The sequence below is a fragment of the Tachyglossus aculeatus genome, chromosome 7 (assembly GCF_015852505.1).
Source record: "Tachyglossus aculeatus isolate mTacAcu1 chromosome 7, mTacAcu1.pri, whole genome shotgun sequence".
Classification (NCBI taxonomy): Eukaryota; Metazoa; Chordata; class Mammalia; order Monotremata; family Tachyglossidae; genus Tachyglossus; species Tachyglossus aculeatus.
In genome coordinates this window covers 15,072,258-15,143,239 of record NC_052072.1, presented here as the reverse complement: position 1 = coordinate 15,143,239, position 70,982 = coordinate 15,072,258, and the positions used below count along the sequence as shown (strand labels likewise).

Here is a 70,982-nt window from a genome sequence, read left to right as displayed (position 1 = left end):
GCCTGGCACATAGTAAGTGCTTAACAAATACTACCATTAATATTATTATTATTACTACTAAAAATCATGAAATCAGAAAAGCCTTCTCCAAACCCAACAATGCACTCCGAGTTTTAGTTCTATGACTGGAAGGAGAAAGAAAATCATTTTAGCTTTGGTTTATTTATTAGCTTGCACCATAATAAGTCACTATGGTTGGACCCGCCACTGGCCAGGCTCCTCTGGCACTCCGGCCCAAATCTCCATCCAGCTCCTATTAAGGTAAAAGCCTCAAGTGTCATAGAGGAGCAATCAATTCTCCAGGAACAGCCAGCCCATGTGTTGGGGAGGGCTGCTGGATCCCTCAGCTGATCCTGGGGTCGGGGTGGGGAGCTGAGGAAGGATGCGAGGGCATAGCAGAGGTGCCATACTCAGCATTCCCTGTGGCTGCTGGGAAAATCTCCTGAGTAGCCATTTTTGACATCCCTTGGATTTGGCCTTCCTTTGTATCACACTACATCTCCTCTGTGACGTTACTGGGGGTTTTCAGCCCTAAATTCCCTTTCAGTGGAAAGAGGCCCCAGAATCACTTCTTTAAGAGTCTCAAGACCACTGGGTCCTAAAAGCCCTCCATTTTTCTCATTTTTCTACTGCAAGTTTTGGGGCTTACTACTCACCGCCTCCCATGTCCCTGCACTACTCTTGTTGCCACCACTCTACAGCTGAAGCCTCGCTGCTCCCAGGGCTGACTGCAGGAAGCTCTGGGACAAAGCACCCCAACCTGTAGCTCCCTAGGTCACGTGACTCCCCAGAACAGGGAGCTTCTTCCCCGGCCACTACCGCAGGCAGACACCGTTCTGGGATCTCTTCTATTTTAATATATTTTTAAAACAGTAACAACCAGAACAAATTCAGTTTAAACTGTCTTTCTCTGGAACTAATATGACCATCCACTCCAGGACACTCTGTACTTAGGGAAGCAGTATGGCGTAGTGGATAGAGCACCAGCCTCGGAGTCAGAGTCATGGGTCCTATTCCCAGCTCCGACACTTGTCTGCTGTGTGACCTTGGGTAAGTCACTTCACTTCTCTGTGCCTCAGTTAACTCATCTGTAAAATGGGGATTGAGACTGTCAGCCCCACATGGGACAGGGACTGTGTCCAACCTGATTTGCTTGCATCCACTCCAGCAATTAGTATAGTGCCTGGCACATAGTAAGTGCTTAACAAATACAATAATAATCATCATCATTATTATTATTGTTACTACTATTACTTCCTGTCAGCATCCCAGGGCTCATGTTCTTCTCCCCCTCAGGAGTAGGAACCTCACTCCTCCGGAGTCCTGACTGGTGGATTCTGGACCTCCAGGAATCCTCTCTGATCCCTCCCTGTGCCCTGTTTCTGGACAGGGTCCATAGCATGAGCTCTCTCTGTATCCTGTTCTTCCAGGACCACAGTTTGCTTTCATTCACCTCAAGATGGCTGAGGTTCTCCTCCTTCCCCAACCTGGTCCCTCTCTTTCCTTCCCAATACTTCTCTCTCACTAGTCCAGTAACTTCAGGAAGAGGCACCACCTTTCCTGGTTTCCTCCTCTCTCTCCTAAATGTGGGGACTAGTTGAATTAGTCAACACAGAGTCTAATCATAATGAGGATATATATTAAGTACTAATGTACTAATATATATACACTATGTGCCAACCACTGGGGAAGATACAAGATAATCTGATTAGATACAATCCCTGTCCATCTTGGCGCTCACAGTTTAAGAGGAAAAGAGAATCAATATAGTATTCCCATTCTACAGATGAGGAAACTGAAGCAAAGAGGGATTAAGTGACTTGCCCAAAGTCACACAGCAAGTAAGGGACCAGAACCTGAGTTTCCTAACTCCCTTTCCCTTGTTCTTACAAAATGCCAAGCCATAACTCAGTGGATCCTTCTTGGCTAGGTTTGCCTCTTGAAAGTCTTCCAAAGCCATCCATACCAAAGCCCCAGGACCTGGCAGGATAGAATCCTAGAATTCTCAAGCTGGAAGAAACCTTGTGGGAATCTGTCCCGTTCATAAACTCATTTATTCACTTCCTTTGATCTCTTTTGCTATTTGTCCATTGAGAGATGACCACTCCCTAACCTCTGGAATTCATCCAACCCATCCTTCATCATTCAGGAAGGGCCCCAGCTAACCCTGACTTCCCCTATGCTCTCCCGGGCTTAATCTGTTCTGAAGTAGCGGCCAAGGCTTTCTCAAGCAGAAACAGCAGCACAAAGTTCCTGACGTGGAATGGTAGCAGAAAGGCCAGAGATGCTAAAGTTATCAGTTGCCAAGCTCAGTCCTACCAGATTATAGCTCTGGTCACTCTGGTAAATAGTGAGCATCACTACCCCCTGCCCTCCTGGGGTGTAGGCTTATAAGAGATTTTCATTCAACCCTCAGTCTCTTCTACATCATAATACTCTTCAAGTCCTCCAAGGAGGATGTTAATTAGTTGTTCTCCAAGTAAATAGTGGACCAAGGAAGAGCAAATGGTTTTCAATTAAAGCAGGAAAGAGCTAGATTAGATCTAAGGAAGAACTTCCTGATGACCAGAGTGATCAGATGCATATCAGATGAGAGGGAGGATGTGGAACCTCCAGTCCTGGAGATCTTTTAAAATAAAATGGCCCCAACCTATCCGGGGTGGATATTCACCTTCATGGAGGCAGGGGGTTAGACCGTAACACCCCTCGAGGCCTTATCCGGCTCAAAGATCCTAAGGTTCCAGTGCCTAATGTGTAGTAAGAGTCAGGAAGACATGTCTGTTGCCTAATCGTGGCTCAGTGGAAAGAGCCCGGGCTTTGGAATCGGAGGTCGTGGGTTCAAATCCCAGCTCCGCCACTTGCCAGCTGTGTGACTTTGGGCAAGTCACTTTAATTCTCTGGGCTTCAGTTCCCTCATCTGTAAAATGGGATGAAGACTGTGAGCCCCACGTGGGACAACCTGATTACCTTGTATCTACCCCAGTGCTTAGAACAGTGCTTGGCACATAGTAAGTGCTTAATAAATGCCATTATTATTATTTTTATTATTATTAATCTAAATCCTTCCTGCTATAATTTACTCTGATCACCCCTTTTATTAAGAATGGAAAATAGCTGATTCATTCAATCGAATTTATTGAGCACTTACTGTGTGCAAAGCACTGTACTCACTAGTCTCCCTTTCAAACTTCTTCAAAGGCACAATTGAAAAGTCTTAGCAGGTAGCCCATGAGTCCTCTCCTTTAGGCTAGAGATTCCAGCTTCCCTAACCTTTCCAGCTCTTTAATCATCCTCCCTGCTGTACTCTCTGGAGCCCTGCTGGTTCCTTCAATCCCTCTTGCAGTGGGGAGCCCCCTGGAAAGAGGGTTCTCCTGTAGGCCTAACCCCTTGCAGAAGAGAGATGCCTAGTAAGTAGCCACGATGGCACAGGTTCCAGGATCCCGGCAACTGAGACGGAGTTCTCCCTGCTCAGAAACTCCCCTCACCCCCTCCCCGGCCCCGTCGTCATGGCTCTGCAGAGATGGAGGACACAAGTTGTGCTGGGGTGGGCAACATTGCGGATGCCAGCAGCAGCCCTCCCCGCCGCCCCCCACCAACTCCCGATGCAGCCCTCCTACCACCCAGATGGGCAACAGAAATGGGGAGAGGGGAAAGTTGTGATGGGAAGAGATGCTATCATTGCCACTGTTGTTATTGCCCTGCTGCTGCTGGCTTTAGGGGTCTTTCCCAGGCCCAAGGAGGAGGAGGAGGGGAAGAGTAGAGAAGGGGTGTCTGTCCCTCAAGTATGCACACAAAGCTGGCCTTGGAAAGCGTCTGCAGCTGTTTCCTGTAAGGATCTGCGGGCTGAAAGGGCTAAATTTCCCCCATCTTTTCTGTTGGCGGGCAACACAATGCCTTCCTTTCAACCCTGTCTCCTCATCCTGATTACTGCGTGGTCTGTTTGCTGCTATCATTTCCCTGCAACTGACGTCAATGGCATGTCACTTTGGATGCTCTCTGCAGTAGCCTGCTTTGTAGAGACTCTACTAGTTACCCTCTGCAGCCAGACAGACAGTGAGCCAGTGAGCCAGCCAGCCAGCACCTGCTTTTCCTTTCCCATGGGGGCATCCCCCAGCTCAGTGAGAAGGGCAGGCCAGGGAAGAAGATGGTCAGCTTCGCATGCAACATGAGGCAATGGTGGTGTGGATAGGGCTAGTTGCCACTGGTTGGGCTGGAGAACCATCACAAAGAGATCAGCTCTGGTGTGGAGGTTCCCAGAAGCATCCTAAAAATGCTTTTCTTCTAACTCAGGAGCCCTGTCCAACTACCCATCTAGATCTGAACTCTCCAGCTGGTAGCCTCTCCCCCTCACTCATCCCATTCCCTTTCCTGGTTCCCTCCCTGAATTTAACCACCTCAATGCCTAATTCTAGGTGGTCAATCTTAACCCCATTGGGTGAGACCTTTTACCCTTCCAGAGGTCAGCAGGAGGTTTTCGGGACTTGGATTTCAGCAAAACTCAAATCTTCAAGTGACCCTCAATTTTCTCCTTCCCCTTCCTTGGATGAGAAGTTGGGACAAACTCCCCTTGCAGATCTCTTTAAAGATCTCCTTCCTTGATCAATCAATAGTATTTACACAGCACTTGCGCTGTACAGAGCACTGGACTGAACACTTGGGACAGTATAATAGAGTTAGTTGACACGATCCCTGTATTCAAGGAGCTTACAGTCCAACAGAGGAGACAGACTCCAGTGGTTGCCTATCCACTTCCGCATCAAACAGAGACTCCTCACCACTGGCTCTATATCACCTATCTCGCAGCTGGGCCCATAACCCACATCTTGCCTCTGGCCTGGAATACCTTCTCTCCTCAAATCTGACAGACAATTACTCTTCCCCACTTCAAAGGCTTATTGAGGGTGTATCTCCTACAAGAGGCCTTCCCAGACTAAACTCCATCTTTCCTCTTCTCCCACTCCCTTCTGCTCCCTGACTCTCTCCCTTTGTTCTCCCCCCTCTCAGCCCCACAGCACTTATGTTCATATCTACAATATTTCTATTTGCATTGATGCCTGTCTCCCCAACCCTCTAGACTGTAAGCTCATTGTCTATCGTTGTACTGTACTCTCCCAAGCACTTAGTACAGTGCTCTGCACACAGTAAACGCTCAATAAGTATGATTGAATGAATGAAGACACCAAAATAAATTACAAGTAGGGGGGAAGGAATGGACTTTAAATAATTATAATGATGGCATTTATTAAGCACTTACTGTGTGCAAAGCACTGTTCTAAGCGCTGGGAAGGTTACAAGGTGATCAGGTTGTCTGTCCCACGGGGGTGCTCACAGTCTTAATCCCCATTTTACAGATGAGGTAACTGAGGCACAGAGAAGCTAAGTGACTTGCTCAAAGTCACACAGCTGACAATTGGCAGAGTCAGGATTTGAATCCGTGACCTCTGACTCCAAAGACGGTGCTCTTTCCACTGAGCCACGTTAATGCTACCAGGGAGGGGTTGAGGGGTGGGGAGTGCTTAGGTGAGGTGGAAGTGCTGAATCAATCAATTAATTAATCAATGGTATTTATTGTACAGTGCAAACCACTGTACAGAGCACTTGGGTAAATATAATACAACAGAATTAGCAGACACATTCCCTGCCCATAACAAGCTTACAATCTAGAGAGGAGGGACAAACATTAATATGAATAAATAATTTCTAACATACAATTTAAAGATATGTACATGAGTGCTGTGGGGTTAGGGTGGAGCAAATAGCAAATGTCCAAAGGCCACAGATTCAAGTGAATAGATGACACTGACGAGGCGGTAGTGAGGGAAATAAGTTGGCAAGATGAGAGATTAATCAGAGAATGATTCCTCCTGGAGGAGGTAGAGATATTTCTCCAAGGGCTAGATGGTATTTATTCTGGGAAGGTTGAGGAGGATGCCTGGCCTGAAGGCAAGGAGGTAGGCAAAACCTCTTGAGATACCCCTTGATGCTCTTTCAGACTTACCAAAATGGAGGCCACTGCAGTGCTAACAGGCGCTAGTCCCACTGTGTCGGGTTGCCCCCTGAAAGCCTGAGGAGTAGGAATTGGGGGGAGGTCACTCCAGTCCTAATCCTGGGACCATTTGTGTCCCCTGCTGTGGCATTATGGCAGCATAATCCTCCCTCGAGTTCAAAGTTGGGCCAGGGAGTGGGACTAGGGAGGCAGATGAGGAAGAGACAGAGACCGGTGGGTCGCTGAGAGGAAGAAGAAAAAAAAGGGGGCAGAGACGGTGGAGATGGAGAGATAGAGAAGGATCGAATGAGTCAGAGAGAGACAGAGGAAGGCAAGGGGAAGGAGAGTGATATAAGGAAGATCACATAAGCATACAAACACAACTCTTCAGAAACATATACATCAGTCAACATTCACAAGGATCTCTATATTCTCTCAGTTGTGCTCAGAGAAAAGCAGAGGAAAGCAAAGCAGGGACAGCAACAGGCCAAAGTGAGACATAGCAACTGCCCTTTTGTCCCTTTCTTTCCACTGTTCCATTTTGTGGAGGGTTCTTGGTGGCCAATGCTGACACTTCAGGGGCCACCTTGGAGGGTCCTTTTAACCATCTTTCAGTAGGTGGGTTTGTGGTGACCACATCCAAGAAATGATATGTGGTCACGTTTCTCTCCTGCTTTTTTCTGTCTCTCCCCATCCCCCCACAAGTAATTGGGGGCAGCAACAGTAATGGACAGGGTAGAAAAAACTGGAAGGAAAAAGGATTCGGATCCTCAAAACCAAATCACGCCCATGGCCCCCTTCTCCCAAATGAGAGACAAAAAGGGTAATACAAGTCGCAGTCCCGATCGCCCCGACTTAGCTTCAGTGAGTCAGGAAGAGGACAGAGCCCCCAGTCCTGCAGAGACAGAATTGACGGGGGTGGACAACCAACCTCTCAGCTGTCTTCTCCTCCCCTCCGCCTGCCCCCAAATCCTTGGCTGTGAAGGAGTCACCAGGGCTGAGCTACAGCAGCTGTGGCCCCACCTGCCACTCAGCATAGAAATAGCTAGCTAATTGCCACATCAATTAGCATCAGCTAATTGCCCCAGCCGTTAGAAGTGGTAGCAGTAGTTATTGTAAGTCCACTGTGGGGAAGTGCATTGCACTAAGCATTTTAGAATTAGCATTAATTAGTTTAGATGTAGGGGATTAGTGAATATGAATGGTGTGAGCAAAGGTTGGGGGGTGGCCCATCCAGACTGGGTCGGTCCCCGCTGGGCTGGAAGAGTGGGAAGCTCCTTGCCAGGGACGACCCAATGAAGACAAGGAGACTGCTCGATTGTCATGATTTGCAGGATGATAATAATAATAATAGTAATAATGACATTTGTTAAGCACTTACTATGTGCAAAGCACTGTTCTAAGGGCTGGGGAAGATACAAGGTGATTAGGTTGTCCCACGTGGGGCTGACAGCCTTAATCCCCATTTTATGGATGACGTAACTGAGGCACAGAGAAGTTAAGTGACTTGCCCAAGGTCACACAGCTGACAAATGGCAGAGCCGGGATTAGAACCCGTGACCTCCCAAACCCGGGCTCTTTCCATTGAGCCATGAGTATTATTATCACATGCCATCAAGTTATTTCTGATTCATTCATTCATCAATCATATTTATTGAGCACTTACTGTGTGCAGAACACTGTATTAAGCGCTTGGAAAGTACAATTCAGCAACAGAGACAATCCCTTCCCAACAACAGTCTTGCAGTCTTCCCATGTCATTCATTCATTCATTCATTCAATCGGATTTATTGAGTGCTTACTGTGTGCAGAGCACTGTACTAAGCACTTGGAAAGTACAATTCAGCAACATTTAGAGACAGTCCCTACCCAACAACGGGCTCACAGTCTAGGAGGGGGAGACAAACAGCAAAACAGAATAAGTAGACGGATGTCAATACTATCAAAATAAATAGAATTATAGATGTATATACATCATTAATAAAATAGAGTAATAAATGTGTAGAAATGTACACAAGTGCTGTGGGGAGGGGAAGGGGGTAGGGCAGAGGGAGGGAGTGGGGGTGATGGGGAGGGGAGGAGGAGGAGAGGATAAGGGGAGCTCAGTCTGGGAAGGCCTCCTGGAGAAGGCTCTATGAATCACTATATTTTGTCCAGAACTTCCTATCTTTCTGCCATAATCTGTAACCTTGCTAATGGTTCTTCCCTTTATCCTTGCTATGGTTTCATCCTACTAGCTTCTGGTCTGCCCACATCTTCCCTGGACTTTTCAGGGAAGATAGCATTAGCATCTTCTTCAAAGATTAGTCCTTCTGATCATGCGCCCAAAATGTGTTCACCTAAGCCAAAGACCACATTGGCTGAATTTGCTTCAAAACCCGATTGTTTGTTTTGCAGCCAATCTATGAAAGCCTTCTCAAACACCACATTTCAAAAGAATCAATGACTTGAGTAGGGCCCTACAAAATCTGTTAATCCCAGGCCCATGAGGACCTTTAGCATGGTCCTGGTCTCGGGGCAGTGAGGGGGTGGGAATCAGAGACTGTATAGTCCTTGTGCAGATCTCTAACTGGAGAACAGCTGCCTACCATAAGGGACTTGCCAGGGTGTTTTATTAAATGTGGCCCTCACTACCCTGGCCCAGAGGCTCCTGGCAACTGGTCACCAGAGGGGAAGTGGCAGTCAGAGGTCTCATCAGTACAAGGGACTCACCACAGGGGTTAATTGGCCTAAGGGCTGACTGATCCTGGTAGCCCAGAAGGGTGGACAGGACTGGGAAGTTAACCTCTTATTTGGGTGGGGTCTTCCGCTGTTGGGGACCAGGCATTAGGAACAATGCAAAGCTGGGCCTCTGGTGTGGTAATAATAACAATAATAATAATGGCATTTATTAAGCACTTAGTATGTGCAAAGCACCATTCTAAGCACTGGGGAGGTTACAAGGTGATCAGATTGTCCCATGGAGGGGGGCTCACAGTCTTAATCCCCATTTTACAGATGAGGTAACTGAGGCACAGAGAAGTGAAGTGATTGCCCTAATGACATTCGTTAAGCACTTACTATGAGCCAGACACTGTAATAATAATAATAATGATGGTATTTGTTAAGCGCTTACTATGTGCAAAGCACTGTTCTACTGAGTGTTGGGGTGGCTACACGCAAATCGGGTTGGACATAATCCCTGTCCCATGTGAGGCTCACAGTCTCAATCGCCATTTTACAGATGAGATAACTGAGGCACAGATAAGTGAAGTGACTTGCCCAAGGTCACACAGCAGATAAGTGACATGACCTTCTGAGTCCCAGGCCTGTGCTCTATCCACTATGCCATGCTCCTTCACGTGTGGCACTTACCAGAAACCAATTTGAAAGACACGGATTGGTTGCCCAAACCCTCTGCTGGGAGAAGGAAAGGGCCTGTAAGATATAGGGACAGAAGGAAGGGGAGAGGGCAAGAGAGCAGCAGATAAGGTCCTCACCAGCCTTGAGGTGACCATTTCTGTCTCCACCTACCTATAATGGTACTTTTTGAGTATCGACCAGTAGAAATGGTATTTATTGAGCACTGACCAGTAGTACATGGTGCTTGTTATTATTACAATTAATAATATAATAATAATAGTCACAGTATTTGTTAAGCACTTACTATGTATGGAACACTGTATGAAATGCTGGGGTAGTTGCAAGATGATCAGGTCCTGTGTAGAGCTCACAGTCTAAGTAGGCGGGAGAATGGGTATTGAATTCCCTCTTGGCATATGAGGGAATTGAGGCACAGAAAAGTTAAGTGACTTGTCCAAGGTCACAAGAAAGGCAGACATGTGGAGGAGCCAGTATTAGATCCCAGATCCTGATTCCCAGGCCCGTGCTCTTTTCACTAGGCCATGGTCTTTTCCAAATCCTTATTGAGAACTTACTGATAGTAATTACTTTTGGGACGTACTGATAGTAATGGGTTATCAAGCACCTAATAATTGTGATATTTGTAAAGCACTTATTATGGTGCCAAGAACCATGTTAAGGGTTGGGGTAGATGCAATCAGATCAGACACAGCCCTTGTCCATTTTGGGGCTCACTGTCTAAGAGACTGTGCCAGGCACTGATCAAAACCCCTGGAGAAGTACCCCGGAGGTAAATACGTATTTCTGGCCTGTAAGGAGCTGTCTTGTCCTAGTCCCAATGCCACCATTTAGTTTCAAATCTCCAAGGTGAAATTCTATCCCCGCCAGGTGTGATTGGAGATGGAGCTTTGTAGCCATATGAGGGGTTACACCTAAAAATATCCCTGCTGTCAGTTATTTCCTCGCTACCCAAACCCCAGCGGGGAAGGTATTAATAATTTAAAACTGCGTGGACTCCTGGGAGTGGGACTGGAAATAGCCAGCCCAGCAGCTAGAAGTCAGCGTCTAGAGGTTGGGGCAGGACAGAAGTATTCAATGGTCAGGACCACCTGCTGACTGAGACCAGTGTTGACAAATGAGCCTGTACGAGGGTCGACTTTTTAGGAGGAGACAGTAGTCGCACTGGGGCAGTCAGGCGGGGACAACTTGATTTGGACAGAAAAGGACATGTGTTTTCCCAGGATGCTCCTCCCAGCCCTCTGAACCAAGGTCTTCTTGCTCCCTCGGTTTCACTCAGGGAGGTAGAGATGGGTGGAAAGTGTTGTATGATCAGGCCCAGTGGTATAATAGGAAAATCACAGTCAGGCTGTGAGGGCCACAGCTGGTTCTGGACAGCATAAGGAAACTCTACTTCCCCCTGCTATGTCGTTCTTGGAGTTGGAGTAAGGGTGGAGCCTCTCAGTCCTCTCAGAGGTCAGTACAGTGGACAGGAATAAAAGAGCTTTGGCCCTGCTACCCTCTCCTCCTGTGGCCTTCTCCATCTGGGAGACTCAAAATGTTTCCAAGATGCCTTGAGGGAACAGGTTAGTTGGGAACAGGCACAGGCGTACTATCAATTTTTTTTAAATTTAGGAAATCCAAAATGGCAACCTGGAACTGCAGGGACTTGATGGATTAGACACAGTTATTATTATTATTTTAAAGGGTATTTGTCGGTTATTTACTATGTGCCAAGCACTGTACTATGTGCTGGGGTAGGTAGATACAAGGTATTCAGATTGGACACAGTCCATGTCCCACATGGGGTTCATAGTCTTAATCCCTGTTTTACAGATAAAGTAACTGAGGCACAGGAAGTGAAGTGACTTGCCCAAGGTTACATAGCAGAGAAGTAGCGGAGGCTGGGAGCAAAACCCAAGTCCTTCTGACTCCCAGGCATGTGCTATATATATTAGGCTACTCTACTTCTCTCTTCTCCCTCCTATTTAGACTGAGTCCCATGTGGGACAGGGACTGTATCCAACCTGAACAAATTGTATCTGCCCCAGCACTTACTATCTCCAATATCAATAATGGTATTCGTTAAGTGCTTATTATGTACCGAGCACTGCACTGAGCCCTGGGAGAGATGCAGTACAATCAGGTCAGATGTAGTCTCTGTCCCACATTGGGCTCAGAGTTCAACTGGGGAGAGAACAGATATTGAACCCCCATTTTACAGACGAGGGAACCGAAGGCCAGAAAAGTTAAGTGACTTGCCCAAGGTCACACAGCAGGCAAGGAAGCAGTTTGGCCTAGTGGAAAGAGCAGGGGCCTGTAGTTCAAGAATCTGGGCTTCTCATCCCAGCCCTGCCACTTATCAGCTGTGTGACTTTGGGCAAGTCACTTAATTTCTCTGTGCCTCAGTTACCTCATCTGTAACATAGGGACTATGAGCCCCACATGGGACAACGTGATTACCTTGTATCCCACCAGCACTTAGAACAGTGCTTTGCACATAGTAAACGCTTAACAAATACCATTGTTATTATTATTATCTTATTTCGACTCCAGTGCTTAGCACAGTGCCTGGAACACAGTAAGCACTTCACAAATACCGTTAGAAAAATAAGGTGGTGGAGTGGGGATTAGAATCTAAGTCTCTTGACTCCCAGCCCTTGTTCTTTCCACTAGGCCACACTGCTTCTCAATGTTAATCAATCAAACATTTTTTGTTAAATATTTATTGAGCATCTACTCTCTGCAGGGCACTGTATGATCCCTGCCTTCAAGGAGTTTACAGTCTAGATGGGGAGAAAGATATTAAAACGAATTGCAGGACTGTTGCTCCGGCTGCGGCCCAGAGTCCTCACCCGAGCTGCTCCCTGCAGGGAGAAATTCCGTGAGGGGCTTGGCCACTTGCCAGTGGTGGGAGGGGATGGGAATAGGAGGCTGTTTACAACCTCTCCCGCCCCCAACTCCTGCCAAGACAGCAACACTGTCCTCAGATCTCATTTCTCTCCTGGCTTATTGGTTGCTTCCTTCAATGAACCAACCCGTTAAGGAAAGCCAAGGGTTCTGGAGCCCCACCTGCTCCCTTGCCTTACATAACAACCTAACTTTGTATTTTCGGTCCAGATTAAAAAAGGCAGTCTCATCTCATCGGCAGGGGGTTAGCTGGGGTTCAGCCGCTGGTGAGTGTGAACCGAGGTCCAACCAGGGAGGTTTGTGACACTGTTGATGGTGATGATGTGGGGAAACTGAGGCACCAAGAAGGAAGAGGAGAAAGAGGAACAGGGGAAATATGTTCTCCGAATCAGGAGGGGAACCTAGAATAGAATTCTTGATTCCTGGGCCATGACTATGGCAAGCAGAGATACCTGCAGATCTGAGTTCTAATTCCAGCCCCACCACTGGCTTGCTATGTGACCTTGAGCAAGTCACTGGCTTCTGTGCCTCAATTTCCTAATCTGTACAATGGGGATAAAATACCTTTCTTTCTACTTAGATTGTGAGCCTTATGAGTGACAATAATTGCGTCTGACCTATTTATCTTGTATCTACCCCAGGATTTGATACACTGACTGGCAGTCCTTAACAAATACTACAATGGCTATTATTCTCACTATGGGGGAGAGGAGAGCTGCAGACAGTGAAATCACCCAAGCGTCACTCCTGATCCAAGAAACATACCTGTGCCAGGATTGGAAGGTGGCAGTAGAGCAGTCAGGATCCCTTCCCCTGGTGGCATGACCACCGCCACCCAAAGTCAGTCAGTCAGTCGTATTTACTGAGCACTTATTGTGTGCCGAGCACTGTACTAAGTGCTTGGGAGAGTTCAATATAACAATATAACTGACACAATCCCTGCCCACAACGACCTTAGAGTCGAGAGGGGGATAGATAGACATTAATATAAATAAGTATAATTACAGATATGTACATAAGTGCTGTGGGGCTGGGATGGGGGAATGAATAAAGGGAGCAAGTCGAGACGATGCAATAGGGAGTGGGAGAAGAAAAGAGGATATAGGGAAGGCCTCTTGGAGGGGATGCGCCTTCAATAAGGCTTTGAAAATGGGGAGAGTAATTGTCTGTCACATATGAAGTGGGGGGGCATTCCAGGCCAGAGACAGGACGTGGGCAAAGAGGTCGTTGGCGAGATAGACGAAAAATGGCAAAATGGAAAAAAAGGAAAAATGACTGGGGAATCCAAGAAGACTTACAGGGCTCAGAGGAATCCAATTCCACTGTAAAGCTGGCATAGCTGTGGACTTTTTTGCTCTCTGAGCAGGGCAACAGAGCTGGGCAGAGGGCAAAGGGATAGCCTTACCAGGCCCATCACCCACCCTTGGCATTGCCAGACGCATGATGGTCTCTATGTGTTTGTAAGCTTCCCCCAAACCCATGGCTGACTACCATCTCTTGAACCAGCCATGGGGTTTGAAATTGAATTTTTGAGCTAGAAATTTAAACTGCATTTTTTTCCCCAATCGATAGCAATAAAATTTAGAAGAGACATTCAAACCCTGTTCAAAGAGAAACCCAAATGTCATAGCAGGCTAGCTGGGGGTGACAAAAACCTCAATTAAAACCAAGAAGTAGCTAGAGTTAAGGCCTCAGGGAAAAAAAATCCAGATGATTTTTTTTCCAGACTGGATTCAGCTTCTCCTCATCCTGACCTGCCCGAAAGGTGAAAATGTAATTTTCTTTTAAAAATGCTCTTCCTGGTTTTTTTTCATTAACTCATTTAGCTAATTGGGCAGCTGTTCTATTTTGGGTTTGTTCTGTTCATCTTTAGACTCCGGTCCTCTGGCTCGGTCTCTCAGCTACTGCCTCAGTTTCCCTATGCCTCTAACTTTGCCCCTTTTCTCATTAACTCTTCCTGTAGTTGTACTGGTTTGCTCCTGCTCCTCTCGTCTGTCACCATCATCCTGTCTCTCCTTAGGGGTATCTGTCTCTCCTTCTTCCTCTCTCTGTCTCTCCCTCCCTCTGTCTTGGCTTCTCTCTCTCACTCTCGTTCTCTCACAGGTGCATTTGGAAATAAAATTGGAAGGATCTATTTTCTACCCACACCCCCTCCTCTTTCAGGAAGGGGAGTTGAATTCAGAGGCTGATAACAGGAACTCAACGCCTTCCCAGTCCGTCCCCCCCGCCCCGCCCCTCAATCTTCCCACTCCCCCAAGGCGGGCAGGCTGCTCTCTGCTGCCTGCCACTCCTAGAAATTCAGACAAACTAAAGGTCATCATGGACACTTTTGAATCCAGGGCTGTTCCGCTGGAACTCTGATGAGGAGAAATCTTAACCCAGGGCAGAGAAGGGCTCGTGGCACATGGCGTGTGGCCAGGAGCTCGCTCTTCATGTTCCAGGATGACTGCAGCAAATTCTGGGTACCTTCCAGAACCAGAAAGAACATTCTGGGACCCAGGGGAGTCTTCTAGATTCCAGGAAAAGCCATTTAGAATTCAGAAAAGCTTCCCCGCCCCAGGAGAGCCTTCTAGAATCCAGAGAGGGCTTCCAGACCTAGGGGTGTAGGCACTTTCTATAATTCGAAGAAGGCTCCTAGAACCCAGGAAAAGCCCTTCAGGAAAGACTGCTGGAACCCAAGAGAGCGTTCAAGAGGAGATATCCCCCACGGGGCTAACTAGGGGTGAGTCAGATACCTGAGTTTGTTCACCTCATAGTTTCTAAGTTCTCTGCCACTCCCAAGGAACCAGGCCTGTTGGTTCAGCTGGGAGTTCTGGTCCTCTATGTTCCGGCTCTAGGATGCAGACAAAAATGGCTAACCCCATTGGCTCCTCAGCTTCTCCTGAATACACGTGGGAGCTGGTTGCCACCACTTCCCTGTAGGGAATAGGCCAGTAACTTTCTCGAGTGGAGTAAAAACAGGGGTGTCCCCCGGGTAGCAGATTTGGCTTTTTTGCGTGAGTGTGATATTTGTTAAGTGCTTACTATGTGCCAGGCACTGTTCTACACGCTTTGGTAGATACAAGTGAATCCAGTTGGAAACAATCCCAGTCCCACATGGGGCTCAAGTCTTAAACCCCATTTTACAGATGAGGTAACTGAGGCAGAGAGATGTGAAGTGACTTGCCCAGGGTCATACAACAGACAAGGGGTGGAGCAGGGATTAGAGCCCATGTCCTCCTGACTCAAAGGCCTGTGCTCTATCCACCAGGCCATGCTGCTTCTCTAGGTCCCTGCTTTCAGTTCCCCAGGTCCTGGAGGAAGGAAAGGGGCTATTCAGTTAACACCCCTAAGGTCCTGACCAAGAGGCAGAAACTGCTTGCCTGGACAGTCCAAGGGGATGGTAGGGACAGTCAGAATTCTCCTTAGCAACTCTGGGCTTCAGACAGAGGGAATTACTCTGTAACCCCTCTTCAGTGAGCCCAGTTTGGAGGTGCGCTTGTTGGAAGGGACCTCCCCAGCTTCTGAGGCACTCCAAGTGGGCTCCCTTCCTCTCTGGGTCAAGCTGGAACTTAGCTGAGGTCCCTCAGGACAGTCCAGACTAAACCCTTTTGGACACCAACCACAATGTGAGCTCCGTGAGGGCAGGGACGCCAGCCCTGGGATGATGCAGTCTCCTTGTTCAGTTTGACATCGACCCGGCCCCCACAGGGTGCTGTGTTCTGGCTCAGGTACAAAGCTTCCCCACTGGCCCCCTGTGGGCTAGTAGGAAATGAACAAACCCATTGCCTCATTTTTCTAGAGTCTGGATTTTTTATACGTGTTTAGAATTGGCTGGGCACCTTGGTTGTGGCCATCCACTTCCTCCTTTAAATCAATCAATCAATCAATCAATCGTATTTATTGAGCTCTTACTGTGTGCAGAGCACTGTATTAAGCGCTTGGGAAGTACAAGTTGGTAACATATAGAGACGGTCCCTACCCAACAGTGGGCTCGCAGTCTAGAAGGGGGAGACAGAGAATAAAACAAAATATATTAACAAAATAAAATAAATAGAATAGATGTGTACAAGTAAAATAAATAAATAAATAGAGTAATAAATACATACAAACGTATATACATATATACAGGTGCTGTGGGGAAGGGAAGGAGGTAAGGTCGGGGGGATGGAGAGGGAGAGAAGGGGGAGAGGAAGGAAGGGGCCACACTGGGCTGGGACAGAGAGGCCCAGAGGAAAACAACTTCTTTCCCTACCAGAGGCTGAGTTGGGCTGGGCCCAACTGGTTCCACAGCTCTAGACTGTGAGCTTGCTATGGGCAGGGAATGTCACTGTTTATTGTTGTAATGTACTTTCCCAAACGTTTAGTAGTGTGCTCTGCACATAGTAAGTGCTCAGTAAATACAATAGAATGAATGAATGAATGGAATAAGGTCGTTCAAGTCACTGGATGGAACTAGATGCCCCAAGTTATCTTCAGGGTCCCTGGCTGGGAATGCTCCCTAAAATAGTGGGAGAGTATGAAACCTTTGTTGAGTGCAAGCTGAGAGAATTCCAGGGTGTGGGCTATGTGGTTATTATTATAATCATTCTTCTTATTATTATTCTTTTTGATGGTATTTGTTAAGCATGTACTATGTTCCAGGCACTGTACTAAGTGCTGGGGTAGGTAGGTTGGACATAGTCCTTGTCCCTCATGGAACTCTATTTATTTTACTTGTACATATTTACTATTCTATTTATTTTGTTAATGATGTGCATCTAGCTTTAATTCTATTTGTTCTGATGACTTGACACCTGTCCACATGTTTTGTTTTGTTGTCTGTCTCCTCCTTCTAGACTGTGAGCCCATTGTTGGGTAGGGACCGTCTCTACATGTTGCCAACTTGTACTTCCCAAGTGCTTAGTACAGTGCTCTGCACACAGTAAGTGCTCAATAAATACGATTGAATGAATGAATGAATTCTGGTTGTGTATCCATAGTTTTCTTAATAAAAAAACAGAAGTGGTTTACCATTGCTGCCTTCCATTCAGTAAATTCGAGTCTCCGCCTTCGACTCTCTCCCATGCCGCCGCTGCACATGAGTGAGTTTACAGATGAGGTAACTGAGGCCCAGAGAAGTTAAGTGATTTACCCAAGGTCACACAGCAGACAAGGGACAGACTGGGGAATAGAGCTCAAGTCCTTCTGATTTCCAGGCCCATCCTTTATGCTGCTTCTCATAATAATAATATTATTCCTGTTATCGTTTCCGTTAAGTGCTTACTAAAAACTGTTCTGTGAACGTAGTCCCTGTCCCACATGGGGCTCACAGCCTAAATGTGGAGGGAGAACAGGCATTGAATCCCCATTTTACAGATGAGGAAACAAAGGCACAGAGAATTTATGTGACTTGTCCTAGGTCGGAGGACAGGCAAGTGGTGGAGTTGGGATTAGAATCCAGGTCCTGTGATTTAGAGGCCCATGCTCTTCCCACTAAGTCCATGCTACTCCTTAACTGGTCCCGTTTTATGCCAGATAATCCAGTTTCCAGCTAGTCTGCCCCAGTCCGGCATGGATATGACACCATTAGTTGCTCTTTTATGTTCAGCACCTGGCCCCTATCACCTTGGCTTCTCCACCATGTTCCGTGGCTCAGACGTGGTGCCCATGTTCACAGAGACCCAGGAGGGGAAATCAAAAGTTTGGAGTTGGGGGGAATTACAGGAGGTAGGGGTCTCCCTGAAGAAACCCCCAAGATTTGGGTGGTTCAGGTGGATTTCTGCAAAAATTGTGTGTGACATTATTATGCCACAGCTTCGAGATGCCAGGGTTGGGAGCTGGAAAGACGTTTCCCCAAAGGCTCAATGTCTCTCAGGACAAGAATGAAGCTAGCAGGCACGAGAGGCAGGTCCCCCCATCCTGGGCTTAGCCCAGACTCCAGCCTACCTCAGGGAGCTCTTGGTGACTGGTCAATGCCAAATAAGATTCTAACAGCCATAGATCTTGTTACTTTTTCCCTTTGTCGAATTGTCTACTTGATTTCCCCAGCAAGAATATCAACTCTTTGAGGGCCAGAACGATGGTGACTAACTTTATTGTCCTCTCTCAAGTGCTTAGGACAGTGCTTTACCCACAGAAGGCACTCAATTAAATACAATTGATTGATTGATTGGCTTGCCTCAGAGCCTCTCTCTGCCCTCCGTGTCTCTGAGGCAATGGTTTGCTAGTCTAGGACTAATCAGGCATCTACTACTATGGGAAACAGCATGGCCTCGTTGCTAGAGTACAGGCCTGGGACTCAGAGGATTTGGGTTCTCTTCTTAGCTCCACCACTTGTCTGTTGTGTGACCTCGGACAGCTCACTTAATTTCTCCATGACTTTGACCTCATCTGTAAAATGGGAATAAAGACTGTGAGCCCCATGTGGGACATGGACTGTGTCCAACCTGATTAGCTTTTATCAACCCCAGCGCTTAGTACAGTGCCTGGCACACAGTAAGCACTTAATAAGTACCATAGTTATTAATTATTATTAAGTGTATGTGCAGCCCTGCTGTGTGTCCAGTAGAAAGATATTTGCTGTGGGAATCAAATGTTCAAGGGCCTTTCTGAGCTTGAGTGTCCTCTTGTTGATGTGTATGGCACAGAAACCAACAGGATACATGAGTAAAGTCCAGGCAGTCCTAGACAAGCAGAGTCATGGTACTGATAAATCAAAGCCACAGGCCCCATTTAAATGTCCCACCATTAATAATAATGATGGTATTTGTTAACTATGTGCCAAGCACTATTCTTAGTGCTGGGGTAGATACAGGTAATCAGTTTGTCCCACATGGGGCTCACAGTCTTAATCCCCATTTTACAGATGAGGTAACTGAGCCACAGAGAAGTTAAGTGACTTGTCCAAAGTCACACAGCTGATAAATGGCGGAGCCGGGTTTAGAACCCAAAACCTCTGACTCCCAAGCCCGTGCTCTTTCCACTAAAGCCATGCTGCTTCTCTGTGGGACCTATTTGAAGTGGGCCACCCTGCATGACTCAGATGGCTTTTCGACCTGTTGCTGCAATGGCAAATCCCAAATCAAAACAGTCTCGGTTTACCGGAGAATGGAAGTCTTTTGGGAAGCCCACACACCTTTCCTCCACTCTCTCACCAGCCTAGGCTTTCTCCACTGACACCTCAGCAGCTGCAGACCCAGCATCCCCGGAATAATTTTCCTAGGTCTACCTTGATTGCACTATATTCATTCATCCATTCATTCATTCATTTAATTGTATTTATTGAGCACTTACTGTGTGCAGTGCACTGCACTAAGTACTTAGAAAGTACAATTCGGCAACAGAGACAATCCCTACCCAACAATGGGCTCACAGTCTAGAAGGGGGAGAATAATGATGGTATTTGCTAAGCGCTTACTATGTGCCAAGCACTGTTCTAAGCGCTGGGTCATCAGGTTGTACCACATGGGGCTCACAGTCTTCATCCTCATTTTACAGATGAGGTAACTGAGGCACAGAGAAGTTAAGTGGCTGGCCCAAAGTCACACAACTGACAAGTGGCAGAGGCAGGATTAGAACACATGACCTCTGATTCCCAAGCCCAGGCTCTTTCCACTAAGCTACGCTGCTTCTTTTTTAAGAAGCACTATATCCACCCCAGCCCTCAACATAGTGCTTGGCCCACAGCAAGCACTTATCAAGCACCACTGATGATAATTATTTTTCTCATGCTCTAGGACCTTGGGCTTAAGCAATCAGTCAATCAATTGTATTTATTGAGTGCTTACTCTGTGTAGAGCACTGTACTAAGCACTTGGGAGAGTACAATGTCATAGAGTTGGTAGAAACATTCCCTGCCCACAACAAATTTACAGTCTAGAGTCATTTTATGGCCGAGAGCTGTGGGCCTCCCTCATCTTCCTCTCCACCACCCCAACCCTTCAGCAGGAAAGTGTCTGGCTAGAGAAATTCTTCTCATCTCAGGACCTCCAGGGAAGGTAGTGACAATGGTTGATGTTTGTTAAGCTCTTAGTATGTTCCAAGCACTGTACTAAATGCTAGGCTAGATAAAATGCAATCAGATGGGACACAATCCCTGTCCCACCTGGGGCTCAAAGTCTAAGGAGGAGGGAGAACAGATATTTCATCCTCATTTTACAGATGAGCAAACTGAGGTACCAAGAAGTGAAGTAAGTGTCTAAAGTCAAGCAGCGGGAAAGTGGTAGAGCTGGGATGAGATCCCAGGTCCTCTGACTCCCGGGCCTGGGCTCTTTCCATTAATAATAATAACAATAATAATAATAATAATAATAATAATAATAATAATAATAGTATTTGTTAAGCACTCACTATATGCTAAGAGCTGAGGTAGATAAAAGATAATTGGGTTGGACACAGTCCCTGTCCCATGTGGGGCTCACAGTCTTAATCTCCATTTTACAGATGAGGGAACTGAGGCACAGAAAAGTTAAGTGACTGGCCCAAGTTCACACAGCAGACAAGTGGCAGAGCCAGAATTAGAACCCATGATGTTCTGACTCGCAGGCCCATGCTCTATCCACTAGGCCATGTTGCTAGCGTTCGAGGGATTGATCAGGTTTCCTGGGCCTCTGAGATGCTCCGCTCAGAGTTCAGACCATTAAATATTTCTGTATCGATCAGCAAAAGTCAGTAGCAGTTTGGGACTCCACTGTTCATTATCATCATAAACCCAGCAATGCATCCTATCCCATTAGCAGCCAGCAGTGCTTTTTCCCATCCACCTGAGCCACAGAAGGTACTTCTTCTCCTTAGACGTCTTCTTATTATTATCCTGGCTGAGTGGGGCTGAGTAGCTAGCTGCCTCTGCCAAAGAGGCTGGGGGGGAGGAAAGATCTTATCTTTAAGTGACACCTGGCTGCCAGCCACCTCTGTTGGGCCGGCTGCTGACTCGGGAGCTGAACATTTCAGGAATGCTGTTTCCTCAGTAAGTCCTTCCTTGGCTTCTTCCGGGCTTGGCTCTCCACGGCTCACGTCGGCCCCCGAGATGCTTTCGTTGAACCTCGTAATCTTGGAGTGGAGGAGCAACACAGGGTCTGTGGGCCCACAGACCCTCGGGGAGAGAGGTACCAGGCCATAACCTCTACAGGCCTGGTTGGGGCGAGACAGATTCTTGGCCTTAACACTCCCGCCGAGGAGCAGGCAAATTGCTGCTAGTGCTCTGACAGGGGGAGGGGGCTGGAGCACAGGGCCGAGGTAGCCGAGACCGACCGCAGGAAGGAAACTCAGAGGCACAATCACACAGAGGAGCGGGAGGCCGGGCGGCTCTGGACCTTTTATTGGGATGTGAGCACACAATGACAGCGAAGGCACGGGTACAAGACACCAGCTCCCACTGGAGTATTGCCGTGGACACCGTGAGAGGAGACAGCGTTCAAAAAGACAACTGAACGACAACCAACAACGGGGGGCAGAGGCCAAGGGAGAAGGGGAGACTTTGCCTCTATATTGCACACATCCTCTGGCCAGGGACTGGGGCGATGGGGAGGGAGGGAGGAGGGTGGGCCAGGAAATATTGCAGCTTATTTCACCTCATCCTGAGGCTCCCCTCCTCAGACACTGGGGCGGACGGAGGGGTGGATTGTTCTCGTCAGGCCTGTCGGGACCGTCCTAAGACAACTAGTAGATGAAGGAGACGGGAAGGAAAACAAGACCACAGAACAGCTTCCTCTTGCCCTTCAAGGAAAGGCATGGGCTACAGTTAACACAGGCCCCATAGGGGAGGGCCGGTCATGGACAGCTGGGGCGAGGGGTGGAGGGGAGGACCCCCATCGGGGGACTTCGTATTGAGCCAGAAGGCGTCAAGTCCGGCGGGTCCCTCGGCCCCATCCCAGGCTACTCCAGGGGTCAGTGACCAGAGTCCCATCGGGCATCGCCGCGCTGTCCGGGCAACCAGAGCACAAGGAGATGGACTCAGTCAGAATAATCAACGTGGATCCAGGGGACCAGAAATAGGACTTGGAAGGAGGGCGGAGGCTGACACGGTAGACGGACCACTGAGCAACACATGCATTACAAACAAGCTTACAGGAAGTATGGATATATATTTACGAATGCATGTATATCTTCTTCAATGTACATTACAACAGGGAAACACTAGGACCGTTCCAGTTTCCGGGGCTGGGAAGGTCCGGCCTGGTTCTGCCAACACAAGGATTTCAGAGTCTTTCAGCTTGTAAAATCCTTGCCGGGTTTTCAGAGCTCCCTATAGCCTCCCGCAGTCCATCTGTCTGTCCGTCCGTTTGCCACTTTGCGCTGTTGTGCTGGCAGAGCTTTAAGAGAAGGTAACAACCTCTGCTTGAGGGTAATTGGAAGAGAGGACGTCTTGGCAGGCCTCTGCGTTTAAAGAATACGGGCGTGAGACGCTGGGACGCACGTTTCTCTTTCGGCAATCCCTTCTCGGGGAGAAATGGAACAGGATTAGATGGAGCTATAAACCGTCACCCCCAAGCCGATGAGGCATTGGAGCCAAGGAGTCGAGCAGCAGGGCACAGTGGGTAAGGGGAGGGGTCCGCGGCTGCCCCTTGTGCTGCTGCCCCTTGGTCGACCTGAGAGCTGAGGTGCCAAGGGAGAGGAAGACTGTGGGCGTTGATGCCATGGCTCCAAGGCAGGGCCGGAGGGAGGACTGGTGGCCAGGGCTGAGCTGCTCTGGGGCTGAATTACATACCTGAAATTTATTTATTCATATCTGTAATTGATTTACTTATTTATTCATAATATTATCTGTCTCCCCCTTTAGACTATAACCTCATTGTGGGCAGGGAATTGTACTCTACTGAGCACTTTAGTACAGTGCTTTGCACACAATAAGCGCTCAGTAAATACAATTGAATAAATGAATGTGTCTGTTTATTGTTATATTGAATTCTCCTAAGAGTTTAGAACTGTGGTCTGCAAAGGGCAAGCACTCAAAAAATACGAACGGAGGGAGGGAGGGAGGGAGGGAGGGAGGAAGGAAGGAAGGAAGGAAGGAAGGAAGGAAGGAAGGAAAGAAGGAAGGAAGGAGGGAGGGAGGGAGGGAGGGAAGGAAGGAAAGAAAAGAAAGAAAGGAAAAAAGAAAGGAAAGAAAGGAAAGGAAAGAAAGAAAGGAAAGAGAGAGAGAGAGAAAGAAAGAAAGAAAGAAAGAAAGAAAGAAAGAAAGAAAGAAAGAAAGAAAGAAAGAAAGAAAGAAGGAAGGAAGGAAGGAAGGAAGGAAGGAAGGAAGGAAAGAGAGAGAGAGAAAGAAAGAGAGAGAGAGAAAGAGAGAAAGTGAGAGAGAAAGAGAGAAAGAGAGAAAGAGGAAAGAAAGAAAGAAAGAAAGAAAGAAAGAAAGAAAGAAAGAAAGAAAAAAGGAAATGAAGAAAGAAAAAGAAAGAAAGAAAGAAAGAAAGAGAAAGCAAGAAAGAAAATAAGAGAGAAAGAGAAAGGGAGAAAGAGAAAGGGAGAAAGAAGGAGAAAGGAAGAAAGAAAGGAGAAAGAGAGAAAGAAAGAGAGAAAGAAAGAAAGAAAGAAAGAAAGAAAGAAAGAAAGAAAGAAAGAAAAAGAGTGCCAGGGTATTGCCCAGGGCTCAGGGTCAGGCCCCCTCACCTGCCCTTTCAGTCCCGATGCTCTGGGGTGTCAGGGTCCACCAGCCTCAAAGAAGTCAGTGGACCTGGGGATGGAGTGAGTTTTGGTGGTTCCCCACTGGATGGTCTCTGGGTGAGATGGGAACTTCACCAGGCTGAGCTGGGCACTCTCGTAAGCCTGACTGGCCCAGGCTTCCAGCAGCTTCCCCCAATCCTCCAGAAAATCCTCTCCTCCCCCAGATCTCTAGCACCTATCTCCAAGCCTTCAGGAAATATTCTCTTCCTCCAGGCCCTCAGCATCTTTTTTTTTAATGGAATTTGCTAAGCACTTACTATGTACCAGGTACTGTACTAAGCACCAGGGTAGATTACAAGATAATCAGGTTGGACACAGTCCACATGGGGCTCACAATCTTGAGAAGCAGTGTGGCTCAGCAGCAAGAGCCCGGGCTTGGGAGTCAGAGGTCATGGGTTCTTATCCTGGCTCTGCCACATGTCTGCTGTGTGACCTTGGTCAAGTCACTTAACTTCTCTGAGCCTCAGTTACCTCATCTGTAAAATGGGGATTAAGACTGTGAGCCCCACGTGGGACAACCTGATCACCCTGTATTCCCCCCAGTGCTTAGAACAGTGCTTTGCACATAGTAAGCACTTAACAAATGCCATTATTATTATTATTATTATTATTATTATTATTATTAATCCCCATTGTGTAGATGAGAGAACTGAGTCATCTTCTCCCAAGCCTCTAGGAGAAGCTTCTCCCCCAGGCATCTATCAATCAATAATATTTACTGCGGGCTTACTGCATGCCAGGCATTGTACTAAGCGCTTGGGGGGCAACACAAAAATATGAAATATTCCCTTCCCACAACAAGCTCTAGTATCTTCCCCCAGGCCTCCAGCTTCTCCCTCCAAGTCTTCAGATCCACCCCCCCCAACACCCTCAAGCATCTTCCCCCAAGTCTCCAGGAGAGTTCCCCTCCCTCCAGGGACAGATTGGGGCTGTCCCCCCAATCCTTGTAGAAAGAGCTCAGAGGCCCAGGTCATGGATCCCACAGTGGGCTACAGGTCCCTCTCCCATTGTTTGGGAGGACATTTGTGTCCACTTGGCCTTTTGGCAGGAACAGGGACTGGGACAGCAGAGCCCGAGTAGGTCCCCTGGGTGAGCCAAGCCCCAGAGCCAAGCCGAGGAAGGGGGCAGGGTAGAGAGGGGATGCTCCAGCCCTGGATGCAGGCTGCTGTGGTTCTGAGCAAAATGTGAAGCCAGCCGGGATGAGCAAGGGGAACCCCACAGGTCCGCCAGGGAGACATCTGCCACTGGGGAGACAAGGGCCATAGGGAGGCCAGAGTGGTCGGAGGATGACCAGGGAGAAGCAAGGAGTGGTCGTTAGAAGAAATAGAAAAATAGTTACTCTCGATGAAAAATGTGGTCTTGCCTGTGCAGGCCAGGGATCTGGGCAATGTCCAGGGCAGGGGAAGCCGGTGGCAGGGGGGGGCGTCTGTTAGCCAGGCCTCAGGATGGCTCCATCTCCCTGAGCCCTCCCTCCCCCTGACAGCCCTGGCAGGACCCCTGGCTAGGGACCACAGAGGCCAGATGTGAAAGGATGTCCCACGGGTGTCCCTCTCTGGATCCTGATCAAGGAGTTCTCCAGGATGAACTAGGTCCCTTAGCCTGGCTGGTCAGCCCAAGCCTCCAGCATTTTGCAGACGAACTCCCAACCCCAGCCAGTCCAACTCAATGGGGTGTCTGTCCCTCCACCCATTGCAGCAAGAGTCCAGAGGACCGGGCACCAGCACCTGCATATGCCCAGGGCAGACAGGAGGACAGAAGGTGATCCCATGAAGAAGCACAATGCCAAGGTGGGCCAGGGAGCCAAGGGGAACCAGTATGAGAAGCTGAAAAGCAGCATGGCCTAGAGGAAAGAGCACGGGCCTGGGAATCACAGGACTTTGGTTTTAAGCCTGGCTCCACCAATTGTCCGTTGGGTGACCTTGGGCAAGTCATTTAACTTCTCAGTGCCTCAGTTGCCTTGTCTGTAAAATGGGGATTGACTACCTAATAATAATGATTGAGGAATTTATTAAATGCTTACAACGTGCCAAGGACTGTACTAAGCACTGGGATAGATATTCAGGTTGAACAGGGTTCACGTTCTACCTGTCCTTCCTCCTACTTGGTCTGTGAGCCCCATGTGAGACAGGAATTGTATCCCGCCTGATTGACTGGTATTTGTCCCTGCATTCAGTACAGTGGATGACTCTATAGACTGTTGCGAGCAGGGAATGTTTCTACCTGCTATACTGCACTTTCCCAAGTGCTTAGTACAATACTCTGCACATAGTAAGCGCTCAATAAATACCATTGTTTGATTGACTGACACATACTAAGTAATTAACAAATAACATAAAAAAAGAAAAATGATTTGGCTGGGTCCTCTTAGGTACCAAGTCTGTGGCGTTGGCTCAGCTGAGGCCTGAACAGTGGTAAAGTCTTCACTTCCTGCTCACCTAACTGCATCTTCATGGCCCAGGCCTGTCAGGTGGTGGGTTCAAATCCAACCTAAAGAGACTGTGGCTTTTTCCTAGGCAGTCCACTTGCTCCAGGAGCCTCTTGGGGACCTGTCTCTCTCCCCTGGGCTCCCACACGCACTTTCTCTATCTCTCTCACCTGGATTTCCAAAACAGAAACTCCATCACCTACGTGGTAGCAGGTGTCCTCCCTGGGGCTACAGAGGGCAGCGCCTTCCAGCCTCCAGACAGAAATCGGGGGTGAGGGCAGAGGAGCGAACCCCTGTCTGCACCTCAGAGATGACCTGCTCTTGGATCCCAGAAAAGGCACCCGGGGCTGCCTCAGGACTGGGATTTCCTCCCACTGAGTCTGGCTGGGAAAACCAGAGTATGGTGGAGAATTGAGGGAGCATGGGGAGTCCTCAGGAGGGGGGACTTGGTGGCTGGGGCAGGGTCTGTAGGACCCCTGAGCTGGGACCAGATGGGGAAGGATAGCCAGTGTTGAAATTGGGGACCCCAGGGGCAATACAGTCTGCTAGTACAGTCAGTCTGCTCATCTGGAAAGAGCACAAGACTGGGAATCAGAGGAGCTGGTTCTAATCCCGGCTTGGTCTTCTGCCTGCTGAGTGACCTTGGGTAAATTGCTTCACTATGCCTCAGTTTCCTCAGCTGTAAAATGGGGATTTAACATCTCCCTCCTTCTTAAAGACAGTGAGCCCCATGTGGGACAGAGACTATGTCCGACTTGATAATTCTGTATCAACCTGGTACTACCACTGGTATTATTATTATCCTTCCTCCCCAACTCCCCTCACCTCACTCTCATTCCCCTCACCCTGCTCCCCTCCTCCAACCATGTCCAGAGGATGTGAACCCTTTCTCTTCTGGCCCAAAAATCTCCTGGATCTGGGAAAGTCTGAGTGGTGGTCCTGAGCACCTGAACCCACTGAGAAGGATTTTTGGGGTCCCAGACAGAACCAACACCCAAAAGACTCAGGTGGGAACAGCTGAAAAGCCCTAATGGGAAAACCCTGGGCCAGTTCTACTCCAACAGGGGCTTGGAAGAGCCACAGAGGCCGTGAGCAAGAGGAGCTGGGCTACTGAATAAACTGGGCTGCTGAGGGGAGGGGCCCAGGCAAAAGATCCAGGAAGCTGGTTAACCCCCTTCCTCCTCCCAAACGGCTCTGGAGCTGAGACGGCGAGAGCATTGGTTGGGCTGTGAGATGCATCAGGGAGAACCAAGGGGCTCTGGGCCACTTGCTTCCCACTCCCCTCCTTTCCTGCCAGGGGATCCCAAAAGCAGATTTCACATGAACAATGTGTCATGGGTGACCCAGGCCTGGGAAGCTAAATTTCCTGCCCCCTGGCCCCAGGCCTCGCCAGTCCCCCCAACTTTGCAGAGCCCTGGGCCTGAAGCTATGGAAGTCCATCATGCAAAAACTCCTCACTCTCGGCTTCAAGGCTCTCCATCACCTCACCCTCTCCTACTTCACCTCCTTCTCTCCTTCTACAGTCCAGCCCACACCCTCTGTTCCTCTGCTGCTAACCTCCTCACTGGACCTAGTTCTCGCCTGTCCCGCCGTCGACCCCCGGCCCACATCCTTCCCCTGGCCTGGAATGCCCTCCCTCCACACATCCGCCAAGCTAGCTCTCTTCCTCCCTTCAAAGCCCTACTGAGAGCTCACCTTCTTCAACAGACCTTCCCAAACTGAGCCCCCTTTTTCCTCTCTTCCTCCTCAGCCCCCCATCCTACCTCCTTCCCCTCCCCACAGCACTTGTATATATATTTGTACACATTTATTACTCTATTTATTTTACTTGTACATATTTACTATTCTATTTATTTTGTTAATGATGTGCATATAGCTTTAATTCTATTTGTTCTAACGATTTTGACACTTGCCTACACGTTTTGTTTTGTTGTCTGTCTCCCCCTTCTAGACTGTGAGCCCATTGTTGGGTAGGGACCGTCTCTATATACTGCTGACTTGTACTTCCCAAGCACTTAGTACAGTGCTCTGCACATAGTAAGCACTCAATAAATAAGATTGAATGAATGAACGAATGAATGAATAGGAGGGCCTTTTGGGCACCTTCAAATATGACTGACTGACCGACTGTCCTCTGGGCATGGCTGGAATGCTCTAAGTGTCAGTCTCAATTGTCTGGGAGCTGAAAGACAAGGAACCCCCACAACACCCTGTCTTCAATCTTCCCTTCCTCCTCTAAAACTTATGCCATTCTTGTCTTACCCGGAATCCACCGCCATTTCTTCTCTTCAACCCATCCCTTTCCTCCTTCCAAAAGTTACTAAAATCCCTCATCCATCAGGAAGACTTCCCCAATTAACTATGCCCAGCTCAGAGAATACCAATTACCCAAGCTCCCCTCTAGCAAACAGATACTTCCAAGCATTCACAAACACCTATGAACAGTATGCAAGTTTCTATAGTTTGTGCTTATAGGTGCCTTATTTTCTGCATCTCTGTCTCCTTTTCATTCAATCATATTTATTGAGTGCTTACTGTGTGCACAGCACTGTACTAAGCGCTTGGGAAGTACAAACTGGCAACGTATAGAGACAGTCCCTACCCAACAGTGGGCTCACAGTCTATAAGGGGGAGACAGAGAACAAAACAAAACATATTAACAAAATAGAATAAATGGAATAAATATGTACAAATAAAATAAATAGATAAATAGAGTAATAAGTAAATAGATAAATAGAGTAATAGATGAGTCTCCTGCACTCTGGAAACATCCAACTCCCCCGTCAAGTCTGCTAGAGCCTCACTGTCAGGGGCTGGGTTTCCCCCTTCCACTTCACTTCCCTAAGTGCCCAGTACAAATTGGGGGAGAAACAGGGAGAGAGAGAAAGTGTAGCCTGTCTCCTCCATCACCTAGCAGTCCCAGAGGGCACAAAATCAGTCGATAGCATTTACTGAGCACTCCCTGTGCGCAGAGAACTGTACTGACCATTTTTCCATCCTCTGTCTTTCCCTCCTTCCCCACAGACTCAAGTTCAGAGGTCTGTGCAGTGTTGGCACTCAGGCCAGAGAAGGAAGAATGGCTAACTAGCAGCAGGGCTCTTGTGTTCAAGGCCTATGGTCCTGGCATATAGGGAATGCCAGAGAGACTTGTAATGGACTCGAGTCACTGTCCTCTCCATGTGCCCTTGGCTAATGGGTCAAGAAGCAGCATGACCTAGTGGATAGAGTGTGGGTTTGGGAGTCAGAAGGAGCTGGGTTCTAATCCCAATTACACCACTTGTCTGCTGTGTGGACTTGGGCAAGTCACTTAACTTCTCTGTGCCTCAGGTACCTCATCTGTAAAAATAGGGTTTAAGACTGTGAGCCCCCTGTGAGACTTGGACTGTGTCCAACATGATTAGCTTTTATCTACCCCAGTGCTTAGTTCAGTGCCTGGAACATAAACAGTGCTTAACAAGTACCATAAAGAAAAGGTCTCTGTGCTCAGATCTATTGGGGAGCAGTTCCAAGGGGTGCTCTGGATTAAAAGATCAGTCCACTAAGTGCAAATAATGGTGTTTGTGTTAAGCACTTACTATGTGCTAAGCACAGTGTCAGAAACAATGCAAACAGATGAATCACATTCTTAAGCAAAGTTTGTAAACTGAAGAGGAGGACCAGGTACTGAACAGTGCTTGACACATAGAAAGCACTTAACAAATGCCATCATTATTATTATCATTATTATTATTACTGAATCCCCATTTTACAGATAAGGGAACTGAGACGCAAAGAGATTAAGTGACTTGCCCAGGGTGATACAACACACAAGGAGCAGAGGTGAGATTAGAGTCCCTGTCTCTGATCCTCAATCCTGTGCTCTTCCCACTAAGTCACATGGCTTCTCATCTCAGCTGGACCATGATACCCTCTCCCACAAAAGGAGATGGGCCACCAGGCCTCCTGTCCCAGGACCCTCACCTGTGGGGGACAGTGCCATCTCTGGAATCTGCTCCCGGCCCCTTTCCATCCACCACAGACATGTCTCGCCTTCTGCTGGAGACCCTGGAAATGAGGAGATGGCCAGAAGTGGGGGACCAAATGGGACAGATCGTGAAATCTTCAGGCTCCCGCACGGTGCCCATTAAATTTGCTCCCACTTAGTCACCGCCCCAACCACCGTCCCAACCACCACCCAAGTGCCACTGAAGGAGCTGCTCAACTTCCGCTGCCAGCTGAGTGATCACTCAGGAGCTCAGAGAGCTTGGCCAGGGTCACAGTGGGGCTGGAGGACAGGTGGTCTCCAGGCAGGGTCCAGGCAGGAGCTCAAAAGTGTAAGGCAATGACAGCTCCTTGAACCAGAAGAGGGCATTCCAGAAAGGATCCCCTTTCTGGGGAAGGGTCCCGATTGAGTGCTGACCCCATCCCAGGGCCCATTCATTTCCTAGCCTCTGGGCTGGGGGGCCTCCCTCTGAGCAGAGGGCTGCACCAAGACGCCAGGAGAGGAAAGGGAGCCACCTTGGCAGCTCTTCTCTGGGACTCTCCTTTTCCCTGCTGCCCTCTGGGAAGCTTGGGACCAACTCTCCGCCCCCAGTGCAGGAGGGGCTTCCCTGGAGGGAGAGATTAAAGAGGAGGGGACTGCTGGGAATACGAGACCAGAGGTGGTATGTCAGCCTCCAGCCAAGAGTTGATAGCCTTTGGAGCTGGGACCCCCCAATTCTTCATTCGTTTATTCATTCATTAATAATTATTGAAAACTTAATGTGTGCAGAGCCCTGTACTAAGCGCTTTGGAAAGTGTAAACTCAAATGGAACCAGGGACAATGCAGTTCCAGAGCACTGATGAGACCATGCTGTTCTAGACCCAACAAGAATGGGGTCATCCTAGAATGGTAACAAGAACACCATCCCTGCAAACGATTCTTCAAAACAGTGGGGCTTGAGAATGGGGGCAAGAGCATGGGGGGATCCTAGAATGGCGATGAGAAGAGCATCTTCCTACATTAGAACTAACTATCTGAGAGACCCTTTGGTCCTCCTCTCTGCCACCTCCCCAGGGTGATGTCATTTTGCAATCCACTGCAGCTGTTCCAGGCCCTTGCCCGGGGGCACTGCTGCAGTTCTGGTCTTGGGTGCTTTAGGAGGAAGAGAGTGAGCACATTAGTCATTCTTTCGACAAAGTTGCATAATGCCAATTCTAAAAATGGCCAAGCACCACTGTCACAGGGAAGATGTCCCGACAGGGGGAAAATGAAGGGTCTTTGCTGAGCGGTTTTGGAGGTCAGAAGGGTAAGTCGGGCAGGAAGGAGCAATGGAGGTAAGTTACAGGAAGCAGTTTCAGGCTTTGCTCAGCAGCTGAAAAGGAAAGGACTGGGGATCTCCCAGAAGGTCGGCCGGCTGACAGAGCCCCTGAAACTCTGCTCCCCTAGAGCGGTCAGTCCCCCAGCACTCCCCTACTCCACTCTGGCCAGCCTCAGTGGCTATTTTCCCCTCTTGCTGGGCCGCGCCGGAGAGGCAGGGCCCTGGGCTTGGCCTGTGACTCACGCACCTGTTGCACTCCCAGGATTGGTAGGTAAATGAATCCACTTAATTATAGAAATTAGATTGAGTCTACGATTATGGCATAAATTCAGGGAGAAGAGACTGGGTGGAGAAGGCAGATGAGTCACAAAACCCCGGCAGAGTTCATGGGGGAGAAATAGGCAATGCTGACATTTGAAGCTGATGGAAACATAGTGGAAAATGAGCTTTTATTACTGTTTTGGGTTACTGGGTTTCAGCCTGTGCTGCCAAAGTCTAGAGTGCCACTCCAAACAGGAATAGACGGGAAGGAGAGGAGGGGGTAATGGGACGGAGGGGAGAAGGGAGCGAGGGGAGAAGAAAGGGTGGGGGGAAACGAGGACAAAGAGGAACGGTGAGCCCCATTTGGGATGGGGACTGTATCCGATCTACTTAATTTGTACCCCGGTGCTTAGAACAGTGTTTGACACATACATAGTAAGTGCTTAAAAAATACCTTTAAAAACAAAAAGGAAGGGAGATGGGAGGAAGGAGTGAATGGAATTTCAGACTCAGCAATGGGCTCATTCTCAGTGACTCCAGAGTCAGTAGGCAGTTGAAGGTATAGGGTGATGTTGGGACCAGAATCTCGCCCGTTTCATTGTGGGTGGGGAACATATCTACCAACTCTCTTATATTGTACTCTCCCAAGCACTTAGTACAGTGCTCTGCACACAGTAATTGCTCAGAAAATACAATTCATTGATTTATTGATTCATTGTCATGATTTGGACCAAGCTGAGCCCCCAAGGGGAACAAAATTGAGTCTCCACCCTAGACCAACAAGCACTCAGAACAAAAGCCACATCCACTGCCAAAAACGTGGTGGTCCCTCTGCTCCTGGGGACCAGCAAGAGGGAACCCGTGAGGATTTAAAGTTGATAACTAAAGTCCAGGAAACTGAAAAGCTCTTTGACTTCATCCAAAACGAGAGCTTTCTGTTCAAACTCAAGCTGTGGGGGGTTGGAAACCTCTTTCCAATGCAAAATCCATCAGCGGGCATGGGAACCAGCTGAATGAAAAATGATCTTCCCAATAGGGATGAGGGTCACTGGTCCCTGGCCTTGGATGACCATGTCGGCTTCTCCGGGAACTCCCAGGGTAGGCATTTGTGGGGTTGAGAGGGGTGGGTAGAGAAAAGGTTTTGCTCTTTTTTTCAGAAGCTATTTACACTGTATAGATGTAATAATAATAATGGAATTTATTAAGCGCTTACTATGTGCAAAGCACTGTTTTAAGCGTTGGGGGGGGTTACAAGGTGATCAGGTTGTCCCACGGTGGGCTCATAGTCTTAATCCCCATTTTACAGATGAGGTAATTGAGGCACAGAGAAGTTAAGTGACTTGCCCAAAGTCACACAGCTGACAATTGGCGGAGCCGGGATTTGAACCCATGACCTCTGACTCCAAAGCCCGTGCTCTTTCCACTGAGCCACTCATGTACACTCAACTTGTTTATTTTGACTACTCTAGTGGTAAGAATTTTGGACTGTTTCCCCCATTAGAATATAACCTCCTTGTGGGAAAAGAGTGCATCAATTCTTACAGCTACACTTCCCAAGCATCTAATACAGTGTACCACACAAACGGGCATTCAATAAATGCTACTCCTTCTACAACTACTACTTCTAGTGGACAGTCAGCAACTCCATTCTCTTCAGGACAGAAAGTATCGGGTCACTGATACTAAACTCCTGTGGCACGCTGTGCCTCCTCTGTCTGTGAGTCCACCCGGCAACAGTGCAGTGCTAAGTCCTTAGTACAGTGCTCTGCACACAGTAAGTGCTCAATAAATACGACTGAATGAATGAGAGTGTTCCCTCTGCTGTGGAGTCCCAGGTGGGAATAAGAGGTGACTTGCTGGGAATCTTGGGAGTCAGAGGATCTGGATTCTAATCCCAAATCTGCTGTTTACCTGCTGTGTGACCTTGGGCACGTCATTTACCTTCCCTGTCCCTCAGTTTCCTCACTTGTACAATGGGGATTCAATGCCTGTTCTTGCTTCTACTTAGATTGTGAACCCCATGTGAGACAAAGATAAAATCTGACACGATTAACTTGCACATACCCCAGCGCTTAGGACAGTGCTCAACACATAGTGAGTGCTTTAACAAGCATCATAATAATAATAACAACAATAATCATGTTCTTCACCTGCCCTTCTCTAGCCTACTGTTTTGGGCTGCCCAGAGAAAGGCTTTCTCCTCTCTGAGGGCTCCGGGGCACTCTCCAACACCTCGGTGGGACAGGACCATCCCAGCCTCTTCCTCTGCATCTTTGCAGACCCGGATTGAGATATCAGTCAAACAGAAAGATAGGCAGACCAAGGCCTACCATCTCAGGTTGTTCTATTTCTGGCCATAGGATGTCAAATGTTTTCTGATTAGTTATTAGTATATTATAATAATGATGAGGAGGAGGAGGAGGAGGATAATCATGATGATGAATTATTAAATTCATCAATAATTTATGCAATAATTAAAAAAAAAACACACGTGCTCTTCAGTTTCAGGGTTCCCAGCCCAATCCTCAATCTCCTCCTACCTTAAACCAGCCCTGTCACACTAGTCTGAGGTCTAAAATGGGAAGCCATGGTTGTCACAAAGGGAACAGGTTTGGGTTGTTCTTACTCTCTGAATTCCTGGTCTACCAGAGGGGACAACTTTTCATTGGGAGCCCAGTGATGAAAAGGGGGCAGGGGGAATGGGGACTGGGACGAGATAGGCTTCAAAGCACTAACAGGCCAGAAAGCTGCCTTTCTGAGTCTTTTCAATCCTGATTGGAAATGTTCAGATACTGTCAGATCTGGGATAAGCAATTCTGGGAGTTCAGTTATTATTATTGTTAAACACTTCCTATGTGCCAAGCACTGTACTAAGCACTGGGATAGACACAAGATCATCAGATTGGACCCAGTCCCTATACCACCCAGGGCTCACAGTTTAAGTAGGAGGGGATCTGTTCAGTTCAAAAAGTTATGGGGGCCATCACCCTATTGATTCCCCAGAATGGGCACTTATGTCATCTACAGCTGGAGGCTCGTGGGAAGAAACAGATGTTTTTAGGGGATTTCTCCCGGAGCAATCAATCGTATTTATCAATCGTATTTATTGAGCGCTTACTGTGTGCAGAGCACTGTACTAAGCGCTTGGGAAGTACAAGTTGGTAACATATAGAGACAGTCCCTACCCAACAGTGGGCTCACAGTCTAAAAGGCAGGGAACAACAGGAGGAGGCCCAAATACCTGAGCCACCCAAGGGCTGATGCCTAGATTCGTTTAGCACTTAGTCGTGTTCTGCACACATTAAACGCTCAATAAATACCATTGATCGATTAATTTAGATTCTGGTTGCTGGTGGCAACCATGTTCCTCTATCCAAGGCAGTTTGTGACTGAGGACAAAGACTTAGAGGGCATGTAGCCAGGGGAGTACTGACAGGAGAGAGCATGGGGCAAGCGGAACAATTTGTGTTGAGACCCCAGGACAGAGGGCTGGCCAGAGAGCCAACAGGATGGTCAGCTAAGGGTGGAGCTGATCCAGGCAAATGGCCAGGGAGAGGGCGGGAGGTGCAGGAGATTGGGAGCATGTGGGAGGGTAGGGTGAGATGGGACGGGGCAGAAGCAGACCCAGCCCCAAGTGGGTGCCTGGTCGGGCTGGCCTTTGAGAAAAATAACTTTGGTGAAGGAAATGCCCCCTGCAGAAACGACCCTGAAAATCAACCCAAGAGAAGCAGCATGGCTTAGTGGATAAAGCACGGGCCTAGAAGTCACCAGGTCTTGGGTTCTAATCCCAGCTCCGCCAAATGTCTGCTGTTTGACCTTTGGTAAGTCATTTAACTTCTCTAGGCCTCAGTTACCTCATCTGTAAAATGGGGATTGAGTGTGAGGCTCATGTGGGACAGGGACTGTGTCCAACCCGATTAACCTATTTACCCCAGTGCTTAGAACACTGCTTGGAACATAATAAACACTTAACAAATACCATTATTATAATTACTACTATTATTATGGCTCTGCGGCACCTGACCCTGGGCTTCCTCTCCTTGCTGAGGAGAACCCAGGCAACTCAACAAAGGAGGAGGCTCTCTCTTCCTGAATAGGCTTTCAGCCATCTGCCCTCCATTCTGTGTCCAGGAGGGGTGTCTCCCAGCCAGCTGAGGACCCCAACATTCCCCAGCCATGGGGTCACCCTTCCAACCCTAGAGAACACTCTCTGGCCCTGTTACATCTCAAGATTCCACGTGTGGCAGGACTCGCCTCAGCAGACCCCCCAGTTTCACCGATTCTTGGGAGACAAGTTTGTTTCAGCTGCCTGGACCCTGGAGGCCAGGACCAGGCTCCCCTTGAGGACATCAGGAGCTGGGTCCGCAGATGCTACTACCACCAGGCACGATGTTTCTCTCCCATCCTAGAAGCCAGAGTTTGACCAGTCCAAAAAGAACTCAGATGGGTTCAGAACCCCAGGGCTGGAAGGAGCCAGACAGCATTGCCCGCCTTTGCCCATACTGAGTCTCCCCTAAATCTTGAAAAGTAACTTGACCTAGTGGAAAGAGTCTGGGAGTCAGGAGATCTGGATTCCAATTCCAGCTCCATCACTTAACCACCGTGTGACCTTGGGCCAGTCACTTAACTTCTCTGAGCCTCGGTTTCCCTTCTGCAAAATGGAGGTTAAATACCTGTTAGACCTGCCCCTCTGACTGTGAGCCCTACGTGAGATTCATTCATTCATTCAATCGCATTTATTGAGCAGTTACTGTGTGCAGAACACTGTACTAGGCGCTTGGGAAGTAAAAGTCGGTAACATATAGAGACGGTCCCTACCTAGCAATGGGCTCACAGTCTAGAAGGGGGAGACAGACAACAAAACAAAACATGTAGACAGCTGACAAAACATGTAGACAGGTGAGATAATAATAATAATAATGGCGTTTATTAAGCGCCGTGCAAAGCACTGTTCTAAGTGCTGGGGAAGTTACAAGGTGATCAGGTTGTCCCACAAGGGGGCTCACAGTCTCAATCCCCATTTTACAGATGAGGCAACTGAGGCACAGAGATTTTAAGTGACTTGCCCGAAGTCACACAGCTGACAATTGGCAGAGCCAGGATCTGAACCCATGACCTCTGACTCCAAAGCCTGTGTTCTTTCCATTGAGCCACACTGAGATAGGGCCTGTTTCTGACCTAATGTACTGTATCTATCCTAGCGACCAGTATGGTGCTTGGCTCCTAGTAAGCACTGAATAAATATCCCAATCACTCTCGCTGAACGGGCCTGGGTGGGCTCTGAACAACGTGGGTAGCCTCTCTCCTTCCAGAGTAACGGGCCTGGGGACCACTGATGCCATCTGAACAAGCGGCCGGGGGAGACACCCACAGTGACAACACAGGGATCCAGGCTGACAGCTGCTCACCGGCTGCTGCCGCCGAGCCCGGATGGGGCTGGCAGGGCGGAGAGAACGGCAGGACGATGGGCAGTTCCGTGATGCTAATTGCCGCGTTTGCTGGCAGCGGGGCTGGTTTCCCAGCAACCCACCTGGGTGTGCGCGAAGGCCACTTTAATTGGTTCAGAAACGTGCTCGTTGCCAAGGCGCCATGTAGAGGCATTTCACAAACAGACAGCCTTGGCCGGCAGACCCCCCGGGGGCCTCTTCCCCTAGGAAATTGCATGATGGTGCGAGCAAGGTTGGTGCCACCCCCCCGCCGCCCCCGGACCCAGCCTGGTCTTACTATACACACGGCAACACGTGGATTAGAACAGGAACAGATGCATTCCTCCAACGCTGCCCACCGTGTCTGTGCACGTGTGTGCGCGTACACACATACACATGCTAAGTCAGGCTTGCCTGCACTTCTGATTCCTCAGCCCCAGACACCCACATGTGTGGTAAGTCAGTCCCAGTAGCATTCGGCCTGCTAATAATAATAATGTGTGGTCTTTGTTAAACACTTACTATGTGTTAGGTACTGTACTAAGCATTTGGGGGCGGGAAGACAAGCAAATCGAGTTGGACATAGACCCTGATCCACATCGGGCTCACAGTCTTAATCCCCATTTTACAAATGAGATAACAGAAGTGAAGTGACTTGCCCAAGGTCACACAACAGACAAGTGGCAGAACCGGCATTAGAACCCATGACCTTCTGACTCCTAGGCCTGTGCTTTTTCTACTAGGCCATTCTGTTTCTTAAATAACTGGAATCATTTTTAACGGTATTTGTTAAGTGTTTACTACGTGCCAGGCACCTTACTAAGTGACGGGGTAGCTAGAAGCTAATCAGGTTGGAGAAATTCCATGTCCCACCCAGGGCTCACAGTCTTAATCACCACTTTAGAGATGAGACAACTAAGGCCCAGAGAAGTTAAGTGGCTTGTCCAAGGTCAGGGCAAAAAGTGGAGCTGGGATAGAACCTAGGTCCTTCTGATTCCCGGGCCTGGGCTCTTATTCACCAGGCCATGCTGTTACATGGAAATGCAGACGCATGATCATTTCCCATTCCAGTAGCCATGACATGTTGGCCTCCATTGCCCTTCCTTTCCTCCCCCCACCCATCCCAACATGCACCCAGGCCTGACCCCTCCTCTGACCACCTCCTCCTCTGTCTGGATAAGACTCAACCCCCTCAACCTCCCACAAATGAGCTCCATGGGAATTAAACCTGTCATTCAACATATCAATTAGGTCAACCTCACCACTAATCCACTCCTCAGGACACATCCCAGACACACGGGTTGGCAGAAAGAGAGAAAGGCATCCTCTGGATGCCTTCAAACAAGAAACACCTTGGAATGGTAGTGACTGGGGAGCAGATAGGTGGATGTGAGATCAGAGAGATCTGAGCCCAGAAAGAGGCTGGGAGAGTGACTTCTCTCTTGCAAAGAACTGAGCCATTGGCCAACCACAAACCCCTCAGCAACCATCTCCTGCCTCCTCTGAATGAGCTCACCACCTGGCCTTGACGGCAGCCAGTACTCAGCATGGCCCTGGCTCCAAATCTACTTAAGAGATGGGGCTGCACGTTAAACCCTGGAGCTCCAGTTCCCAGAATTTGTGGTCTTGAGAATAATGATGTGTCAAGGAAACTCCTGCCCTGCCCTGAAGGCCTGCTCTCACCCAGGGATTTCTGAGAGGTCACGGAAGCAGAGAGGTTGAGGAGTTTTTTTAAAAAAAAATGGTATCTGTTAGGTGCTTACTAAGTGCCAGGCACTGTACTAAGCAATGGGGTAGATACAAGTTTCTGAGTTTGGATATAGTCCATGTCCCACTTGGGGTTCACAGTCTTAATCTCCTTTTTATAGATGAGGTAACTGAGGCCCAGAGAAGTTAAGTGACTTGCCTAGGTGACACAGCAGGCAAGTGGCGGAGTCAGGATTAGAACCCAGATCCTTATGACCTCCAGGCCTGTGATCTATCCATTCGGTCACGAGCTTCCCCCAAGGATCTCAGCAACTCAGTAGGGAAGACTCAAGCAAGTCTCCAGTATGAGAACGGCCCCTTGTCGGCCTCTCACTGTCTCCCTTTTCGCACACTCCTGTGTTTGCTAAACCAAGTGTGTGTGGAGAGAGAGTCTTTTGGGGGGCCCTGGCTGCTTGAGAGTTGTAATATAGGATGGTCTAGATGGTCCTTGTTCCCTCTCTCTAGCTTGGCCTATTGAAGCCACAGCCTGCAAGGGATGAGAGAGCAGTGAGGGCATGGCTGTGGCTCTGGGCCACAGGACTTCATGTCTGAGGCTCAAGGGGAGTCAGAGTTGGGTGGGAGGGAGGAGATTGTTCTGTCCTGGGAAGCCACTGCAACTACCTGCTCCAAACTGCCCTGGGCTGCACTGGCTCAGGGAATGGAGTGCTGAACTGTGCCAGGGGGATGCCTCAAATGTCCAGCCAGGGGACTCTCAAGGGGTTCTGCTGGCAGTGGATCATCTCTTGGCTGCAACCCAGAGGAGAAAAGGCCTCAGGCATTGTGGTGAGAGCCTGAAGAGAGCCCAGAGCTGCACTGGAATCCCGACAGAGAGAGAGACCAGAAGATGGTGAAAGGGTGAAGGGATGGGGAGCGGGGCTGGGCCATGTTTGCCCAGTTGGTTGCCTCCTGCTTCTGGCCCCCTTTGAAACTCTGTAACGAAGCCAGGAGGAGAAAGGGAAAAAAAGGAGCAGAGTGAAGGAGACCAGGGCAGCAGCCAGCTAGTTCTGGGGCATCAAGAAGGACTATGAGCATGAGAGGTGGCCCCTGAGTTGGGGCAGAGCTAGGGAGATCATTTGGGCCGTGGAGGTCAGACTCTGGGGGAGAGACAGCGGAGCAGCAGACAACAAAGAGGGAGGCAGGGAGGAGGTGGAGCCCAGAGCAGAGGGAGAGGATGGGTTTGAGGTGGAGAAGGGAGAGAAAAACTGGCAACAGGGGATCAGAGAAGGCTGGGCAGGGCCCAAAGAGACCCCTGGGAATCCAGGCTAGGGGGTGGAGCTGCCCAGAGCCCCAGGCCAAAGGAGGCACAGGAGAAGGGGAAAACTGGGCGATTCTTTGTGGGGGCTTCAGTGGTAGAGGGGATGGAATTATAATCCCCACTGGGAGCAGAGGGGGCCCAGCCAAACCATCCCTCATCCCGGCCCCACATCCCTGAGGCCATGGCCCAGCTCCTACCTTTGTGGACGCTGCCATCGGCAGCACATGTGTAGTCCCCGGCGCTAAGCAGGAAGCAGGTGGCCGCCTTCTTACTCTTGTCGCGCGAGCTGGAGCGCCTCAGGGACCTGCGCTCCCCAGGGGCCGAGGCCAGGGGCTGGGTGAGGCTGGCTCCCTCTTCCTCCTCCGACAGCGCCACATTGGCATCCCCATTCTGCTTCGAGTCTGAGGAAGGGATGGGAGAGGGTGATTGACTGGGGTGCTGGTGTTCGAGGGTAGTGGGGAGGCAGGATCTGGATGCCCAAGGCTAGGGAGACTGAGCCCTTCAATCTCAGGTCCAGGCTCACTACATCCCAGCAGCACCAGCAGGAAACAGAAATGGGGGCGGGAACTTGGCAGGCTCCTGGAAGTGGAGCATCCCCAGTGCCACAATAATAATAACTATGGTACTTTAAGGGCTTACTATGTGCCAAGCACTGTTCTAAACTCTGGGATAGATACAACTTAATCAGGTTAGACACAGCACCTGTCCCACATGGGGCTCACACGCTTAATCCCCATTTTACAGCCCAGAAAAGTAAAGTGACTTGCCCAGGGTCACAACAGAGACATGTGGCAGAGCTGGGATTAGAACCCAGGACCATCTGATTCCCAGGCCCACAACTGCCCCAGCCTAAGGCCATTATTCTGAAAGGGAAGGGAATGACCAGATAAATTCCTCTACCTCATCCACCTCGAGACCCCGCTTAGACTCCATTGAACCCCCTCTCCCTCAGAGGGGTAGTGCAGCCCCTTTCCTTGGGCTCCCCAGATGAAGAAGGATCTGTGCTCTCCTCCTAGGACCAGGAACACCTGTTCAAACACTTACTCATTCAGTAGTGCTGACTGAATGCCTCCTTTGTACACAGCACTGTTCTAAGTCCTAGGGAGAGTTCACTAGAGTAAATACAACTGATTACTGGTCTCAAGGAGCTGGCAAATCCAGCTGGCTCCTTGAATTCCCATCTAGACAGAGGGCCTTTCAGAATTATCGCTCTGGATTCCAGCTTGGAATTCAAACCAGAGGTCGTGTGTGTCCATTCATGTGCTCCTGGGTTCTGATGCTGGTCCCGGAGGCTTCTGTGATAGGCTGTGAGCCTGGTGCATAATAATAATAATCAATGATGGTTTTTGTTAAACTCTTACTATATTACTCTGTGAGCCCACCGTGGGACAACCTGATCACCTTGTAACCTCCCCAGTGCTTAGAACGGTGCTTTGCACATAGTAAGCCCTCAAAAAATGCCATTATTACTATTATTATTATATGCCAAGCACTGTTCTAAGTGCTGGGGTAGATACAAGGTAATCAGGTTGTCCCACATGGGGCTCACAGTCTTAATCCCCATTTTACAGATGAGGTAACTGAGGCACAGAGAAGTTAAGGGACTTGCCCAAAGTCACACAGCTGACACATGGAGGAGCCAGGATTAGGACCCATGACCTCTGACTTCCAAACCCATGCTCTTTCCATTAGGCCATGCTGCTTCCTAGGTGAAGCTCTGGTCTGGGCTTATGGCCAGAAGAGCAGGCTCTCTAGCCACTGGATCGGCTCCATGTTCTCCCAGGAAAGCCCTTATGCTCCACTGGTGTCAATGAAGAATGGGGAGAGGAAATGTGAAAGGGCCAGTGCTGGGAACAGACTGGAGAATTGGATCCCAGTCCCCTATAGGGAGGGCTGGGCCTGGCCCTGGTCAAGCATGAAGCAGCATGGCCTGCTGCATACAGCACAGGCCTGAGAGTCATAAATGCCTGGGTTCTAATCTTGTCTCCCGTGTGTCCTTATAATAATAACGATGGCATCTGTTAAGCGCTTACTATGTGCAAAGCACTGTTCTAAGCGCTGAATGGCAAGTAGCTTCACTTCTCTGTGCCTCAGTTACCTCATCTGTAAAATGAGGAATAAGACTGTGAGCCCCATGTGGGACAGGGACTGTGTCCAACTGGGTTACCTTGTATCTACCCCAGCGCTTAAAACAGTGTCTGGCACATAGTAAGCACTTAACAAATACCATTAAAAAAATGTTCCCAATACAGGGGCTAACGACTTGACACCCGTCCACATGTTTTGTTTTGTTGTCTGTCTCCCCCTTCTAGACTGTGAGCCCATTGTTGGGTAGGGACAGTCTCTATATAATAATAATAATAATAATAATAATAATAATAATAATGGCATTTTATTAAGCGCTTACTATGTGCAAAGCATGTTCTGAGTGCTGGGGAGGATACAAGGTAATCAGCTTGTCCCACGTGGGGTTCACAGTCTTAATCCCCATTTTACAGATGAGGTAACTGAGTCACAGAGAAGTTAAGTGACTTGCCCAAAGTCACACAGCTGACAATTGGCGGAGCTGGGATTTGAATCCATGACCCCTGACTCCAAAGCCCGTGATCTTTCCATTGAGCCATGCTGCTTCCCGCCAACTTGTACTTCCCAAGCGCTTAGTACAGTGCTCTGCACACAGTAAGCGCTCAATAAATACGATTGAATGAATGAACGAATGCTCTGCTAGACATAAGACCAGACTGACAATCCCTGGGCCCCTTCACACTGACAACCCCTACACAACGACAATGGTACCAGGCTCAAAGCCTGGCCCATAAGCCCTCAGGACTAGCAGTGTAATGCAGGAACATGCAAGCATTCATTCATTCATTCAATCGTATTTATTGAGTGCTTACTGTGTGCAGAGCACTATACTAAGCGCTTGGGAAGTACAAGTTGGCAACATATAGAGACGGTTCCTACCCAACAGTGGGCTCACAGTCTAGAAGGGGGAGACAGAGAACAAAACATGTTAACAAAATAAAATAAATAGAATAAATATGTACAAATAAAATAAATTAATAGTGTAATAAATACATACAAACATATGTACATATATACAGGTGCTGTGGGGAGGGGAAGTAGGTAAGGTGGGGGGGATGGAGAGGAGGAGGAGGGGGCTGAGTGTGGGAAGGCCTCCTGGAGGAGGTGAGCTCTAAGTAGGCCCTTGAAGGAAGGAAGAGAGCTAGCTTGGCGGAGGTAGGGTTGGGACCTCATTCATTCATTCATTCATTCAATGGTATTTATTGAGCGCTTACTGTGTGCAGAGCACTGTACTAAGCGCTTGGGAAGTACAAGTAGACACAGAGGACCTCTCTTCAGGGGGACGCCCAGGGCACCCCAAGGTCACCGTTGGGTCTGGAGAGCTGTCACCATCAATTGTTTGGCCCGATGGCATCGATGGCTGACTGGGTCTTGCTACTGGAGATATTGGCATGAGCAGTTGGGGGATACGTCAGCTCACCCAGAGCCAAAAGAGGCAGACTGGTCTTGGTCTAGTCTGTCCTCCTGCACCCCCAGCCCCCTGCCCCGTCACAGACATATTCCAATGCCAGATACCCTCAACAAGAGTTTAGCTTGTAGTCTTCGATAGGGGACTCCTCAGTGCAGGATGGTGTCACCTGAGGCTGTGCGGGAATCTTGGGAAGATGCTGATCCCCTTTTAATCTCCTCTCACCTCCCTCTTGCCCCCTCGGCTGGCCAGGGGTCTCCAATGATACCTCTCAACTGACGGGGACAAGGACGATTGGATGGATGCATTCACGAGGGAAGGGAAAGGCTACCCAAATTCCTTGGGGGCAGGTCTGGCCCCGAGTCTCTGCCCACTCTGGGGGTCCATTCCCATCAGCAGAGGAGGTAAGGGGTCTAGACCAGCTTCAGAAAACACCCTAAATGTGAAGAGACATGTCCGTTCCGGGCCTCCCCCCGAAGGCTTGGGTTGCTGGTCTCTAAGCTTCGGAGTCTGGTTCTGTTCCAGAACCACTTAGGGCTCACCAGCAAAGACTGGAGCCTCCAGGGAGGGCTGATGTTAAACTGAATTCCCTTGGCTCGCTGGGGCCCATGGGGCAGACCCTGCCAGAGGAGGCCAGGCTTTATAGGAACAACATGGCATAGCTAGCGGACAGAGCACAGACCTGGGAGTTAGAAGGTCACGGGTTCTAATCCTAGCTCTGTCAATTGTTTGCTGTGTGGCCTTGGGCAAGTCACTTCACTTCTCTGAGCCTCAGTTACCTCATCCGTAAAAGGGGGATGAACACTGTGAGCCCTATGCGAGACTGGGACCCGATTTGCTTGTATCCACCTCAGCGCTTATACAGTGCCTGGCACATAGTAAGTGCCTGGCACATAGTAAGTGCTTAATAAACACTAATAAAGCTTAATAAAACTTCCAGGGCCAGGAAGATGATGAGCATCAGTGTGAGCCCCCCGTGGGACAACCTGATCACCTTGTAACCTCCCCAGCGCTTAGAACAGTGCTTTGCAGATAGTAAGTGCTTAATAAATGCCATCATTAGTATTCCAGTGCTTAGAACAGTGCTTTGCACATAGTAAGCGCTTAACAAATGCCATTATTATTATTTAACATCATAGTTATTATTATTATTGTTATTAGGCCGGTCCCCCAACCCTGGGCTGGGGATAGGATCAGGTCATCTTTCTAGGGTTGCTGAGAGAGAAGGAAGTGAGCTCTTCTGGTTCCGGGCCAGGCTGCAGAGCCACCAAAATCACCAAGTGGTCACTTGTTCCCTCCCCTTTCCACCCTCCATTCCCTCCCTTCCTTGCCCTCCCCTCCCGCCGCCTCCTGACCTGACCGCTTCCTCTCCGCCCCCTCCTCCCCCGACAGGGGTCCGGCAACGTCACTCAGGGCACTGTCGCGCAGGGAGTTTCCCTCCGACTTGCAATAGGTGGGCGACTCGAGAGGAGGTGGACGGGGCACGTGCTTCTTCCTCTTCTTGGGCAGCTTCTGCTTGGCCATGGCCAGCGAGTAGTACATGCCAAAATTGTTGACAATGACAGGTACCGGCATGGCGATGGTGAGCACTCCGGCCAGCGCGCACAGTGCCCCCACCAGCATGCCCGACCAGGTCTTGGGGTACATGTCCCCATAGCCCAGGGTGGTCATGGTGACCACGGCCCACCAGAAGCCGATGGGGATGTTCTTGAAGTCGGTGTGGTCGTTGCCCCGGGGGTCGGAGGGCCGGGCCCCGATCCGCTCGGCGTAGTAGATCATGGTGGCGAAGATGAGGACGCCCAGGGCCAGGAAGATGATGAGCAGCAGGAACTCGTTGGTACTGGCCCGGAGCGTGTGGCCCAGCACGCGCAGCCCCACGAAGTGGCGCGTCAGCTTGAAGATGCGCAGGATGCGGACGAAGCGGACCACCCGCAGGAAGCCCAGCACGTCCCGGGCCGCCTTGGAGGACAGCCCGCTCAGCCCCACCTCCAGGTAGAAGGGGAGGATGGCCACGAAGTCAATGAGGTTCAGCAGGTTCTTGACAAAGACCAGCGTGTCCGGGCAACAGACGATCCGCACCAGGAACTCCAAGGTGAACCAGAGCACGCAGACGCCCTCGATGTACGTCAGGACGGGCTCCGTCTCCACCTCCGTCCGGTAGTGGACGCTGGTGGTGTTGCCCTCTCGGTGGATCTCCGTCACGTTGCGGTCGAAGTTGAAGGCCTCGTGGGTCTCCAGGCAGAAGGTGGTGATGGAGACCAGGATGAAGAACAGGGACGCGAAGGCCACCACCTGTGGACAGCGGGGAGGGAAGGACAGGCCAAGCCCCAGTGAGCCCATCGAAGGGGAGTGGGGAGTGGGAGGCAGAGGGTGGGAAGGGAGCTGCAGAGACCTACATTAAAGGTAAGGGCAGGCAACAATTTAAACATATGTACATATGTACAGAGAAGCGGCGTGGCGTAGTGGAAAGAGCACGGGTTTGGGAGTTAGAGGTCATGGGTTCTAATCCCGATTCCGCTACTCATCAGCTGTGTGACCCTGGGAAAGTCACTTCACTTCTCTGTGCCTCAGTTACCTCATCTGTAAAATGGGGATTAAGACTGTGAGCCCCATGTGGGGCAACCTGATTACCTTGTATCTACCCCAGCGCATAAAACAGTGCTTGGCACATAGTAAGTGCTTAACAAATACCATTATCATCATTGTTATTATTATTATTATTACAGTGTGCTGTTGCAGGGAGGAGGGTATGTGGGGGAGGGTGTAATTAAGTGCTTAGTAGGTGAGGGCTCAAGTGCCCAGGTGACACAGTAGGGGGAAAACAGAGTTCCCACTAAGCCCTCATTTCCTCTTCTCCCATCCCCTTCCATATCCACATCCCTTCCACAGAGAAGCAGCATGGCTCAGTGGAAAGAGCCCAGGCTTTGGGGTCAGAGGTCATGGGTTCAAATCCAGGCTCTGCCAATTGTCAGCTGTGTGACTTTGGGCAAGTCACTTCACTTCTCTGGGCCTCAGTTACATCATCTGTAAAATGGGGATGAAGACTGTGAGCCCCCGTGGGACAACCTGATCAACATGTAACCTCCCCAGCACTTAAAACAGTGCTTTGCACATAGTAAGTGCTTAATAAATGCCATTATTATTATTATATCACCCTTGCACTTGGATTTGCACCCTTTGTTCACCCCTCCCTCAGCCCCACAGCACTTATGTACTTGTCCATAATTTACGTATTTATAATAATGCCTGTCTCCCCGTCTAGACTATAGGCTCACTGTGGGGAGAGAATGTGTCTACCCACTCTTTTATGTTGTACTCTCCCAAGCACTTAGGATAGTGCTCTGCAGGCAGTAAGTGCTCAGTAAATACAATCGATTGATAGATCAATCAGGGAAGGCTTCTGGGAGGAGATAGGCTTTCAGTGATCAATTCTCATCCATCGAGCTGGGGTGCTGACTGGAGACTGAACTAGACTGTAAGCTCCTTGAAGGAAGGGATCATGCCTACTAACTCAAATGTACTCTTCCAACCACTTAGTACAGTGTACAGCACACTACTGATGCTTAATTAAGACTACTGTTTGATTGCCTGGGGCATGGATGGGATGACCAATCATGTCCAGAACTCTTCATTGCCCTGAACTGGACTCAATCCTTTTCCTGTCCAGCTCTTCCCATGCTCCCCACTCCTGGCCCAAGCATCTTCCTCTTCCTTCTCCTACCCCAATATCGTAATGAGAGAGGGCTAGACAGAGGCACTCTCTCTCTCTCCCTTAGGGTGAGGCTGAGCTCCTGATGCTCCACAATGGACTAGCTTCCCTGGCATTACTCCTGCTCCTTTCTCCATCCACCAGGGACAGTGGCCACCTCACCAGGCAGTTAAGCTGTTGTCCAGGTAAAGGCACCTGCCTGGCTGAATCATGGATCTCAGCCAGGAATTAATAATAACAATAATCATGCTGATTAGCAGGTGCTTACTATGTGCCAAGCACTGCACTACATAATGGGATAGAACACAGTCCCTGTCCTACATGGGACTCACCAACTAAGGAGAGGGGAATGAGGAAACTAAGGCTCACAGAAGGTAAATGACTTCCCCAAGGTTGCATGCAAATAGCAGAGTCAGGATTACAATCCAAGTCTCCTGACTCCCAATCCTATGCTCTTCCCACTAGGTCACTCTACTTTTCATAAGAATGGTGGCCCAGGGATAGGAAAATGAAGCCAGCCCAGATGTGCCCAGACTGACATTCGGTGACCCAATCACTGCAGAACCCAAGAGGATTCGTGTACAGATTGGCTGTGTTTTAGGGCCTCATGCCAATGTCTGCCTTGCACACATCCAATGGTTCTGTCATCTGCCTCTTTATTTAATTCTCCAAGTACCTTTAGGTGAGTTGGCGTACCCACCCTTTCTCTGACTTTCCCCCCAGCTCGATATCCAATGGGAGCTCAGGAAAACTGTTCACTGATTCAGATTAATAACTGCCTGAAGGGCAATGACCCTCCCCCAGAACCACCTCACTGACAGAGGGAAGAGGGTTTCCCCAGCGCCTCTCCACGTTTTCTGAGGTGATCTTGTGCCTCCCTGCCCATCCCCTGTGGCACCCTAGCAACCTCAGTTCCTGCTCAGACCGGAGCAGGCCATTGTGGAGAATGGATCAGGGCCCCTCCCCAGCCACGCCAGCCCCAGGACCAGGGCAGCAACAACTCCTGCTCAGAACCCCCACCACCAACCTCATTTCAGCCAACTCTTACCGTTGACCCCAGACCCCCAGATCACCCCGGGGGGAAGGGGGAGCTCTTCATTCTCTTCCAGACCAAGCAAGAAGGTGGGGGTGTCCTGTAGGCTCCCTTCCGGGCACACCACCTGCCCATGGCCAGCTGGGCCAAGCCAGCAGCAGGGTTGGGGAGAAGGGGACAAGAGTGGGACACGGACACCAGAGACTGTCTCTCACCCACTCAATAATAATAATAATTGTGATATTTGTTAAATGCTTACTTTGTTCCAGGCACTATACTAAGCGCTGGGGTGGACACAAGCAAATCGGGTTGGTTACAGTCCCTGTCCCATGTGGGGCTCACAGTTTCAATCCCCGTTTTGCAGATGAGATAACTGAGGCAAGAGAAGTGAAGTGACTTCCCCAAGGTCACACAGCAGACAGGTGGCAAAGCCAGGATCAGAACACAGGTCCTTCTGACTCCCAAACCCGTGCTCTATCCACTATTGAAACCCACTCACAAGGGCAGGGAGTCAGAACTTTACATCTAGTCCTAATGGGCATGCACACAAACATACTCCCCCCTCTAGACGGTAAGCTCATTGTGGGCAGGGAATGTGTCTGTTTATTGCTGTATTGTACTCTCCCAAGCACTTAGTACAGTGCTCTGTACACAGTAAGCATTCAATAAATACAATTGACTGAATGAATGAGTACTCACTTGTACACACAAACACAAACACCCCCGTCACTCCAAAACCAACCAGCTCCTTAAGAACAGCAGCAGCCCACCCATACACTCCCTGAGTCAGAGGAGAAGGGAAATGGGCCAACTGATGGGGGGCACTTCAAAGAGTCAGCATGACCTCAGTCAGAGGCAAGGGGCCAGAGCCTCCAGCCTGGCTGAGGCCCCTGGCCTTCAAAGTCCCCATGAGAAGGCGCTGGTCCCCGCGGCAACCGGGATTCCGACTGGGATGATGGAAATGGCACTTTCCACAGAAACCGTTGGGTTTAAGTGTCCAATCATTATGAATGGATATGAAATGGATCTGTAATAACACCAATTACCAAGCATTCATTTGTAATTCATGGGGCTGCCACCCCGCTGCCATCCCCGGAGGCCCTGCCACCCGCCACCCTGGGCTAGGGAGCTGACGGCTCCTGCTGTCAAAATCAATCCCTCTTTTCCTTGTTCCCCTGCCTGCTGATCAGACCCCTGTGGAAGGGAGTGGGGCAGTGGTCTGGCTCCTCCTCCAGGGCCATCATGAGCCACTCAGAATCCCAGATTCCTCCTGCAGCAACAAGCCCCCAGTTGGCTTTCCCAGACAGGTTAAGTGCTCCTCTCTCTGCCCATGGAGTAGCCAGCTTGGTCTCCACTGGGAAGCCAAAATCCAATGGAAGGCCAGGCCTCTCTTGTCCCCTTGAACCTATTTCTGGGACCCTGAATTTCCCCTAGCCCAAACTCTGCTTGGAAATGGTTCAGAGTGGGTTTATTTCCTAAGGAGACTCCCACTCCACACATGGGCCAGTTTTCCCCTCACAGCTAGGTGACCTGGACAAGTCATTTAGAAGTCACAGTCTTCTAGACTGTGAGCCTGTTAGGAGCAGGGATTGTTGCTGAATTGTACTTTTCAAGCGCTTAGTACAGTGCTCTGCACACAGTAAGTGCTCAATAAATACGATTGAATGAATTAATTGAATGCAGAAGCAGCGTGGCTTAGTGGAAAGAGGTTGTGGGTTCTAATCCCGGCTCTGCCACTTCTCAGTTGTGTGACTTTGGGCAAGTCACTTAACTTCTTTGTGCCTCAGTTACCTCACCTGTAAAATGGGGATTAAGACTGTGAGCCCCACATGGGACAACCTGATTACCTTGTATCTACCCCAGCACTTAGAACAGTGCTTGGCACAGAGTAAGCACTTAACAATTACCACTATTATTATTATTATTTTTAATAATATTATTGAATGAATGGATTTAACTTCTCAGCCTCAGTTTCCCCATCTGTAAAATGTGGATTTGATCTCTGTTCTCCCTCCCACTTAGGCTGCGAGTTCCATGGAGGACAGGGACTGTATCTGGTCTTATTATAGTGTATCCATCCTGGCACTTAGCACAGTGGTTGACACATAGTATGGGCTCAACAGATACCACCATTATTAACCCGGAAACTGTTTCTGCTTTCTCACCCCTCTGATTTCATTGAGGGGCCATTGACAGGTCAACCTCATGGCTCAGTTCTGTCTGTGTGTCACCGACAGGGTGACGTGGGGGCAAAGAGGGCATTGAGCTCCCATGTAAAAACAGCAAGGCAGAACTTGCTTCCCTGAGTGCCAGGTCATCTTTGAGTCAGAGAGAGCGAACTGGAGCCAGAGGGCCCAGGATCGTGAAGGAACAAAAGATGCTATAACATTTAGCTGTCAGAGGATAGATGAAGACAGTGGATCGGGGACATGTCTAACTGACCAGCCTCATGTCTTCCCTCGATTCTCATCCATTGCTCGGGACCGGAGGTGCTCAATGAGCATGAATGAATGAATGTATGAATGAATGAATGAGTGAAGACACCCCAGGAGAACTGTGGGGGCAAAAGAGCAAAGTGGTAATTAAATAAGAACAGCCAACTCAGCCCCTTCCCCTTCCAGGCCCACCAGGACCACTAAGTGTGTTGTGGTCAGTTTCTATCAGGAGGTGGACTCTGAGGCCCAGCTCCGGAGCCTCTGGCAGGCCTGGGGCTGAGGGACTCCCAAGGCCTCTGAGCTAATCAATGAGAAGCAGGCTGGTTCTTATCTGGTGGGCCCAAAGCCATTCAAGGGAAGAGGAGGTGGGACAGCAGGGGCAATATCTGTCTCCCCAGGAGAAGCAGCAGCGGGAGGAAATGGGCTATCAAAGGAACAGAGGAAGTAGAAGTCAGACAGAGATTGGCGCTTGGGAGGTTACAACCAGTGTGGGAGCCTCATGGAGAAATTCTCTTGGAGAAATTATTCGCTCTTGTGGCTTAAACTACCATCTCTATGCAGATGATTTCCAAATCTACATCTCCAGCCCTGATCTCTCTCCTTCTCTACAGTCTCAATTTCATCCTTCTTTCAGGACATCTCTATTTGGATGTTCCACTGACACCTCAAACTTAACATGTCTGATACCAGGACTCCTTAACTTCCCACCCAAACCCTGTTCTCCCCCAGTCTTTCCCGTCATTACAGACAACACCACTTCTTTCTCTATTTCAGAACTCTATAACCTTGGCATTATCCTTGATTCATCTCTCATTCATATTGATACATGTTCAATATCGCCAAATTCTGTCAGTTCTATCTTGACTACATCACTAAAATCTGCCCTTTCCTCTCCAATGAACTGCTACTCTGCTGATCCAGGCACTTAAATCCCACCTTGACTACTGCATCAGCTTCCTTGCTGACCTCCCTACCTACCTCCTTTCTCTCTCCACTCATTCATTCATTTAATCATACTTATTGAGCACTTACAGTGTGCGGAATACTGTACTAAGCACTTGGAAAGTTTAATTCAGCAATAGAGGCAAACCCTGACCACCCCGAGCTCCAGCCCTTACTTCATTCTGCTGCCCAGATCATTCTTCTGAAAAACCAGTCAGGCCACATCATTATTATTATTATTATTGTATTTGTTAAGCACTTACTATGAGACAAGCACTGTTCTAAGAGCTGGGGTAGATACCAGTTTATCAGGTTGGATAGGGTCCCTGTCCCACCTGCACCTCCCAGTCTAAATATCTCCAGGGGCTGCCGATCTACTCCTGCATCAAACAAAAACTGCTTTAAAACATTCACTTAGCTCGCCCCCTCCTACTTTACCTCACTGATTTCCCACTACAGCCCAGCCCACACACTTCCCTCCTCTAACACCAACCTAATTACTGTACCTTGATCTCATCTTCCTATCTGACAGACCACCACTTTCTGTTACCTTCAAAGCCTTATTAAAAAATCACATTCCCTCCAAGAGGCCTTCTCTGTCTAAGCCCTCTTTTCCCCTACTCCCTCTCCCTTCTGCATCACCTATGAACTTGGATCTTTAAGTACTTGATATTCGCCCCACCCTCATTCATTCATTCATTCAATCATATTTATTGAGCGCTTACAGTGTGCAGAGCACTGTACTGAGCACTGTACTGAGCACTTGGGAAGTACAATTCAAGTGCAATGAAAAGCAGCGTGGCTTAGTGGAAAGAGCACGGGCTTGGGAGTCAGTGGTTGTGGGTTCTAATCCCGGCTCCACCACTTGTCTGCTATGTGACTTTGGGCAAGTCACTTAACTTATCTGTACCTCAGTTACCTCATCTGTAAAATGGGGATTAAGATTGTGAGCCCCATGTGGGACAACCTGATAATCTCAGCATTTAGAACAGTGTTCGGCACATAGTAAGCACTTAAATACTGTCACCATCAGTTCAGCAACAAATAGAAACAATCCCTGCCCACAGTGGACTCACAGTCTAGAGCCCCACAGCACTTATGTACATATCCACAATTCCTTTTAATGTCTGTCTCCCCCTCTAGACTGTAAGCTCCTTGTGGGCATGGATCATTTCTACCAGATTGGTTGTACTGTACTCTCCCAAGAGCTTAGTACTGTGCTCTGCACTCAGTAAGCGCTCAATAAATACCATTGATTGACTGATTTATTGATTGAGCCCCTGTGGGTCTGGAACTGAGGTAATCCCAAGGCCTCTGAGCTAAGCAATGAGAAGCAGGCTGGTTTTCATCTGGTGGACCCAAAGCCACTTTTTTATAATGGTCCTTGTTAAGCGCTTACTACATGCCAAACACTACTCTAAGCACTGAGGTAGTTATAAGATAATCAGGTTGGACATAGTCCCTATCACACATAGGACTCACAGTCTAAGTATGAGGGAGAACAGGCATTGAATCCCCATTTTATTGATGAGATAACTGAGATACAGAGAAGTTAAGTGACTTGCCCAAGGTCACACAACAGACCAGTGGTGGGGCGGGGATTGGCACCCAGGTCTTTTGACTAACATGCCCACACTCTTTCCACTAGAAGAGGAGGTGGAATCAAGGAGGGGGCAACATCTGTTTCCCCAGGAGGAGCAGCTGCTGGGAGAAGAAGAGCTGTCACAGGGACAGAGGAAATAAGAGAAAGAAAGAATGGGCAAGGAACGTGTCTACCAACTGTTATACTGTACTCTACAAAGCACTTAGTACAGTGCTCTGAACATAGTAAGCATTCAATAAATACAAGTGATTGAGAATCTGGGGCTCTGGAGGTCACCACTAGTGTGGGAGGCTCACAGGTGGAGAAGAGGAGAACACAGCAGCAAGAGAGGAGGAGAACAACGTGTTTGAAAAGGAGGGTTTGTTGCTGTGCCTCTGAGCCCTTGGAGAGAAACTTTAATCCACCTGAGAAGGAATGTGCAGCTCAGAGGTCCCTGAGGAGGCTCTCTGCTTAGGTGTAACCTCATTTCCCAGGGCCCCAGAATAAGGGGATTCCAGCCTGGGATTGCTGGGGAGCCCCAGGTCTTTCAGGTTGGAACCAGGGCCAGAAGAGGAGTCAAGCGGCTCCCTCCTCTCTGGGCGGGCACGGAGCACTCAGAAGGCTGAATCAGGAGGGAGCCGGAGTCCGCCTTCCTGCCCAGACAGGCCTCCCATGGCCCTCCACCAGGGTCCCCACAGCCTCAGCTGGGACCCTGTGGAAAGATAAGGCAGCTGTTGCTCAAATGGCCCAGAACCACTGAGGTCTGACAGGAGCTGCACAGGGCCTACATTGGATGGGCTGAGGAAGACTCTCCCGGTTCCTCCCCGGGTCCCTGGTGTCAAGGCCGCCTTCCCGGAGGGCCAGACCCTGCAGGCTGGGGAGCAGAGCACACCAGCTGCTGAACACCAGAGGCCCAAACGGGGAGACGCTCTCCAGCCCCCAACAGCGCACACGTGGGTCACTGTGCAGAGAAATACTGCGGCAGCCCAGGCGCTGCCGGCCGCGAACCACCTGCTCCCTTCAGGAACGGGCGGGAGAACACCCCAGGGGCCCTGCTTCCAGCTGGCCAGCCCCCCTCCCCTTCCTCCCTTCGCCTAAACCCCGCTTGCCGCAGGCAGGGAGAAATCACAGCTTTGCCTGAGAGAGTCCAAGCTCCCTGACCCCTGCTGCTCTCCCTCCTGAAGCCTCCAGCCCCGCCTTGCTCCTACTCTCTCTCTCCCCCTCGACTGCTCTCCCCCCTGTTTTTGAAAAGAGTCCCAGTTTGTTTTTTTCTCCACCATGGCAAAAACACAAACACCTCATCCTCCCAGAGACAAGCTGTTCAGAGGCGAATGTTTATCTGTTCCAAACAGAGACCAAAAAAGACCGTGATCTGAAAGTTGCAGTGGGCCCATTTGGGGGTAGAGAGGTCTCAGAAAGAGGGGCTAGTTTGCCCCCTGCCCATGGACAAGTCTGGGGAGCACTTTGTCACCACCTTGTCAGTTCTAAAGAGACAGTGATGCCCCAATTTGAATTTTATTTAGACTTTTCATTTTCTAGCGTACGTTCCTCATCTGATGTTTATCTTGACTGCACCTCTAGGGAAAGGCAGTGTGCACCCATTTTACAGATGAGGAAACGATGGAAAGATTGAGACTTACCAAAGATCACCCAGCAGGCTAGCGCTAGAGCTGGGAGGAAAACTAAGACGCCCAGATCCATGCACTTTCCTGCACCCAACACTGCCGTGGCTCTGGGAAAGGAGGGGTCCTCTCGGGCCAGGACTGCAAGCCCCTATTAGAATGTGAACTGCCCGAGGTGTGACAATGGATCTATTTTTTCATCTGGGCACCCTCCATCTCTTCGTCCGCCCTGCATTGGTAACATCAGCTACCTCAGGCATTAGCTGATTCCTAAAGCCTGCTCCCACAAGGAGTGACACCAAGAATGCCCTTCCTCTGCTGCATGGCCTGGTAGGAAGAGCACAGCCCTGGGAGACAGAAGACCTGGTTCTAATCCCAACCCAGCAACTTGCCTGCTGTGTAACTTGGGCAAGTCACTTCACTTTCCTGGGCCTCTGTTTCCTCATCCGTAAAATGAGGATTCAATAGCTGTTCTCCCTCCCACTTAATTTGTGAGCCCCGAATGGGAGAGGGACTGTATCTGACCGGATGATCTTGTATAACAACGTTGGTATTTGTTTATTAAGCGCTTATTATGTGCCAAGCACTGTTCTAAGCGCTGAGGTAGATACAAGTTAATCAGGTTGTCCCACATGGGGCTCACAGTCTTAATCCCCATTTTACAGATGAGGGAACTGAGGCACAGAGAAGTTAAGTGACTTGCCCAAGGTCAAACAGCAGACAATCAATCAATCAATCAATCGTATTTATTGAGCTTACTGTGTGCAGAGCACTGTATTAAGCACTTGGGAAGTACAAGTTTGCAACATATAGAGACGGTCCCTACCCAACAGTGGGCTCACAGTCTAGAAGACAAGTGGTGGAGCCGGGATTAGAACCCATGACCTCTGACTCCGAAGCCCACGCTCTTTCCACGTATCTCCCTCAGCACCTAGAGCAGTGTATAATACATAGAAAGAGAAGCAGCGTGGCTTCGTGGGTAGAACACAGGCCTAGGAGTCAGAAGGACCTGGGTTCTAATCTTGTCTCTGCCATTTATCTGCTCTGTGGCCTTGGGCAAATCACTTCACTTCTTTGTGCCTCAGTTACCTCATCTATAAAATGGGGATGAAGACTGTGAGCCCCACGTGGGACACAGATTGGGTCCGACCTGATTACCTTGTATCTACCCCAGCGCTTAGAAAGGTGCCCGGCATACAGTAAGCACTTAATGGATATCAATAAAAAATAGTAAGCACCTGATAAATACCACAATTCTTATTACTACTCCATTCCCACAAACTCTAGGGCCCTGAGGTACTTCTGCTCCTGCTCAGGTACATAGCACACCCACCTTGGGATCAAGAAGAGCTGTCTTCCACCAGCAGCTAATGCCAGGGGTTGAACTATCTTGTCCCGAACAGGCCTGATACCCAACTAGGAGCCAGAGCTGCCATGTCCTTCCCGGGGACACAGAGAGGAGGGCAAAGTCTGGGGTTCTGGAGCAGAGGCCAATGGTCAGGCAGTGGAGCCTCAAACCAACCCCCTGAGAAGCCCAGAGTAATCGCAGTCTCTCTTACTCTTTACCCCCTCGCCGGGCGAGTCTGGGTAGTAGCTCCCCATAACATAGATGTTTCGGACAAAACTTGATTCCTGAGCCCCCGGAATTCCTACCTGGATCCCAAACTACATCCACTGCAGGATCTTCAGGCCTGAGAGCCACCCCACTAATGGCCCAGGGAATCCATGAGCCACTGTGGTTCCTAGCTGAGCCACAGGACCCTAAAGGTTCAGGGAACAACCAAGTGAACATACAGTGTCAGCACTGCATTTCCACTTCCCTGACTCTGCCTGGCCCTATTGAGAAGTCATGTTTGATGACTCAAGTGAGCAACAACTGCCACAACGCCTCAAAGCACCCCCTGCTCATCTCTTTGTCCCCACAGGACTGGGTCACCACTGGCCCAGAGGGACTCTGCAGTTGCTTCAACTGAGAGGTTGAATTCCTCTCTCCCAGTGACCCATGACATTCTGGCTGGGGAGGCTGCTGGCCACAGAGTATACAGAATCCAGCTTCCAGCATAGGGTAGTAATACTACTACTACTACTACTACTACTAATAATAATAATAATAATGGCATTTATTAAGCACTTACTATATGCAAAGCACTGTTCTAAGCGCTGGGAAGGTTGCAAGGTGATCAGGTTGTCCCACGGGGGGCTCCAAGTCTTAATCCCCATTTTCCAGATGAGGGAACTGAGGCCCAGAGAAGTGAAGTGACTTGCCCAAAGTCACTTAGCTGACGAGTGGCGGAACCGGGATTTGAAATGCTGACCTCTGACTCCAAAGCCCGTGCTCTTTCCACTGAGCCACGCTGCTTCCTACTACTACTACTACTATCAATAATAACTGTGGTATTTGTTAAGCGTTATGTGCCAGGCACTGTTCTAAGTGCTGGGGTAGAGACAGGGTAATTGGGTTGGACACAGTCTCGGTCCCACATAGGGCTCACAGTCTTAATCCCCATTTTCCAGGTGAGGGAACGGAGGCACAGAGAAGTGAAGTGACTTACGCAAGGGATTAGTACCCAGGTCCTTCTAACTCTCAAGCCTGGGCTCGGCTGGTGGTGAGATCCTGTGCTTCTCCCGTTCTTGGTTTAAACGGTCCCAGGAGAAAACCATGAAGTGCCAGGAAGAGGATGGCATCTATCCATGCTCAGGAACAAAATTCAGCCACCCAGGGACACCAGGATCCAAACCTTCTCCACTGGCTCACCAGTCCCCACAGAAAATCAGGAAAAGGCCATTCTGATTTGGATTGCTCTGATGACTTGGTTGTGGTTGCTCGCTCATTCCCTCCTTTCACTGGCCGCTGATCTGCCTTCTGCCCAAAGACACCCTCTGCCCCCCACATCCCTGACCCCCTTGAAAACTCTCCCACTTCCCGCTCAGCCCGAACCACGGCCAGGTGGCACCTGTGGGGGTGAGACAGGCCAGTCTGACCACCCGTCATGACTCCACAGCCCTGAGGGGCGTGCGGAGGGCAGAGCCTCGATGCCCCGCAACAACTTACAGCCCCACGTGCTCAGAAAAACATGTCGCACACTCAGGGCCCCGTAGCCAGGCGACCAGTGTGTGCATGCAGGCAAAAGGCTAGGGCCAGGCCTGTAGCTAGGCAACAGCCTTTCCTAATCAGCTTAGCGCTCTTCCCACTTATTGCCAGTTTGTTCCCGTCAGAACTCGCGCCGAAAATTCCAAATGACCGCGGGCTCGGCTCCTATCTCAGAGAGATTTTTGCAAAGGGGTAGGGGGATGCTTGTGAGCCCAGAGCTCCTCCCTGATTTTTCTCTCTCCCCCAACCTCGGCAGTCCCAGGGGCTCCGAGAGGAGGGTGGGTCAGGGCCCTTTGAGAGAATTCACTCCGGCCCTGAGACTATTTATTCTTCCGAGTCACCCCACCTCAGTCCTTCTTCCGGCGGGACAAGCTTTATGATCCTTCCCTTTCCTGACACTTCAGCTCTCCTGCTTCAACTAAATAATAATTATAACACTTATGACACAAGAATCAGCATAGCTTAGTAGATAAAGCATGGGACTGGGAGTCAGAAGGACCTGGGTTCTAACCCCAGCTCCACTGCTTGTCTGCTGTGTGACCTTGGGCAAGTTATTTAACTTCTCTGGGCCTCAGTTACCGCAACTGTAAAATGAGGGTGAAGACCGTGAGCCCTATGGGGGACAGGGATTGTGTCCAACCTGATTAATTTGTCCTACCCCAGCGCTTAAAACAGTGCTTGGCACATAGTAAGAGTTTAACAAGTACTACAATTGTTCTAAGATCTGGGGTAGATACAAATTAAATAGGTTGGACATAATAATAATAATAATAGTAATAATAATGGCATTTATTAAGCACTTATTATGTGCAAAGCACTGTTCTAAGCGCTGGAGAGTTTACAAGGTGATCAGGTTGTCCCACGTGGGGCTCAGTCTTAATACCCATTTTACAGGTGAGGTAACTGAGGCCCAGAGAAGTTAAGTGACTTGCCCAAAGTCACACAGCTGACAAGTGGCAGAGCCGGAATTTGACCCCATGACCTCTGACTCCAAAGCCTGGGCTCTTTCCAATGAGCCACACTGCTTCTCAATAATCCCTGTCCCTCATGGGGCCCACAGTCTAGGTAGGAGGGCGTACAGTTGAATCCCCATTTTATAGATGAGGTAACGGAGGCCCAAAGAATTAAGTGACTTGCCCAAGGTCATACGGCAGACATGTGGCAGAGCCAGGAATAGAAAGGAGATCCTCTGACTCCCAAGGTCCATGCTGTTTCCACTGGCCTCACTGCTTCACAAACTGAAGCTCCACAATCCAGGGACTGACGATTGACATGCAAGATTATCCAGACCTTGGTGTCTTCTTTTTCCTTCCTTCAGCTCCTCTCCTCTTGGCCAGTCACTGCTCCTTAGCAGCTCTCCCGGGCAGACATTCCACCGTGTACTTCCAAAGCGTTTAGTACAGTGCTCTGCACACAGTAAACGCTCAATAAATGCGATTGAATGAATGAATGAATCAGTCACCAACTTTTATGGCGTGTCTGCTGTGGGCGGAGCCCTGTTATCAACACTGCCAGGAAAGGGAGAAGTCTGATCTACTGTTTACCCATTACTTTAATGAAAGGTTTGGAGGGAAAGGGGATGGAAATCTTTTGGCCAAAGTGAGTCTGAGGGATTCTCTGTAAGCTTTGGTTATCCATGCCTTTTCCGGTTATTGGTCCTTCCGCCCAAGCCCCCAGCTTCACACTTCATCTCACCGCAGAGACTAAAGTTGCTTCGATGCTACTGAACAGTTGCCGTGCTCCACCTCAGAAGGAGATGCAGGTAGGAGACGTAGGGGCAGGGGGGAGGGAGTCCAGGTCTCCAGGAAAATTACTCCCTGCACAAAGGGGGCAAACCCCAAGGGAGGCCACCCGGTTCAGTGTATCAAGCACTGGGAGACTTATCTCTGCTTCTCACTAGCCCTTGAGCAAGTCATTTTACTTCCCTCAGCCTCAGTTGCCATTCCTGTAAAATGGGCAGAAGCAGCCCACCCCCTGTCTCAAGGGGGTGGTGTGGGCTACCACTGACTGCATGATCTGGAGGAGGGAGGTATGGAGGGTGCTGAACTCTAAAAAAAAAGGAGATACAGAAATTGAGGATGTCACTGACACTCTCCTCCGGTGGAACTAATTGTTGGGTTGAAAGCACGGGTCTGCAGGACATATGTCCCACTGCAGTTAACATCAATAATGTGGACTCCTTGGGAAGAAACCTCCTGGGGGCTTGGATGAGAGGGGGCCAGGACATTTGCCCCAGGTTCCAGATCACTAAACCGTTGTTCACACCACTGAACTTGGCTTGGTTCTCAGCAGGAGAACCCAGGAGTGCCTCCCTACCTGCTCATCTGCACAGCTCACTCCTAGGGTCTGTGGGCCGAAGGCTTTGGGCAAACAGCTTCTTTCTTGCTGTCATTCCCCTCCGAGGCACCCCCCCGCCCACCGCACCTTCCTCTCCTGTCTTCATCTTCACGGCTCCCCGAGGGAGGGGCCCCAGTAGCCCCTTTAGAGATGCAGTGCTGGCTGGAGGCTGGCAGGCTAGAGCTCAGTCAATCAACGAGGAACCTGCCTGGAGGCCAGACAACTTTTCAGGGCCTCGGAGATGCAGGGAAGGCTGTGGGCCGGGAGGCAGTTCTGCACCAGGCCCAGCGGGGAGGGGAGTGTTATTACAAGATTCATTAATAAGACAACTTGAGATGTCAGGGGTGGCCAATCGCTCACAGCAAGAAATGCTTCTCCCTCCCCAGTCCCATCGCCCTTTAGACAGAACTGCTTATTTATGCCCGGAGAGTCTCGCCAAGGGGCGGTCGCCCTCCGACCAACGTCTAAATGGTTTTGCTGAGGCAGATCTGGGATTGGGGGATGGGGCGGTGGACAGTAATAATAATAATAATGACAGTATTTGTTAAGCGCTTAGTATGTGCAAAGCACTGTTCTAAGTGCTGGGGAGATTACAAGGTGAACAGGTTGTCCCACGGGGGCTCACAGTTTTAATCCCCTTTTTACAGATGAGGTAATTGAGGCCCAGAGAAGTGAAGTGACTTGCCCAAAGTCACACAGCTGACAGTTGGCGGAGCCGGGATTTGAACCCATGACCTCTGACTCCAAAGCCCACGCTCTTTCTACAGTACCACAACCATCCATCCCAGTGGGAGTCCTGAGAGACCGATGCAGGTAACCCCTGGAAACTGAACCCCAATAATGATAAAGTCTTTGTGACTTTTTTTTTTGGTAACCACAGCCTTAGTAGCTGATGCATTTTGTTTCTTTTAATTGAACAAAATTTCATCCCCAGGCCCTCGTTTCTCCCTCCCGCTCTGGCTGACGGCCCTGACCTTTGCCCTCTCTGCAGAAGACACCGGGAAGCCCGGGGCCCCGGGGCCAGGGCGCAGTTGCTTGGGGTGGGCCGGGGAGGGGAGAGGAGGGAGTCTTTGGGTCCCAGCAGAGGAAGGGGAGTGACGGGGGGGAGAGACAGGGTCCCAGCAGAGGAAAGGGGGGGAGACAGGGCCCCCAAGCAGAGGGAACGATGGGAATGGAGGGCTGGGATGGGAGATCCAAGCCCCCAGCCTGGCACTAGAAAAGCCCTCCCATTCCGCCTCTTGAGTTGGGGAGCGGGGGAGGAAACCAACTTACCCGGGCCGCTCGGGACGAGTAGGGGTCCTCGAAGAGCGCCCACATGCGAGGCTGCCAACCCCGCCAGCCACCAGGTCCGCCTCCGCCGGGTCCCCCTCCGGGCCCTCCGTCCCGGGCCCCAAGGCGCTGCAGGGCCAGATCCCGCTCGTCCTGTCCGGCCTCGTCGCCCGGTCCGGGCCCACCTGTGACCCCGCCGCCGCCGCCCAGGCCTCCTCCGCCCCCCAGGCCGCTGCCCAGGCCTCCGCCGCCGTCGGGGCTCTCGAAGCTGTCGAGGGCCTCCTCGGCGTCGCGGTGCTGGCGGTAAGTCATCCAACAGCAGGGCTCCACGTCGGTCTCGTCGATGCCCCAGAAGGCCAGCTCCTCCTCGAACAGCGGGCCGCAGACGTCGGCCGGGCAGTGCAGCTTGCCCGTGCGGTAGTAGTTGAGCACGTAGGCGAAGACCCCCGGGTGCCGGTCGAAGAAGAGCTCGTGGCCCGACGGGCCCCCGGCGCCTCCGCCGCCCGTCCCGTCGGGGTCGGCCAGCCAGGCGAGGCGGGTGCCGGGCAGCGTACGCAACGTGCTGCGGTAGGTCTCATGCCTGGTGCCACCCACGTTGATGATGATCTTCTCCGACTCCTCGCCCTGGGCCATCTCCTCCTTCAGGCATGTTTTAGACGGGGGCTTGTTGCCCGACTTACGCCCGCGGTAGGAGGACACGCACACGGAGCTGATCATAAAGAGGCGCTGGCCGGCCGCCGGGCGAGGGGGCGGGCGAGGGGCCGGCCGCTGCCCTCCACTCACCCTTCCCGGGGAGGCAGCGTCGGGCTGGGGGGAGACGACGGGGGAAAGGAGGGAGAGGAGGGAGAGGAGGGAGAGGAGGGAGGGAGGGAGGGCCCAGGGGCCGGGAGGGGGGCCCGGCCGAACGGCCGCCCCGGGGACTTGGGGGTGGGAGGCCTAGGCCGCACAGGTGGTTGGTTGGGGTCTTCGGGGAGGACGAGGCGGCGGAGAGGAGCCAGGAGGAGGAGGAGGAGAAGAAGCGGGAGGAGGAGGAGGGACCGGAGAGGCAGAGGCTGTGGGATGCACACACATATACACACACGCGCACGCACGCACACACACACACACAACACACAACACACAGAGAGAAAGAGGGAGAGGCGGGGAGAAAGAAGCACTAATAAAGGACCAGACCCAAGGGCAAGGAGGGGGAGGAGGAGGGACCACAGAAGCACGGGCTGTGGGATGCACACACACACACACACAGAGAGAGAGAGAGAGAGAGAGAGAAAGAGAGCGACTAATAAAGGACCAGAGCGAGGAGCAAGGAGGCGCAGGAGGGACCGGAGAGGCAGGGGCTGTGGGATACACACACACACACACACAGAGAGAGAGAGAGAGAGAGAGAGAGAGAGAGAGAGAGAAACACTAATGAAGGAGCAGAGCGAGGGGCAAGGAGGAGGCGCAGGAGGGACCTGAGGGGCAGAGGCTGTGGGATACGGAGAGAGAGAGAGAGAGAGAGAGAGAGAAACACTAATAAAGGAGCAGAGCGAGGGGCTAGGAGGAGGCGCAGGAGGGACCGGAGGGACAGAAGCTGTGGGATACACACACACAAACACACACACACACACACTCACAGAGACAGGGAGAGAGAAGCACTAATAAAGGACCACAGCGAGGGGCAAGGAGAAAGGGAGGAGGGACGCGTGCACGCACACACACTCACACTGACACCCAGAGACACCCCCCCGGGGCCAAAGGCAACCCCGAGGAGAGGCCGGGGTGGGGGGTGGGGGGCAGAGCGAGATGGGGATCCCCAGGCGCGCCCACGCCCCCTCCCCGCGTCCCGCCCGCGGCCGGGCAGGCTTCGGGACGCGCGCGTCCGAACCGGCCCTATGCCGGGGGCGGGGGGGGGGGGGTCCACCTCTGCCGGGAGCCGGGCTTGTGGGGGGTCCGCTCCCGGGCGCCGGAGCCGCTGCAGCCCGGCGTGGCAACAAGTCCCCGGGCGGGGCCGGCGCTGCTGTCAGGGCCGCGGGGGCGGGGGCGGGGCGGGGGCTCGGGCCTTCCCCCCATTCATAAAACGGGCGGGCCCTGGCGGGGGGAGGGGGCTCTGTCGGCACCCGCAGCCCTCCCGTCCCTCCCGAGCAGCCCCTGGGGCCGGTCCCCGGGGGCCCAGGGGGCCGAGGGTGTGTGCGGGCGCCGGCCGCGGGCTTCCCGCGCTGTTGGCCGCGGCTGGTCCCTGGCCCGGGCAGGGGGCTACCCCCCCCCCCCCCCCACCACTACGGCTGAGATTGTGCCGCTCCCGCCTGCCCAGCTCTGTAACCCTCCCGCTGCCGGCGCTCCGCCCCGCGCGCCGCGCTCTCCCCTCCTTCCTTCCTTCCTTCCTTCCTTCTTTCCTTCCCACCTCCCCCTCTTCCGGACTCCTGTCCTCTCTCCTCCTGTCCCCCCTTCCCACCTCCCCCTTCAGCCCTGCCCCTCTCCTCTCCCTCCCTGCCTCCCTATCCCTCCTTCCCGCCTCACCCTCCTCCCTGCCCCTCTCCTCTCCCTCCCTGCCTCCCCATCCTTCCTTCCCGCCTCACCCTCCTCCCTGCCCCCTCCTCTCTCTTCCTACCTCCCCATCCCTCCTTCCCACTTCCCCGTCTTCCATGCGCCTTTCCCCTCTCCTCCTGCCCCCCTTCCCGCCTCCCGCTCCGCCCTGCCTCTCCACTTTCTCTTCCCACCTCCCCCTTCAGCCCTGCCCCTCTCCTTTCCCTCTTTGCCTCCCCATCCCTCCTTCCCGCCCCACCCTCCTCCCTGCCCCTCTCCTCTTTCTCCCTCCTCCCCATCCTTCCTTCCCACTTCCCCCTCTTCCACGCTCCTTTCCCCTCTTCCTGCCCCCTTCCCTCCTCCCTCTCCTCCCTGCCTCTCTCCTTTCTCTTCCCACCTCTCCCCTTTCTCTTCCCACCTCCCCCTTCAGCCCTGCCCCTCTCCTCTCCCTCTCTCCTCCCCATCCCTCCTTCCCTCCTCCCCCTCCTCCCTGCCCATCTCCTCTCTTTCTTTCTCCCCATCCCTCTTTCCCACCTCCCCCTCCTCCATGCTCCTTTCCTCTCTCTTCCTGCCCCTTTTCCCACCTTCCTCTCCTTTCTGCCCCTCTCTTTTCTCTTCCCTCCTCCCTCCTCCCTGCCCATCTCCTCTCCCTTCCTGCCTCTCCTTCCCTCCTTCCCACCTCCTTCCTCTCCTTCCTGGGCAGCAGGGCCATCACTGCTTATTGCTCAGCAGCCCCCCTCCCCAGTCCTAGGGGTCATGGGTACCTGTGACTTCTGGTGATGACGATGATGGCATTTGTTAAGCGCATACTATGTGCGAAGCACTGTTCTAAGCGCTGGAGGGATACAAGGTGATCAGGTTGTCCCACATGGGGCTCAAAATCTTAATCCCCATTTTACAGATGAGGAAACTGAGGCTCAGAGAAGTTACATGACTTTCATTCATTCATTCAATCATATTTATTGAGCACTTACTGTGTGCACAGCACTGTTCTAAGTGCTTGGGAAGTACTAGTTGGCAACATATAGAGACGATACCCTACCTACCCTTGATTTGCCCAAGGTCACACAGCAGACATGTGGCGGAGCCGGGATTAAAACCCATGACCTCTGACTCCCAAGCCCGTGCTCTTTCCACTGAGCCATGCTGCTTCTCTGGTGATCTCCCCAGACCTCGCTCAAATCCCTCCGTTCTCTCCCCATCTTGCTGCCTAGCCTGGCGAGCATCCTTGTTGGTCTACTGTCATCACTGGAAGTCTGGGCAGTCTAGAGGATGGGGATGGTGAGAGAATGGGCTAAGGTTGTCATTGATCTTGCCATGCCCTCATGGCACTGTCCCACCCCAAGCCCTGGGTGTTCCTTGGGGCAACAGGCTTATCCTGGCATAAAAGGGGGATTATCAATCAATGAGGTGAAACTGCTGGGCGGCAATCACCGTGGCTTGAGTTTAGATCCCACCAGGGTGCAGGGCTGAGAGCTGGGAAGATGCTGGCTCTGGAATGGAGCGTAACCAGAGTCTGGGATGGGCTCAGGGTGGGGCTGGCTCAGAGTGCCACCCCCAGACTGCCCGGACAGCAATATCAGCCTGGTCCACACCTCCCCAGGCTCCCCGTGCCCAGCCTTACCCACCTGGCCCGTGGTCGGGGGGAGGTGATAACCCGAAGGCCCAGGGAGCCAGCTGGCTGCCGTGGCCCTGGGCAGGCTTCAGGACAGGGCAGGGGCAAGCGTGAGGGCCCCACAGGCAAAATGCAGCCCTGCCTGGAATTTTTTCCAGCTCCTGTTTCTTTCACTTTTTGCAGGATGAGGGACTTGGTGGCTGAGAGGGGACAGGATACCCCAAGGGCCAAGAGCACCAGTGAGGACTTGAGAGGAGGAGAGAACAGAGCCTTGAGAAAGGAAAGCGGAGTGGGAATTGTGGTATTAGCACCGTGCTAAGTGCTGGGGTGAAAATGGCAGACACCCAGGCCAGACTTTGCTGAGGTCATCTTGTCCATCCCCCGTCCTCCACTCTAAATCAAATCTAGCCCAAACAGATAATGTGGTCAGTCTGAGGCTTAAAGTGAAAAATATCCTCCAACCCCAGGGGCCTATTGCAGTGTCTTGCCATCCTCATTGTCAGGGCATTCCCGAGGGTCTAACCCAAGTCCCTCCTACTCTAGCTATTCCCTCCAGACGGGGGAGCGGAAGGTCCCAAACATTCCTTGATTAACCCTTGCCCTTGGCATTCTGCCAGTTTCCTCAGCCCCTCAGGTGATTCTGTTTTATTTGTTGCCATTTCTTGATGCCTCCCACTATGTTTAACGGCATCAACGTTATTCCCCTTTTACTAACGTCTTTTCGTCACTATAGAGCTCCTTGGCTTCCCGCCAATCCTGCGGTCCCCTCAGGTCAGAGAGCAAGGCACTGAGTTCATACAGAGCTGTTCCTCAAACTTGAAGGAGAAGCCACTGATGGTGAAATTCATCCACGGACATATGTGACCTAACTCCAGTTCAGTCCTGAGACATAAGGCTGGTGTTTGTTGGTGAAAGGGGTAAAGGATTGGGAAGGTGACAAGGGGAGAAGGGAAGGAAGGGTCCTATGTGGGACAGGGACTGTGTCCAATCCAATTATCTTGCATCTACTCTAGTCCTTAGTTCAGTGCTTGGCACAAGTAAGTGCTCACCAGTCATTACAATTAGTATTATTGGCGTGGCTCATTGGAAAGAGCCCAGGATGGGGAGCCAGAGGTCGTGGGTTCTAATCTCGGCTCTGCCACTTGTCAGTTGTGTGACCTTGGGCAAGTCACTTAACTTCTCTGGGACTCAGTTCCCTCATCTGTAAAATGGGAATGAAGACTGTGAGCCCCACATGGGATAACCTAACTTGTGTCTACCCCAGCGCTTAGAACAGTGCTTGGCACATGGTAAGCGCTTAACAAATACCAACATCATTATTATTATTAAGTGAAAGGAAGATGAGGACATTCTAGACCAGAGGAGGAAGGGGAAAACCCCGGGGTGAGTTGGAACCAAGGACTGAATAATACTAATAAATGTGATACTCGTTACACATTTCTAGTTGCCTAGCGCTGGGATGGATACATAATACTCAGAATAGACATAGTCCCTTTCCCAACAGGGCTCATAGTCTAAGGATGAGCAGGCATTTAATCCTTGTTTTGTAGATGAGCAACCAGGCACAGAGAAGTTAAGTGACTTGCCCAAAGTGACTTGCCCAGCAGGCAAGTGGCAGAGCTGGGATTAGAGCTCTGATCTCTTGACTCCCAATCCTGGGCTCTTTCCATTTGACCATGCTGCTTCTCTGAAGGGAGCGGGCCACTGGAGGCACAGAAAGAGGGGAGGGGGGCTGAAGAGAAGCAGAGTGGCCTAATGGAAAGAGCAACAAGCCTGGAAGTCAGAAGGAGGTGGGTTCTAATCCCAGCTCCACCACTTGACTGCTGTGTGATCTTGAGCAAATCATTTCACTTCTCTGTGCCTCAGGTCCTTCACCTATGAAATGGGGATTAAGACCGTGAGCCCCCCTTGGAACATGGACTGTGCCCAACTTGATTAGCTTGTACCTCTTCCAGCTCTTAGTACAGTGCCTGGCACATATTATTATTATTATTAATTGAATTTATTGAGCGCTTACTATGTGTAAAGCACTGTACTAAGCACTTGGGAGAGTACAATATAACATCAAACAGCATAGCTCAGTGGAAAGAGCATGGGCTTTGGAGTCAGTGGTCATGGGTTCAAATTCCGGCTCCGCCACCTGTCAGCTGTGTGACTTTGTGCAAGTCACTTCACTTCTCTGGGCCTCAGTTCCTTCATCTGCAAAATCATCATCATCATCAATCGTATTTATTGAGCGCTTACTGTGTGCAGAGCACTGTACTAAGCGCTTGGGAAGTACCAGTTGGCAACATATAGAGACAGTCCCTACCCAACAGTGGGCTCACAGTCTAAAAGGGGGGAGACAGAGAACAAAACGAAACATACTAACAAAATAAAATAAATTGAATAGATATGTACAAGTAAAATAAATAAATAAAGTAACAAATATGTACAAACATATATACATATATACAGGTGCAGTGGGGAAGGGAAGGAGGTAAGATGGGGGGATGGAGAGGGGGACGAGGGGGAGAGGAAGGAAGGGGCTCAGTCTGGTAAGACTGCGAGCCCCCCCGTGGAACAACCTCATCACCTTGTAACCTCCCCAGCGCTTAGAACAGTGCTTTGCACATAGTAAGCATTTAATAAATGCTATCATTATTACTATTATACTCCCTGCCCCTAGTGAGCTCACAGTCTAGATATTAAGCGCTTAACAAATTTTAAAAAATAAGAAAAAAAGGGAAACCAGGAGAGAGAAGGGCGTATGGAGGTTGACACCCCCTTTCCGTTCTTTGAGGAAATGAGAGTCTGGGGGAAAGATGAGAGGAGGCCCGAAGGTAAAGCTCCTAAGGACCCAGGAAGAGGGCGAGAATGTCCCGGCCCTTATTCCCGGGTTCTCAGCATTGAGTGGGGGGAAACCAGGAGAGAAAAGGGCGTATGGAGGTTGACATCCCCTTTCCGTTCTTTGAGGAAATGAGAGTTTGGGGGAAAGATGAGAGGAGGCCCGAAGGTAAAGCTCCTAAGGACCCAGGAAGAGGCCGGGAATGTCCCAGCCCTTATTCCCGGGTTCTCAGCATTGAGTGGGGGGAAACTAGGAGAGAGAAGGGCGTATGGAGGTTGACATCCCCTTTCCGTTCTTTGAGGAAATGAAAGTTTGGGGGAAAGATGAGAGGAGGCCCGAAGGTAAAGCTCCTAAGGACCCAGGAAGAGGCCGGGAATGTCCCAGCCCTTATTCCCGGGTTCTCAGCATTGAGTGGGGGGAAACTAGGAGAGAGAAGGGCGTATGGAGGTTGACATCCCCTTTCCGTTCTTTGAGGAAATGAAAGTTTGGGGGAAAGATGAGAGGAGGCCCGAAGGTAAAGCTCCTAAGGACCCAGGAAGAGGCCGGGAATGTCCCAGCCCTTATTCCCGGGTTCTCAGCATTGAGTGGGCTTGTGCTGCCCCCTGGTGGGAATGCGAGGACCTACCCTGCTGCAGATTTCCCTTCTCACTGGAGGAGAGTGGGGGTAGTCTGAGCTTCATCATCATTATTCATCATCATCATCATCATCATCATCATCATGGAATTTATTAAGCGCTTACTATGTGAAAAGCACTGTTCTAAGCGCTGGGGAGGTTACAAAGTGATCGGGTTGTCCCACGTGGGGCTCACAGTCTTCATCCCCATTATACAGATGGGGTATCTGAGGCCCAGAGAATAGCAACAATAATAATAATAATAATAATAGCATTTGTTAAGCGCTTACTATGTGCAAAGCACTGTTCTAAGCGCTGGAAGTTAAGTGACTTGCCCAAAGTCACACAGCTGACAATTGGCGGAGCCGAGGCCCGTGCTCTTTCCACTGAGCCACGCTGCTACTCTAAAAAATTAACCAGGGGAGAGCGCCAACGCAGTCCCCCACTACCACAAATTATGCAGCCGAGTTTCCCGCGTTTGGGGAAATCGCAGGGGTCAGCACAGCCCAAGTGCAATGGCTGAGCCTCACCCTGGGAAAACCACCTACATGATTATGGTGTCTCCCCTGCCAGGTAAGTATGCCAGGTAAGGAGCAGCATGGCTTAGTGGAAAGAGCACGGGCTTTGGAGTCAGAGGTCATGGGTTCAAATCCCGACTCTGCCAATTGTCGACCGCTGTGTGACTTTGGGCAAGTCACTTAACTTCTCTGTGCCTCAGTTCCCTCATTTGTAAAATGGGGATTAAGACTGTGAGCCCCCTGTGGGACAGCTTGATCACCTTGTAACCTCCCCAACGCTTAGAAGAGTGCCTTGCACATAGTAAGCGCTTAATAAATGCCATTATTATTATTATTATTATTATTATTATTATGCGCAGAGCCCAGTCCTCTCAGGCACTACTTCCGCCCTCCTTTGCCTCAGTTTCCCTACCTGACAGAGGAGTAGAACTAGGCAGTCCCCACACACCCCTTGGTGCCCTGGGTGGAGTGTCTAACCTCAGTTAGTGCTGCTCGGAGGACAGCCTAGCTCTGGCCAGGTCGGTAATCTGGCTCCCGAAATCCATTTGGGCCTTAATGGTGGCAGCGGGGGCTGGAGTCATTGCCAGAGAGGGCCACCAACGGGTATATGGAGAGATTCAGCGGGGCCTAGGGGTTAGAACAAAGGCTTAGGAGTCAGAAGGACTTTCGTTCTAATCCTAGCTCCTCCACCTGTATGCTCTGTGACCTTGGGCAGGTCATTCATTCATTCATTCAATCGTATTTATTGAGCGCTTACTGTGTGCAGAGCACTGTACTAAGCACTTGGGAAGTACAAGTTGGCAACATATAGAGACAGTCCCTACCCAACAGTTGGCTCACAGTCTAGAAAGGGGAGACAGACAACAAAACAAAATATGTTAACAAAATAAAATAAATAGAATATGTACAAGTAAAATAAATAAATAGAGTAATAAATACGTACAAACATATATACATATATACAGGTTCAGTGGGGAGGGGAAGGAGGTAAGGTGGGGGGGGATGGAGGGGGGGAGGAGGGGGAGAGGAAGGAGGGAGCTCAGTCTGGGTCACTTAACTTCTCTTTGCCTTGGTTTCCTCATCTGTAAAATGGGGATTAAGACAGTCAGCCCCACGTGGGACATGGACTGTGTCCAACCTGAT

At 50.4% G+C, this 70,982-nt stretch overlaps 1 protein-coding gene and 1 non-coding gene across 6 annotated transcripts; both read right to left on the bottom strand.

The window, feature by feature from the left end:
* Positions 1 to 21,471: 21,471 nt before the first annotated feature.
* On the bottom strand, positions 21,472 to 62,581 carry KCNC4 (potassium voltage-gated channel subfamily C member 4). 5 transcript variants are annotated; one of them, XM_038749152.1, is made up of 5 exons: positions 61,764 to 62,581; positions 45,096 to 46,032; positions 40,445 to 40,648; positions 30,240 to 30,323; positions 21,472 to 22,629 (listed from the first exon to the last, which is right to left on the bottom strand). In XM_038749152.1, exons 1-5 carry the CDS (start codon positions 62,475 to 62,477, stop codon positions 22,577 to 22,579), a joined length of 1,992 nt encoding a protein of 663 aa, XP_038605080.1. In that variant the 5' UTR covers positions 62,478 to 62,581; the 3' UTR covers positions 21,472 to 22,576. The 5 variants fall into 5 exon arrangements, with proteins under 5 accessions (XP_038605080.1, XP_038605079.1, XP_038605082.1 ...); XM_038749151.1 differs by having other exon boundaries at positions 21,472 to 22,570; XM_038749154.1 differs by lacking the exon at positions 30,240 to 30,323.
* A 7,157-nt stretch (positions 62,582 to 69,738) lies between these two features.
* Positions 69,739 to 69,902, bottom strand: LOC119931054. The gene has a single exon (XR_005451922.1). It is a non-coding gene; the product is annotated as a U1 spliceosomal RNA (small nuclear RNA).
* Positions 69,903 to 70,982: the final 1,080 nt, after the last annotated feature.

Coding starts and splice junctions, on each gene's coding strand:
- KCNC4 (XM_038749151.1), bottom strand. CDS start 62,477: ATGATCAGCTCCGTGTGCGTGTCCTCCTACCGCGGGCGTAAGTCGGGC. Junction 46,033..61,763: donor ACTCGTCCCGAGCGGCCCGG/GTAAGTTGGTTT, acceptor CGCTGTCCACAG/GTGGTGGCCTTCGCGTCCCT. Junction 30,324..40,444: donor CGATGGCAGCGTCCACAAAG/GTAGGAGCTGGG, acceptor CCTCATTTCCAG/GGTCTCCAGCAGAAGGCGAG.